The sequence below is a fragment of the Lithobates pipiens genome, unplaced genomic scaffold (genome assembly GCF_037356315.1).
Source record: "Lithobates pipiens isolate NorthernLeopardFrog02 unplaced genomic scaffold, aLitPip1_a1.2 Scaffold_10, whole genome shotgun sequence".
In the NCBI taxonomy this organism is placed as follows: Eukaryota; Metazoa; Chordata; class Amphibia; order Anura; family Ranidae; genus Lithobates; species Lithobates pipiens.
In genome coordinates, this window is record NW_027507686.1 from 73,198,887 (window position 1) to 73,270,975 (window position 72,089).

The following is a 72,089-nucleotide window of genomic DNA, read 5'->3' on the forward strand; positions in this document are numbered from 1 at the left end:
TCTTTGTCACGAGTTGGTGAGAAGGGCAGGGGTTGTGTGGCATGCAATATGTAGGTAGGACCACCTGAGCGCTGCATGTTCATTTAAACAAGCATGTAGGGAAAATTAGACAGGGTTTCTGAGGACACAGCACATCAAAGCATTATGCACTTGTCCACAATAAAGACCCAACTAGGACTCTATTCCTGGGGATTGACAAATTTATCCCACACTGAAGGGGAAGTTCTAGCAAATATATAATATTTAAAATGGAAAGCAGATGGATCTATGGTGTATGTTTTTTTCCCTCATGGATTAAACATTGAATGGGATGTTAATGCATTTATTAGTAACAGTCGATCCAATTTTTTCATATATAATTTATGTCCTTTTTTCATAGATATTAACCTTGTCTATCTATTCTTTTATTTAGGTTGTGTAAGAATTGTCTAATATCATTCCTCTATTTTTATATTGTGATGATTTCTTTTTCAGCGCATTCATACTTTGGGGTACTTGGGATTGGCACAGCACCTTGTCTTTAATGTGGTGATTGGGGTGTCTTCAGATCACATGCATGTGTCTTCAGATCACATGCATGATCACATGCATGTACTGGTTAATAGTATACACATATGCACATGTATGTGCCCCAGGACAGAATGTCTATTAGTTTTATTATTTCTATTTTGTTTTCTGGTTGAATATGTCTTCATTAAAAATATCATATAGGACAGTCTTTCAGCGGTGTGCATTGTAAATGTCTATTATCTTAAAAGAGAAGTATAGGAATAAAAAAAAAAAAAAAACATTTATACTCACCTAGTTCGATGCAGCAGCCGTCCAATACTGCATCTGTCCCCCACTGCCTCAAAGGCCGAGAACCAAGCAATCAAAAACCACTGATCAATCGGTTCTTGGTCTTCAGTGAGCAGAGAGCCAGTGACTGTCATTCATCAGCTCTCTGCTCTGCTCCTCCACCACTTACTTACTGGGCTGTGGAGAGGGTGGGAATAGCTGGCTCAGGCTCTTAGTGGCTCAAGAACAAGAAAGTCAGGATAGCACCATAGCCAGGACCAGCTTAGTGACCTTAGACAGTGGACTTCAGCATGCTGTCGGCTGAATACCGGTCACAGGAGTGTAGAACTAAATACACTCTTGTTATTCTTTGGTGAAGTAAGGCCAAAAAAGCTTTTCAAGCTAGACAGATGCATAGGGACATGGCTGACGTGTTTCACACAAATCACTCAGGCTTACTCATAATAACTCATACGTTGTAAGCATAGAAATGTGTCAACCCTGTCCCTGTGCATCTATCTGGCATGGCAACAATAAAGAACCTTCAAGATTTTAACTTCACTGTGGTGTGCTACCATTTTCCTTTTCTCTATTGCGTTCTTTGGTGCCGGGGTGAGCACCTGTAGCAGTCATTACCTACTGATTGCCTGTACTTTGTGGTTGGATAGGAAAGTTCTATACAAGGTTTTTTGGGGGGGGGAGCGGATACCCTCTTTTTAAAGAGATCCAGCTCCCACATCCTCCCGGGGCACCGCTACGCCAGAAGGAAGTTCACTTCTCCCCCCCTCCCTCTCGCCAATCATCTGGGACACGTCACAGGTCCCAGATAATTGCCCAGCCAGTCAAGGTGTGCAGCGAGGTTCACGCATGTGCAGTGCGTACCCGGCTGTGAAGCCACAGCTGGGCACCCATAGTGACAATGCTGGTGCCGCAGAGAGGAGGGGAAGAGGAGCAGGACTTTGTTTGCCTGCATCACTGGACCATGGGACAGATGAGTGTCCAATTAATAAGAGTCAGCAGTTACACTTTTTGTAGCTGCTGACTTTTATATGGGTTGAACTACACTTTAAGGATGAACTCCAGAATTGAAACAGTAAAAGCAAAATATATTCTTATAACTCCTTTTTATGTATGTTTTTTCTTTCATAAAAAGATATCAGTATTGGAAAATAATGTCTAACATGTAAAAAGACCTTTATTGGCTTTTTAGACTTACATTGATTAAAAAGAAATGTTTCACTTTGGGGAAGCGCTACAAGTTTTATTGGATTTCGATTTTCCTTGACTCCTCCACAGAGAAGCTGGGTCTTTAATTGCTTTGTTGTCATAGAGATGGAGTGAAATTTTAGATACTTACAGCATTTAAAGGAAATCATAATTTTACAAGGCGTGAGTTGATTCAGTCAAGGATCAGTCATCGCTGTTTCACATTTTCTCCTTTCAACATTTGTGGCTGCAATGGGCACATTATACATCATCATGCTGTACTAATAGGCTTGGTTACCAGGCTTAAATATATTTGCGTGTTTGTTGTTTGCACATACACAAGAATAATGGCAGGAATACACAATAAGAAAAGCTGCCAATTTTCTACTTAGTGATGCCCAGCAAGTAATACCCGATATCGATATTGTGACTGAAAAAAAACAATTGAAAAAATTGAAAAATTGTGTTGTATCAATTGCGAATGAATGATATTCTATTTGTTGGTGTAAAAGTCGTCCATAAAATATCTCTTGAACATTATCACGCATTAGCAGAACTAGTAGATGACCCCACTTATACGTGGGATGTCAGCACTACGTATAGAATGGATTTCTCTTCTAAAGTTTTTTTTATTGGTTAATGTTGGTGACAATTTCGACCAATGAGCGCTGTTTCGTTGGTCGCGGTCGAGCTATGAGTCGATTTTCTAACTGTGTATTCCTGCTATAAGTCAGTCTAATTAGATTAACTGTGAATAAATTTGTTGTATATGAAAAACATCAGACAGCAGCTGCTATTTTTTATTGTAGCTTAATTTTACTTAAGCAAAAATACACTGTAGTATTATTGGGATATATTTATATTTGAAATTGTATGAACATTAAGTGAAAACATTTATTGGATTTGGAATTATACAGTCAAATACAAAGGATTTCTTTTTCATGATTGGGTTGTTTCTTCTGCGGACATTGTTGAGGACAAGGTATCCAGTGCTCCAGACTCTGAAAATAAAAATACATTTACATTAATTTAAGGGAGGATTAACAATGACAATGTGCTCACTATATACAGTGCCTTGAAAAAGTATTCAAACCCCTTGAAATTTTTTGGATCTCTGCAGCTCCTCCAGAGTTACCATGGGCCTCTTGGCTGCTTTGCCAATTAATGCTCTCCTTGCCTGGCCTGTCAGTTTAGGTGGATGGCCATGTTTTGGTAGGTTTGCAGTTGTGCCATACTGTTTCCATTTTCGGATAATGAATTGAACAGTGTTCCGTTAGATGTTCAAACCTTGGGATATTTTTCTGTAACCTAACTCTGCTTTAAACTTCTCCACAACTTTATCCCTGACCTGTTTTGTGTGATCCTTGGCTTTCATGATGCTGTTTGTTCACTAAGGTTCTTTAACAAACCTCTGAGGGCTTCACAGAACAGCTGTATTTATACTGAGATAGTGGACTCTATTTACTAATTAACTGACTTCCGAAGGCAATTGGTTCCACTAGATTTTAGGGGTATCAGAGTAAAGGGGGCTAAAAACATAAGCACGTCACACTTTTCAGATACTTTTTTGTAACAAAAAATTGAAAACCATTTATCATTGTTCTTCCACTTCACAGTTATGTGCCACTTTGTGTTGGTCTATCACATAAAATCTCAAAAAATACATTTACGTTTTTGGTTGTAACATGACAATACGTGGAAAATTGCAAGGGGGTATGAATACTTTTTCAAGGCACGTATATTGACCAAAAGGTTGGCATCAGGCTTAAATGAATCAATAAATATTTGATAATTTTGCTAAATTAAACTATATTCTAAATATGCTCTTTATATAAAGTATATCCAAAGTAATTTTTTATTTGGAGAGGGTAGGGAATGATTTGAACAGAGAGATATTTCCCTTCACTTCCTGTCTTGGAGACACAACAGAAAACAAGAAGAAAATATATTTCCAAAGTAATGAAATACTTTCTTAGTGGATGCTACAACAAGTGCCTCATTGGAAGGTTTCTCCTCTATTCATGTTCTGGTGACAACTGCAAAAATGTTGAATCCCTTTCACTTCCAGTGACAACAGTCATTTTTCAAAAAATTTAGAGGTAAGTCTAAAATCTTATTTCCTTATTGTACAGTACAGGGCACAGACACCTTTAGATCTTAGAGTGATTGTGAAGTTTTTTTTTTTTTTCAATAAAAATGACAAACATGTAATACCTGCTCTGTTGCAGTGGATTTGCACAGAGCAGCCCGAATCCTCCTCTTTGGTTCTCCTGGCCCCTCCCTCCTGTCGAGTGCCCCGACAGCAAGCAGCTTGCTATGGGGGCACCTGAGCTGAGTCACAGCTCCCTGTGTCCATTCAGACACAGAGCTGCGGCCCGGGCTTGCCCCCTCTCTCTCCTGATTGGCTGATTGACTTTGACAGCAGCGAGAGACAATGGCGCTGCTGCTGTGTCTCGGCCAATCAGGAGGGAGAGTCTCTAATGGCTGAGACACTCGTGGACATCGCTGGACAGAGATGGGGCTCAGGTAAGTAACAGGGGGGCTGAGAGAGGCTGCTGCACACAGAAGGATTTTTATATTAATGCATAGAATGCATTAAGATAAAAAAAACTTATGACTTTACAACTCCTTTAATCATAGGATTCCCCCAAGCAATACAACAAGCAACACAGCAAACAATGCCAACAGGACCAAACAAGGGATCAGGTTACCAATTAAAAAATCAGTAAAAAAAAGAACAGTATAAAATACCTTACAGCTAAACTTGGCTTCAGCAAAGGCCTCAACATCCACCTGATAAACCTTCAGAAATGTGTGAACAGCGGACCAGGTTACTGCCATACAATTCTAAGAATCCCTGGTGCTGAAAAGCCCAAAAGGCATTGACTGAAGGTGTCAGGTGAGACCTTACAGGAAATGGAAGACTCTTATCCTTCAAGACATGAGCCCTAGTGATAACATGCCTACTCCACCTAGGGATGGTGGAACAAGATGTAGGACAAACAGGGAATAGGAAGTTTGCATGGAGGCAGGGGCAGAAAGGTAAACTGCATGTATCACATCTGAATAATGAAGAGATACTTCTTTGGGGTGCTTAAGAGCAGGGCACAGAGAGGGTAGAATGATGTCTGATTAAAGTAGAAAGAGGAAACCACTTTAGGGATGAAGAAGGTACTAGGGTCTCAAAACAATCCTGTCTTCATGGAGAACAAGAGAGGGTATCATACAGGATAAGGCTGGTATTTCTGTAACTTGTTTTGCTGAAAGGATGGCCACCAAAAAAATACCCAGTTGTGACAATCTTACAAGGGAATGTCACAACTGGGCTCAAAGGGAGGCTTCTATGGAGCTTATAGGACCAAATTGAGATGTCAGGGTGAGACAGGTGAATTAACAGGGAAACAATATGAGCTACTGCTTGAACAAAGGGAACCAGAGAATGAGTGGCCATTAGTCTCTGAAACAAAATGGCCACTTCCAATATTTGGCCATTCAGGATGTTCAAGGCCAAATGCTGCTCTAGCTCAAATTGGAGAAAGGACAGGTTACACCCCATATAATATCATCTAGCACCATGCAACATGCAAAGTGAGCCTTTCAAGTGCAATTATAGACCTTGCTAGTTAGAGCGACCCCAATCTGTTAGGACTTAGATATCAAAAGCCACCTGGTTAAAGCCAGCAACCATGAAGCAAGATGATAGTCCAATCTTTGACAGGGCAGGTCTGACAAGTCTGGAAATGCCCATAGGGTGTCACTTGGGAGTCAGGGGATGGCTGAATACCAATCCCATTTGGTTAAATTTTGTGCTACAAAAATCACTGGAAGGAAGATGTACATTAGCTGATCCCACAGGGTCACCAGTGCATCCACTGTAAAGTTTTTAGATTCCTGATCTTGGCTACAAACCTGTCAACCTGTCCTAACAACTAAACCTATTGATTTGAAACGTGTCAAGTACAGGTGGTACTTGGGTGGGGACATGTATGCTGTATGCTGTCTGTGGCTTAATAAAGGCTTTATGAAGAGGTGACATAATTGGTGTGCAGCTTGTATTGTGTTGTTTCCCTGTCCACCTTGTTGTTGAATAGGCACCCCAACAGATCTACATCTGGAGTCCCCCACCAGACAGATGTCATAGATTACCCTGGGTTGAAGTGGTTCTTCCCCATCAAGATGCTGATGGCTGAGGAAGTCAGCCAGTCAATTGTCCATCTAAGAAATGTGGACCATTTTCATCATTAGAACACCTCTCTGCCCTAATAGGCTGGCATTTGTCTTGAAAACTGTCCAAGGTCAGTAGAAGGATTGACTTCCTTGACTCCAGCACAGAGTTTATAAGCCACCAGGACATAGATATCCTGGTGTGGGGAGCTTATTCCACGCAGTTAGTGTGAAACTGTGCTTTCTTTTAAGAGTAAGGGATTGCTTTTTCTGCCCCCGACTTTCTTAAAAAAAAAGGTGTCCAGTGATTCACAAAAGAATCATTCTTCATCAAACCAAATCCTTTCTAGATGTTTCTTCAAAACTGCCTCTGATGATTAGTTCTGCAACCCAAGGATCATGCGCATCTGGACTGATAAGAGGGCCACATGAGCAGTGTTGGGTAAGGGCGTCCGCCAAAATGTTTAAGCAGTAGCTCAAAACTGCTGGAAAGGACATCAACTTTTAAAGTATTGAGGGATCCATCAGGATCAATCTGGAATATTTCTGTATGCGCTTGGCCCAGGCTGCCAGAGCCATAGACACTGACAAAGGTTGCATGGCAGCAATTGCCAGAGCAGAGTGGGCTTTAATGGATGCCTCAAACCTTTTGTCCACTAATTTCACAAAGGAAGAAAATATCCGGATGCATCACAGCACTTTTTGGGGTAGTAACGAAACACAAACTAAAATTAGCTAAAAGTGCACAGGTGATTATAAAAGCGACCACTGGAGGGCCTCTGTGGGGAGTGCATGCAAATTCTTCAAATAGAAATAATGTAGTCAATGAATGGCAACAAACATTCAACACATAGGGGGTAATTGACTACGAACAATGCATATGCACTGAATAGAGTCTAAATATAAACATCATTATCATGAAAACTCTGTGAAAACCCTGTGAGATGGAAGACAAGTGCATGAGGGTCATGATATTAATAACAGTAAAAATTGGTACAATAAAGCACAAACAATGGATCTCAGAGGTAATAAATGTGCAATAATCAAGTAATGGCTAGCTATTAGGCTTTGCTGCCCCCTAAGTAAATGGCTGGGAGACTGGATTGTTGAAAGACAAAAGCAGGGGAGAAAGAGAGGAGCAGACAGCCTCATAGCATACTCATCTCTTTATCAAAAAAATAAAGTAGGTAATGGACTTACAGAGGAAAGGGGAGGTGGAAGACATAGAGCACAACATCAGTCTCTATACAAAGCTCAGTCTGCAAAGGCTGCTGTTAAAGTGTGATGATACCCTGTGGTCAGATGTGTGAAAGCACCACTCTTGTCTATGCTACCAATGTAATCTCCACTTGAATCTCCTCCTAGGAGATTAGGGAGATTAAGGAGATAAGGGGACACTCCAAGGACCCAGGTGCAGAGTTTTGAGAGGAAAACTGAATAATTTTATCATGGCAATGTGCACAGTATGTACTGCCAGCCTTGTGTTTCATTTCTCTATTAATCTGATATCCACAATAAGAGTAAGATGATCTCCTATGGGATGCTCAAGATCTTATACTGTGCAAAGACTATTGCAATGAAGCAGAAGTGCAGCCATCCTGTGTCCCATAACTAAGGATGCTGGGTAATCTGGTGAAGGCCGAGGTGTAGACCTAAGCCACAAAATAAAAGAAAGAAGCAACTGGAGCTGTGGTGTGCCCAAGATGGCACCCAGGGCAGAGCTGTGTCCTTCCTACAAAAGGCGGGACTATACACTCAGAAGGGGCCACTGTGAGTCCAAATGTGTTGCAGGTCTTGGGCTTAAATCACCATGCTATTCAGAAACGCTATGACCACTATAAATTATTTAAAGTTTTGCAGGTTAGGCTAAGCTGTGAAAAAATGTAAAGAGTGTTGCAGCCCAGGAAGACACTGCTCCCAGTCTAAGGTGCTCTACCTGCCCACCTTATATATTGCCCAAGACAGGGGCCCAGTGTACAGGGAATGCCCCCAGGCTGGTGTGAGGAGAACTGGGTTTGAGAGACATGAGAGGGAAAGCTATGGCCTCACCACATGAGGAAACAGCACCTTCCCAGGGGACAGACCACCAGATGTGATTCCGCACCTCCCCATGGATTGGCATACCTTTTTCTACATGGAGAGGGTCTCTAGGGACGTGCACTAACAGGACTCGGATCACCACTGCCCTGTGCCTGTAGAGCACTCTTCAGCTACCTACGTTGCAACATACTGTTGTACAGAGGGTGAGTACCACACGCAGAGATCAGTGCTGAAATGTTATAGATAGTTAGATGTTTCTTGCAATGGGGTCTGTGTATGGTTCACCAAGCTGCTGCCTAGGAGCAACCCATCAGGAAGTAGCAATCATATTGTCTCAGGGGAGTTGATGTAGACAGGTGAAGAAGGATTTCTTTGTGTGACGGACCAAGCCAAGTCTTCAATCTTCTGGTAATTTCAGTACAGTAATATAAGCCAGTAACATGCTTTAAGTAGAGAGAGGACATCCAGCACTAGCAAAGAACTGAGGATTGCTAGGAGTGGGAGGGGTTATATAGGCTTAGGTCTTGCTTAAAAACTGTTTGCAAGGGTTCTCACCTGAAGGTGGCAGCATATAACCCATAGTCAAGAAAAAAAGGAGTCTGTGTTCTATACTGTACTATTCAGAAATCATCATCATGAGGATGAGGATACCAATTATTCTTTATTAAAAAACATTTAGGCACTATAATTATTCATCAATATTCAGAAATCATCTTTTTGCTACAAAAGTCACATCTCTTTTTTTTAAATAAGTTAAAGTAGTTGGATATGTAAATGGAAACAAACATATACTGTTGATCAAAACTTCCTCTGATCATTAGGTAACAAATATAAAAGTCTTACCTTTAAGATGTAAATATGTTAAAAATTCAACCAGTGTGCGCAGGACATTATCGTCGGACAAAGTTCTATAAAAATTTCCTAGAAGGACACAGATATCATGCATAAATATTTTAGTAATTATTAGGGATTGTGTACAAATAATCTCAAATATAGCTTTTCCCGCTTATTCTGATGAATAAATAAGTAAATGATAAACCCAAATGTAAATTAGTGTGCTTGTTAAATCCTAATGTCTTGTTACAGCTGGTGCTTGACACAATGGCTTGCATTTAACACTTTGGGGTAGATTTACTAAAACTGGAGAGTGCGAAATCTGGTGCAATGCTGCATAGTAACCAATCAGCGCCCAGGTTTTTTTTTCCAAAGCTTAACTGAACAAGCTGAAGTTAGAAGCTGATTTGCTACCATGCACAGCTGCACCAGATTTTGCACTCTTCAGTTTTAGTAAATCAACCCCTTTGCAAATACAGCTATGGTGGTATAATGTACTACAAGTATAACCATATTAAATTTGCAGGTACATTTTAATATATCAACCTAATTTTTCAAAAAGCAAGCTAGAGTCAGAGATGTGACATAAAAAGCTGAAAAGCTAACCTAAGAAATAGTAATGTGCCTAACTGTACAAAGTGGTACGTAAAACACAAGACAGGTTTGACAGAGTTATAGATCCTTTGCCAGCCAAAATACTTCTCATGTATGCATTTCAATTGTGAGTTGTTTTTCTGGAAATATATTGATACTTTCAATTTAATTTAGGAATATGGTGAGTGTAAATGTAACCACTTGCAGACCTCCCCACCCACAATGTACTGTGGACTGGTACGGCGCCGATTTCTTCCAGGTTTAGAATGCACACATGAGCACCCCACACAAACACCTGCTGTGATAGTACACAGTGGGAGTTTGTCAGCAGGTCCCTGCTAATGATTTATGGCAGGGACCTGCTTTTTAGCTTCTGTCCAATCACAGCTCAGAGCCCTGTGTTGACAATCAACACAGGGCTTTGTACAGAGGGAATGGTCTCTTTGTTTCTTATCGCAGGGATAAGAAACAAAGAGATATTTAGAAAAAAAAAACAGCATACAATACAGAAATTAACACTTGATATGCACACATTTAACCCCTTGATTACTTCAGATGTTAACCCCATTCCCAGCCAGTGTCATTAGTACAGCGATAGTGTATAGTGTTATCATTGATCACTGTATTAGTATCACTGGTGATGTCAGCAGCAGTTAGTCAGTTCACACCCAGTGTAAGTTAGTGTCAGTTTGCCATCACAGTATCACTATAAGTAGCTGATCACTGCCACTAGTAGTAAAAAACAAAAAACAGTGTATATTTACAATAGTTTGTAGAGGCTATAGCTTTCACACAAACAAATCAATATACACTTTTGGGATTTTTTTTTTTGCCAAAGACATGTAGCAGAATACATTTTGACCTAAATTTATGAAGACTAGATCTGTTAATGTTTTATTGGATGTTTAATGAAGAAAGTAAAAAATAATGTTTTTAAACATTTTTAGTATTTTTTTTGTATATATATATATATATATATATATATATATATATATATATATATATATATATATATATATATATATATAACCCAGTGGTGATTAAATACCAAAAAAAAAGCTCTATCAGTGTGAATTTTTTTATAAATTTCGCTTGGGTACAGCGTTGTATGGCCGCGCAATTACCAGTTAAAATAGAGCAGTGCTGAAAAGCAAAAAATGACATAGTCATGAAGGGGGTAAGACCTTCCAGAGCTGAGGTGCTTAACCACTTAAGGACCGCCGCATGTAAATGTACGTAGGCACAATGGCACTGATAGGCACAAGCACGTACATGTACATGCTTGCCTTGCAGCGGGTGGGGGGTCCGATCGGACCCCCTCCCGCTGGCTGCGGCAGTCCGTTTCGCTTCAGGAGCGATCCGGGATGAGGGGATGGCCGTTGGTTTCTGGCCATCCCCTCTCGATCGCTCCTGGCGAATGAGAAGCTTCCCCCGCCTGTGTAGTGTAAACACCGGCAGGGAGGAAGTGATGTCATTCTCCTCAGGGAGGTCTTTTTGACCGGACTGCGAGGAGAACAGATAGTAAGTGCACCAAACACTACACTGACATGTAGGTACACATAGGCACACAAATCATGTTATGTTATGTCATGTCAATATTTTTTTAGGTTCACCGCCAGGTTTTTATAGCGTTAGGTACCCCCATATACTAACCAATAAAGGTTTTAACCCCCTGATTGCCCCTAGAGTTAACCCTTTCACCAGCGATCACCGTATAAGTGTCACTGGTGACGCTGGATAGCCAGTTAGCTATTTAGTTATTTAGGTTCCCCGTCAGGTTTTTATATAGCGTCCGGGACCCCCATATACTACCTAATAAAGGTTTTAACCCCCTGATTGCCCCTAGTTAACCCTTTCACCAGTGATCACCGTATAAGTGTTACCTGTGACTCTGGTTAGTTAGTTTGCTTTTTATAGCATCAGGGCACCCACCATTTATTACCCAATAAAGGTTTAAACCCCTGATCACCCGGCGGGTGATATCAATTAGGTTTTAGGGTCAGGGTCTGCGTCACCCCAGGCAGCGCTAGGTTAGTGCCAGTACCGCTAACACCCACGCGCAAAGCATACACCTCCCACAGTGGTATAGAATCTGAACAGACCAATATCTGATCAGATCTACACTAGCGTCCCCAGCAGTTTAGGGTTCCAAAAAAACGCATTGTTAGCGGGATCAGCCCACCCAAGTGCAGTATCGATCGATCACTGTCACTTACAAAACACTAAACACATAACTGCAGCGTTCGCAGAGTCAGGCCTGATCCCTGCAATCGCTAAGGCCGCGTACACACGCGCGGACTGTTCGCCCAACTTTGTCCGTCCAACAGTTTCGGCAAACAGTCCGCTCAAACTTAGCATGGACGGACATGGCCACACACGACGGACGAACAGTTTGCTGAAACCGTGCGCGATGACGTGAACGGCACGTACGACGGGACGAAAAATACGACGTCCTATACACTGCATTATAGCTTTCGGCGTGAAAATCCTTTCTGAGCATGCGCGCAACTTTGTTTGACGAACAAGCCTACACACGAGCGGACTGTTCGCTGAAACAAGGTTTCAGCGGACAGTTTTACGGAATTTCCGAAAAACCTTGTCCGTCCAACTGTCCGCTGAAACTGTCCGCTGAAAGCCCACACACGAGCGGACTGTCCGCCCAAACACTGTTCAGCGGACAAAGTTGGACGAACAGTCCGCCCGTGTGTACGCGGCCTAACAGTTTTTTTTGGTAGCGTTTTATATTTAACCTCCCTGGCGGTATGATTCAGTCTGGAATTAGGTGCTGAAAGCGGTACAATTATTTTGCACGGAAATCTGGCTTTTATTTTGTAGTCCTGTAATTCTTAGGAATAACGCTCTTAAATCTGTTCAAACCAGAGTCTAGCAGACATCCCGGGTATGATAAAGTTTATAATATAATAAAGAATAATAAAAATTATTCAATAATGTAATAAAATCCTAAAACACTGAAAAATTTACACTTTTTGGTTGCTATGGACAATCTCCAAATTCCAGGCAGTAAAAAACAGTATTTATAATATAAAAGTGCATGCAGGGCACTGCACAGACCACTAGGGACAAAGGGTGTGTGTATTTTTTAATACAGCACTGTAATCTGTAAGATTACAGTACTGTATGTGTTTAGTGTGTTTTTACTTTTTTGAATTTGCCGCCGTTCTCCGCTCCCATGCGCCGTAACGCCGCAGGGAACGGAGCTCGGCGGCATTCGGCACTGTGAATCGAGCGGAGGACAGCTCGATCGCACAGCGCGGCGGACATCGCTGGATCCAGGGGACAAGGTGAGTAACGCTCCCTGTGTCCTCCCCTGCATCGAGCGAAGCCATCCCGAGTCTTGCTCGGGGTTACCACTCCTATCAGTATATTCCTACCCCGAGCCAGACTCGGGATTACCGCTAGGGGGGTTAAATCCGGAAGGCAGTGCTTGGTTTTCGGGGTCCTGTACGCGGCTATGCTCCCAAAAAGTCCCCCACATGTGGTATCCCCATACTCGGGAGAAGCAGCAGAATTTATTTTGGGGTGTAATTTCACTTATGCCCATAGCATGTGTGAGCAATATATAATTTAGTGACAACTTTGTGCAAAAAAAAAAAAAGAAATTGTAATATTCCTGCAACTTGTGGCAAAATATAAAATATTTCATGGACTCAACATGCCTCTCAGTAAATAGCTTGGGGTGTCTACTTTCCAAAATGGGGTCATTTGGGGGGGGTTTGTGCTATTTTGGCATTTTATGCTTATCAAAAATTTGCACCCTTATGCCGCGTACACACGGTCGGAGAATCCGTCGGAATGCGTCTTATCGGACCGTGTCGTCAGATAATCCGACCGTGTGTGGTATGCATCAGACTGATTCCGTCCGAATCTCCGTCGGACCCAATTTTCCAACATGTTGGAAATATTTCCCGACCAACTGGGCCGGTCGGACCTAATCCGATCATGTGTAGCGAATTTTGATCGGACCAAGTGCCACGCATGCTCAGATCAAATTCCTACATCAAAGCTGTTGCCTACTAGCCTGAATGTAGTCCCATCGTAAGGAAATTACGTCACCGCGTTCTTGGCAACCGCTAAATCAAACAACTTGGTCCGACCGTGTGTATGCAACAGTTTCGGACACAATCCGTCGGACTAAATCCGACGGACAAAATCCGACGGTATGGTTGGCAAAATCTCCGACCGTGTGTACGTGGGCTTAGAAATCCTGAAGGCAGCTAGACTCCCAAAAAGTCCCACATATGTGGTATCCCCGTAAAAGGAAAAGCAGCAGAATATATTTTGGGGTGCAATTCCACATATAACTATGGCATGTGTGAGCAATATATCATTTAGTGACAACTTTTTGTAAACTTTTTTTTTTTGTGTCATTATTCAATCACTTGGGACAAAAAAAAAATATTCAATGGGCTCAACATGCCCCTTAGCAATTTACTTGGGATGTCTACTTTCCAAAATGGGGTCATTGGGGGGGGGGGTTTGTACTGCCCTGCCATTTTAGCACCTCAAGATATGAGATAGACAGCCATAAATTAAAAGCTGTGTAAATTCCAGAAAATGTACTCTAGTTTGTAGACGCTATAACTTTTGCGCAAACAAATAAATATACGCTTATTGACATTTTTTTTACTAAAGACATGTGGCTGAATACATTTTGGCCTAAATGTATGACTAAAATTTAGTTTATTCGATTTTTCTTATTACAAAAGTAGAACATTATTTTTTTTTGTAAACATTTTCAGTCTTTTTCCTTTTATATCGTAAAAAATAAATATCGCAGAGGCAATCAAATACCATAAAAAAAAGCTCTATTTGTGGGAAAAAAAAGGACGCAAATTTCATTTGGGTACAACATTGCATGATCGCGCAATTACCAGTTAAACAGTGCAGTGCGAAATTGTAAAAAGACCTCTGGTCCTTAGGCTGACAATTGGTCCGGGGCTTAAGTGGTTAATCCTTACTAAATTATTACTACAAATTACAAAAACAATGAGCAGTAGAAACCTTAAAGATTTTGACATTTTTTTTTTTATATTATCTGGCAATTTAGCTGTGTATATTGACACATGTGCACATTTTTTTTCTTCAAATATTGTGCTTGAGAATTTATAGTATCAAGGGGAATGGTGAAGAGGTTCCTTAGTGCAATGAGCAAAACAACAACAAAAAAAATGATATAACTATTTTAAATTCAAACCCCAGCAGATAAAAAGTCACAATTAATTCAGCCCTGTATAATCAATACATCAAATGTATTTTGCAATTCAGGCAGTATAAATTCCTAAATGTGACCTGGTAATAGCCTCTGGTATTCTCTGTACAGCAGAGCACAGCCTGGGAAAGGAAGAAGCAGCACAAGGAGAACATCAGCTAGGCTGCAGTGTTTATGTGCTAACAGGCAAAATGCTGATAAAAGGGGAGGGCAGAATGGAAGAGAAGTGAGCTCATAAGTTCGCTGCTTTTCCTTGTATTGCCCAGTCACACACGGAGGGAGGGACAAGAGCCATAAGTGCTATTTAACTGCAAAAGAGAAAATTCACATCTCCTAACTTTTACATTTGTAGATGGAATGGATAGAAAGAAACACAAATCTATTGGCAGTCAACACAGTAAGTTTTGTACCTTAGTATTTAGTTCTTCACCTGGAGTTCAGTTGAGGTTTTTTAATTCAAATTAGAAAATGACAACTAGCAATTACATGATTCATTTTATGAAATTAATCATATTTTGTCCTCTTCAAGAAAGGTCAAGCTAAAGTTAAATATCTCAATCATTTAATTATCCAGTCATGCTTAAGCAGCCGTTGTTTACAGTCATTATCATGGCTCCAGAAGTATAAGGTGTTTTTGCAAGTGCTACAATGGGCATTCATTAAAAAAACATACCTAGTTGGAATGAACATTAATTATATTTTGCACATCTGAATCAAGCTAAATAAAAGTATTTGCTAAAAAAAATTCTCTTATGACTTACAGGTTTGATTATTGATTTTTTTTTTACTTGAGTGCTTGGATACTGACTTCAAACTCAACCTAAAATTAAAGAGAACCACTATTTTGTCTTGATAATCAAAAACTATGAGAACACAGGCCATGGGGTAATACTTAGTGTATAGAGACCCTAACAGAGCCATCCCATGGTCTGTACAAACTTTCTGTGTTTTCTCAAACAATGCTAGAGAGCTAATGCCCTGTACACACTGTCGAACATTCTTTCCGACAAATTTTGTCCCAGACTTGTCTTGCATGCACACGATCGCACAAAGTTGTCGGAAAATCTGATCATTCAGAACGAGGTGACGTACAACACGGACGATGGGACTATAAAGAGGACAGTAGCCAATAGCTTTCGTTTCGTCATTTATACTGAGCATGCGTGGGACTTTGTCCATCGGAATTATCTACACACAATCGGAATTTAAATGATCGGAAATTCCGACAGAAAAAGTCAGCCCACACACGATCGGAATTTCCGAAAACACAATCCGATCACACATTTTGGGCCAGAAAGTCTGACCGTGTGTACAGGGCATAAGAGTGGTAGTGGTTGAGTAGCTTAGCAAAAGGAACTGAGCAGGGCTGACAACACTCAGTACACAAAATCTACCCTGTCAGCTATTTAATGACCAGGCAATTTTTGGAGAATATAGCACTGCGTTAATTTAACTGACAATTGCGCGATCGTGTGACACTGTACCCAAATAAATTTGATGTCCCTTTTTTCCCACAAAGAGCTTTCTTTTGGTAGTATTTGATCACCTCTGCGGTTTTTATTTTTTGCGCTATCAACAAAAAAATAGTAACAATTTTGAAAAAAAAACGATATTTTTTACTTTCTGCTTTAAAACATATCCAATAAAAATATGTAAAAAAAATCTAATTACTTCATCAATTTAGGACAATTTGTATTCTGCTACAAATTTTTGGTAAAAAGACCAATCAATAGCGTATATTGATTGGTCTGCACAAAAGTTATAGAATCCACAAACTATGGGGTAGATTTAGGGACTTTTTTTATTATTTAATTTTTTTTTTTACTAGTAATGGTGATCAGCGATTTTTAATAGGACTGTGACATAGCAGCAGAAAAATTGGACACTAAGTGACACTTGTTATGGGCCAGTGACACCAATACATTGATCAGTGCTAAAAAATGCATTGACACTGAATAAATGACACTGGCAGGGAAGGGGTTAACATCAAGGGCAATCAAAGGATTAAATGTGTTCCCTATGTGTGCTTTCTAAAGCCTCGTACACACAATCAGATTTTCCGATGGGAAATGTGTGTGTGTGTGTTGACCATATGTATGTTCCATCAGACAATTGTTGTCGAATTTTCCAAATGTTGGATAGCAGGTTTTAAAATTTTCCATGGACAAATGTGTGTTGTTGGACTTCCTGAGCGTGTGTACACAAGTCTGTCGGACAAAAGTCCAGAGTACAAACATGCTTGCTTGGAAGCAAGGACGAGCCAGAAGTGGTCGGTCTTGTAAACTAGCGTTTGTAATGGAGAATTAACATTCGTAACGTGGCAAATTATGAAATCTCGAAATTCAGCGCACAATTTTCTTCTTTAGGCTGGGTTTACACCACAGCGATGCGGGAACGCCGCGAATCCGCGGCGTTTTCCCGCATCGCATGACTCCCGCCGGCAGTTCACACTGCCCTATGCGAACGGCTGGGAGTGTCAATGAAATGTTAATGACACCCCCAGATCCGTCCGCATATCGCAGTGCGATCTGCAGACTCGCACAGGAATCGGATCGCATGGTGTGAACACCCATGCGATCCGATTCTGCTGCGGACCAAAAAAAGGGTCCCGTGCGAGTTTGCTGCGGGAGCGATGCGAATTCAGCCATACTATCTGTATGGCTGAACTCGCATCGCTACGGAGATCGGATGTGATTTGCACTGCAGTGCGGTGCGAATCACATCCGGATCTCCCCCCGCAGCAGTGTGAACCCGGCCTTAATGGGATAATAATGAAGCTGCTTTGCTGGTGATACTGATGGAGTTATTGCAAACAAATGTATTTATTTTTTGGACAAGTTACCACAACACCATTATCCCAAAGTTTTTAAAATCAAACATACAACTATGTTGAAATTCCTTGTTAATTTTACATTGTATTTTTTTAAATGAAACTGACTACTCCCAAACTGTCATTTGAAGTAAAACACATAGCCAAGTATAACTCTACAAAAAAATTTTCATAAAAAAAGAAAACAAAGAAAATTAGACATGCTATCTGCCAATAGAACTTAACCAAAAAGTGCATTCTATACATCCAAAAATATAGAAAATATACCAAATCACATCATTATTCAACCAAAAAAATTATGTCAAGTAACTCAGAGACCAATAATAAATAACACGTTATCTCCTTTGATTCCACAACATGTCTGGTTGACGAACGGCGGTTCAGAAACGAACTGTAAAGCGTGTAATGAAAAGCGGAAATCAACACTCACCAAACTTTTACTAACACGAAATTAGCAGAAGGAGCCCAAATGGTGGTGCTAAAGAGCTGAAAAACCACGTAGTATGGACAAAATTCCACGGTTTTGTTGGCCAACAATCCAATCTGTGTGTGAGGCTTAACTGTGTGGGGGATGCTGACACTAGAAGAAGAGAGAGAACGATGTTTCTGATTAATGGGAATCAGAGATCTCTCTCTTCCTCTGTGACAGAACAATGGTCTGCCTTATTTACATAGGCAGATCACCATTCTGTCATTCCCCCAAACTATCGCGGCTGGACGGCAGCCATCATAACCGCCAAACCCGCTGATAGGCTCCCGCTATGTCCAATTGCAGCGCACCCCTGAGACCAGGAATCACAAACAACGTACAGATACGTTGTTTCATGCAGTCAGGTCGCTCTGCTGCAGTATATGTGTGGTGGGCGGTCCGGAAGTAGTTAAACATTTGAAAGTCAAAATACTTCGTAAGTACAGACACACTACAAAATGCCTGCTATTAGGCACCTTTCATACTGATGGATCCATCAGGTCTGCCTGTCAGTTTTCAGGTGAACCAGATCAGACCATCCATAGCTCTCTATGGAGCGGAGGATCTCAGCAGACATGCGTCTACTGATATCCACTAACATCTGATCCTGTCTGCTAAAAACAGACAGATGTGGATCCTTTCACCATCTGTCCGTCAGATCAGATCAGATGACAGTCGGATAAGAACGCATAGGCAGTTTGTTTCCATACAACCGCCCCATAGAAGAGAGCGGGCTGTGTCTGCTCTGCATAGTGGAGTGGACACGGACCTGTCATCTGCTTGCTCAGTGGGAATAAGTGGAGAGATCCCCTGCCAAACAGGCAGATTGGCTTAAGAGAGTCTGCCCTGTGTGAAACGCGCCTTACTCTCACCATCCAGAAAACCTCTTTCACAATTCTTAATTCTGGACTAGAAATACCAACTGCCGTGACAATGTTGATGTTACATTGTTAAGCTGGCCATACACTGTTCAAATTGCTTCCCGATAAACCAGATAGAATTCACTAAGTGGCTAGCCTTGCCTGCCCCTCCTAACTGATATAATTTAATTGTCAGCTGACAGCCCCGTGCTGTTTAGTGTGGATGGAGAAATTGGTTAGATTTTGTTTCGTTCAGCCTGCACCCTGCATGATAGTGTGTGTGGCCACTTTTACAGTCTGATCACAGAGGAGAAGGAAATGGCTCTTCCTGTTCGCAGAACACTGATAACATTCTCAGCCTAGGTAAAAATCACATCGCAAGCACTCAAAAACAGCTTTTAAAAGGTAAGAGTTATGCTTTTTTTTCAAAATTGATACTGTTCTTGTATATTGTGGCATGTTAGGAACTGATTCTTGTAGATTTGCAATATACCGAAAGCTCAATTTTAATCTTCAAAAATGTAAAATGGTTCACACATTCACTTTAATACCATAGATTAAAGAGTTTTTTTTATTTTCAGCTGGTTGCTTTGGATCACAGATATAGCGATATGATTATTAGGCATTTCTATACATATTCTGGCATTAAAGAAAACACCAAAGTTATACATTCAGATAACTGTAAATTCTCCATCTTTATAAAGGTTTTTCAGCATCTCTGCCCAATGCATTTGATAATTACTGTACAAATTACCTGACTTTATGTCCTCCTCCGGTTGTAGCTCACGTTTTCCAGCTAATCCGTGTTTGTCATTAAATGATCTATGGTTATCTATTGCATCTGGTAAATTAAATAAATAGGAAAGATTATGTTATTTTCCTTCCATGTAGCTTAGTAAAAAACAGTGTACTGTGATAAGGACGTGGCATAATTACTGTAATGATTCCCATAATGAAACATGCATTGTATAGAAGATTCTAGAACGAAGAAAAAATAGGTGAAAGCAACATACAAAACTTGTAAAAAGTGCATTGCGCATTTTGAGAAACAACAAAAAGTTTTTCAGGCGGGCAACATAAATCACATAATTTATCATATGTACAAAATGAGACTTGTGATATACTATAACATATGTGTGGTTATTATGAATTTGTAGTGCGTGTTATATTTGAATTCTTTTGGATAGCTGAACTAAATTAGCCAGGACATCTGAATGTATAATGAAAACCTAAGCTGTTGTGGTATGTGGGTGGTCTTTTAATATATTAGATGCGTCTGTTCTGAATTCATTTATTTGTAGAACATAGATTATATGTAAAGCAAATCAAAGAGGTTGATTTACTAAAACTGGAGAGTGCAATATCTGGTACATCTGTGCATAGTAGCCAATTAGATTCTAACTTTAGCTTGTTCAATGAGGCTTTGACAATAAAACCTGGAAGCTGATTGTACTCTATGCAGAGCACCAGATTGTACACATTCCAATTTTAGTAAATCAACCCCACAGTGTTCAATTTAAGACATCATCACCACCCCCTTCCCCAACAGTACTTTCTCACATTGTTTTTGCTCCACGCAACTCCATTTAGCTGCTGGGAGCGAAAAGTTGCCCTGATCACAGTAAGCTACAAACAAGTTATACCTGAGGCCGCGTACACACGGGCGGACTGTTCGCCCAACTTTGTCCGTCAAACAGTTTCGGCAAACAGTCCGCTCAAAATTAGCATGGACGGACATGGCCACACACGACGAACGAACAGTTTGCTGAAACCGTGCGCGATGACGTGAACGGCACGTACGACGGGACGAAAAATACGACGTCCTATACACTGCATTATAACTTTCGGCGTGAAAATCCTTTCTGAGCATGCGCGCAACTTTGTTTGACGAACAAGCCTACACACGAGCGGACTGTTCGCTGAAACAAGGTTTCAGCGGACAGTTTTACGGAATTTCCGAAAAACCTTGTCCGTCAAACTGTCCGCTGAAACTGTCCGCTGAAAGCCCACACACGAGCGGACTGTCCGCCCAAACACTGTTCAGCGGACAAAGTTGGGCGAACAGTCCGCGCGTGTGTACGCGGCCTTACAGGGCAATATCCTCACGTGAAAGTGCTTGGCTCAATGTTGTCACTTGAAATGAGTTTCCTACTCCTTGCCAGGGAGTACCATGGTACCTTCCTGGAAGGTAGGGTGTTTTTTGCAAAGCTGTGAAGCTATTTCACTAAACACTTATACTGGTTGCACACAGATATTTTTAACTCAACCAGCTGGCTGAACAACAAAAAAAAACACATATTTCTATATCCACAAAGCATGGACTCCTCTCCTGTTAGAATACACTGATCAGCTGCTGCAGCCATTGACTGCAGCAGCTGATTGAATGCTGGTTTTCCAGCATGTCTGTTCATCAGAGACCCATCTAATGATCGGCTTCTGTCGAACAGAGAGGGCTATGCACAGATCAATATTTTGCCAGTTCCTGCTAAACTGGCCAAAGTGCAATCTGTATGTACACAGCTTTACCAGCAATTTAAACAATGACTTAAAACCTTGTATACAAATTTGTTCTTCCTAAGAACTGGAGTTATTTCCCCACAGCTACCAATCAGGGCAAGTCTTATGCTAATTGGCTGCTGAGAAGAATTGAATTCATAGTTACATAATTATATAGTTAGTCGGATTGAAAAAAGACCATTTAGTTCAACCAATAAAAAAAAAAAAAATAGAAACCCTCCATATACAGAACTCTCCACAATTGATCCAGAGGAAGGAAAAAAAATATATATAATATAAATATATATAATTCAATGCCTAATAACAATATAGGGATCATTATATAAAAAAAAATTCCCTGGTTATTAGAAAGAACTTTCACGCCAGAGAGTTTGCAAGTACTGCGATTCAGTAATGTAATTACTTAATCTAAAGCTTAACCTGTCCTTGGCATTGGTGCTATGGCTAGAAGATCAGCCTATAGTGAGACTCAGTAACCACAAGATGCACACCTAGTGAAATCTGCCTTACCCCACCCAACCCTATCACTCAGCCAGTGAGATACCAGTCTTTAAAGACCACTTTGGCTTTACAAACTATTACTAAATAGCATTGTTACTATTATTACCCTATGCTACTCCTACAGTCCTTCATGTGTCAGCTCCCATTATACAATTAGAGAAAAACGTATTTCCGCTAAATAAACCCTTAGGTCATCCAAACTATAACTCACCACCCAGGTTGCTGAGTGGTGGGTTGGAACACTTCGATTTGCTGGTGAAAGTGCATAAATGCTAATTTTGTCAGAAGAGGTCTCTTTAAAGTCTAACTCCAGCCAAAAGTTTTGGCGTTAGTTTTTGGTAGAGCAGGGAATGGCTGGAACTGTGAGATGCTGTCTGGTTCTCCTTTGAGGATATTTTTATGTTAGATTTGAAATGTTGCCTGTATCCCCATAAATTATGTATTTAGTGCACCAGAGCCCTTGGTGCTATGCACAACCGCCATAAACAGGAAAGGATAAAGGCCACGTTATGTAAGTTGTGTCGCCTAGCTGTATACAGCCACCTTTAACCATTCACTGCTGTACGCAACTGTCCATAGATGTGAAAGGATGAAGGCCACTTTACACATGTAGGGGTGCATACAGCTACCTTAACCCATTCATATCAATGGATGATTGTACACAGCACCAGGGGCTTTCAGGCACTAAAATATACCCTGTGTGGACCAATTTGCCCATGTGCATGAGCCCTAATTGTGTTTGAAAGGCTAAAATGTCTATGACAAATCTTTGCAACTTTCAACAACATAATGTTAATTGTTCTATGAGAAACCAATGTTGGGGAGGTATGACTGAATTCATGAACTTTATGAATGAATGAATTGTATGAATCCATTTATAACTGGTTTACATTTTGCTTTTATCTCATCATTTTCCTTACCATACATTTTAGATATTTTATCTTTGGTTTGTTACTTCAGTTTATGTGTTTAATGGTGTTTAATTATAATTTAAATTCTGTTTAACACAAGGAAGCAGGGTCTGCCCTCACCTAACCTACTTACATTCCCCAGGTGACTCTTCTCTCCCCATTTCAATGGGAATTTCCTTAACCAGTAAATGCTGATCAATACGACCTGAAATAAGAGATGGCGGCCATTAGCCATTCTAACCAAGCTGGCATCTGGCAGAAACAGACCATCATTATGCCACTTTGATCTACTTAATGAAAATGAGCTCACAGAATCACTGCAGGAGATTAAATTCTCTTAGAATTCATTGCAGAAAATGGCACAAGGTTATAAATCACACAGTTAAAACTTATGCTGAATCATTTGGTAAAAAAAGGCTTATGTGCTCTAACATCTGACACTGAACAGGTTATTTTATTTTGCTATAGCAACAAATCATTGTACGTATTAGGGGTGGTATAGAAAAGGGAGCTGTTTTCCATTCTTTGTTCACGCTTTATCAAAAGTCTTGAAAATTCATATCCTGACTTGTAAGGAATTTAATACTCAAAAGGGCAGTCCATGAAAAATCCATATGTATAGAAAATGGTCCATATATGTGTTTAGGAAACAAACATACCTACTATATAGTCCGAGTTTTGTTAACAATTTAAACTTTTTAAATCCTGGAGTAGTTATTGAACAATCTGCAAAAGTTTGCAGATTGATTGTATGTATTCTGAGAAAACCTTGAATCACCTTTATTTTAATTTTAAACCTTGGTTGCATGATTTTCAACTTGTATGAGAACAGTGTGTACAAAAAGCTTTGAGCAGCTTTGTTAAAGCCTTTAAAGAACTCTTCAGTTCCAATTAGGGAATGTTTCCTAATGGGAGTGTTGACTGTCACATGCAAGAAGGTGCTAGGAGGCTACAGCAGGCTTTCAACAAACTTCAAGTAGTGCCGAAGCTTACCAAAGCCTCCTAGCAGCTTGTTTAAAGTGGTGGTCAGCACTCCATTAAGAAACATTTCCTAGTTCTTTAATGGCTCGCCCATTCAGGGGGCATTTGACTGGCAGTGAGGAGGTGTTATATTGCCTCCTCACCACCTGTTTAAACCCTTTAAACCTCGCCCCGGCATAATGTATTTGTGTGCCTTCAGTCAAATGCGATAGTGGGATTATTTTTTGCCATGTCAAAATGCAAAGCAACACAAGTGCAGCATATGTACACCCTCCGCTGCTTTTGTAGCTTAAGGAGGAGTGGTTGTGGACAGCTCAACAACATGTTTTTAAATCCCCCAACCACAAGTGTAACCAAGTACTAAAGTCTTCAACAAATTTTGTCATCAGCTGTGAAAATGCATTGAAAAAGCAGGCTGTACACACTGTTCTATACTAACTCTATATATTTGTTTGTATAAGCAAGGCCTTACTGTACTGAGAGAAACATGTAGAATTCCACTGCTGACTTAAGATGACCTCAGTTCAGCCTGAGTCTGCTCAAAACTGTCACATGACTGCAGGCTGCCAATCAGCTGGTGACATCATTGACCTAAAAAAGGCACATGGTCGTATTTGATCAATTACATTGTCAATGACATAACAAGCTTTTAACCTTTGCTGTGACTAACTGATCTGGTAAAGCATGCAATATTAACTGCTTCCAGACTGCCCCACGCATATATACTGCAGCAGGGCAGCCCTTTAGTGCAAAAACCATGTACCTGTAGGGAATTTTGTTTCCTGGATCTGGGGTGATTGGACACAGCGGGAGCCAAAATTGGCATGCATGCACATGTGCACTGTGATACCCCTTTGCAAAACATGTGTTAGAGCTTCTTTTAGTATTTTTTTCTAGTCATCTTTGGTGGTAACAGTGCACATGATGTATTGTTTCTGCATGAAAAGGGCATGTAAAATGGCTAACTGATGTAAAATAGCTCTAAAAACATTATATCCTATTTTAATTACTTATTAGGCATACGTCAATGCTGGAACCAGTGCTGCTTAGAAAATGACATTTGGAAGCAAATTAGCCACATGTATGCTGTTAATGTTGCGCATGTCTCTGTCAGCAAACCATGTACAAATAAATACTGTGACAATATACATGAGGTGTTTGATCTGGTTTGGGATGGATCAATGTCACCGGGTTGTGCATTTACACATACACTTTAAAAAATATGACCCTCCAGATCAGCACCAGAACCAGACGAATAGCAATTTTCAGAAGAAAATGAGCAATGGGATTCTGCATATTTCTCTCATTACATAATTTCTTTTAAATTCTGGGATATCTGAAATGATACTGTCATTTTGCTTTATAAATTTAATTAAATTGAAATCTAAATTTAAGGTTTATTTATGGAAATGTTAAAAAGTTTTTGTTTATATGTTAGTGCTTTATTGATTCGGGGCTAGCTTGCTGACATTTTTAAGACTTGACACTTTTTTCTATAAAGAGAAATGTAATCTCCCAGTTTTATTCTAAGGCTTAGCTGTTTCCAAAATTCAGACACATAACTGTCACATTTTTAACAAAGTTCGTCGACACTCTTTACAATATCGTTAATGATTAATTTAAATTTATAAGGTGATTTTTTCACATGCATGGACCCTTTTCAGGAGTAAGGTTTGATAGTGACAGTTAAGGAGCAACAAAGGACACTCCATTTTTATCTAATTATTTTGATGGATGGAGAATGAGAACATTGACAGAGAAAAGGTGTTACTATGCATCTTCATAGCATTATTCCAATTTCCTTAGCACCAAAGACCTTTCCTTAACTAGGTTCAGCTCAACCTAATGTTCCAGAAAGAAAATATCATATAAAAAAGACAGTTTAAGTCTAAAAAACAAAACAAAACAAAATTAAATACATAGGCATGACATTTCTTAGACACAGTTGTATCTTAAATTTCTCCAAGAAATGTTTAAAATGTTTCATCAAAATTCAAACACAATAAATGTAATCTCTTTATTCTATAGCAGGCTATGTAACTGCTATGGAGTCCATCAGCACATGGGACACAGTACTGTCTCTGTATGCAGCAGTAGTTTTTGGCAAAGTTAACATACTATACTGTATATATAGTGCTGACATCTCTTTCAAAATGTTACAAAATTATTTAGTGCACTTCTGTGTTAAATGTTGTTTCAGACTGCCTATCTCTGGGCATGTCTCTAAAGTGGAGGTTGGAGAACCAGGCGATCCTGTAATAACTAGGTGTGTCACTATGATGGAGTCCTACACTTTCTATGGGACTCCATCACATATTTTCATGACCAATGGTCAAAAAGGTTGAGCTTTACATAGCTGCTTTGGAACCCTCTTTGTAATCTAGTCTATAGTTTGTTCTGCATATACGAAGACAATGAGGAACATCATGTGACATTTATAAAGAAATAAAAGTGTCAATCATTTAAAATTTTTTAAGAAAATGTACAGTGCAAAATAGAAAAAGTATTACCTTAAACAGTCAACCTGCCTATAAGTAATATTTTGATCATAGATGAAGAATGATCAAGTCACTATCTAGCTTCCTATAGCTCCTGGGAACTTAAGTGGCATTATGACCATGCTGCAGTTCCTTGCTCTTTTCCCACCTACCTTGGCTTTTGCATGACCTCACCCACCTTAAGATGTTCCCCTTAGTTTGGTTATATTCTAATTAATATATGTATAAAATCAAACAGCAAAAATTGGATACTAAATGTGGTAGATTTGAAAACATAGAATCCCATCACTGAAGTTCTGAGAAATATATAAAGCCATTTGGAATTTGAAATGATCAGTGTCCATACAAACATAGCAGACAATTTAACTGCTTTGTGGTCAGCAACAAAAGGGACCTAGAACAGTCTGGCTGCTTAATGATTTACATGGGTGGAAATGCCATAAAAACAGGGGCTTTACTAACTGTATTTAAAATGGATAACGTGTTAATTTTAAAAGCTTTCTATGGTGACCCCCAAACATCAACACCTATATGAAGTACACAACTGAAGGCTTTGATGTTTTCAACTTTCACATTTTTGTCAAAGACTTCCCTCCACTTTGAAGGCAGTGATATCCTCCCTGGTTCAGGTGATATCAAATACGAACTTTCTTAGAGCCATGTGTACTGTTGGACAGCTTCTTGTATTTAAAAAAACAATGAAGGGCCTTTCTAATTTGGCCTACATATTCCAGATGTTTAGAATGGAATTAAATGACCGAATCTTTCTAATTTTGGCCATTAGTGTAGATAGAAAAATTTGTTTGTTCTGTGGGTTTAGCTATACTTCTATAAATAGAAGTATAATGTTTCAGTGTGAATGGAAACATTTTTATTACCTTATAGTTATGGCAAGGTGTAACAATGTCTATACTTTTATGGTAATGTTTCATTAATACCTCCAGTGTGTGTATGTGTTTGTGTGTGTGTGTGTTTAATGTTGCAAATATCTCATAGAAAGTGCATTTAAAGATGTAATGTATAAGTATTGTAGCACCCACATATTGAGCATTTAAAACTGTTTTAATCACTTACGTGGTCCTAAAAGATATCCTGCACTGTTCAATGTCCAGCCACGCTTTTCTTTACCCTAAAAAGATATTTCATTTAAATCAGAAAATTGCTTCCATGGCAGATTAGAGGCACACTCACAATACCTTAAGGGTATTGTTAAACGTACATTTGCTTGGCTCATCCGAGATTCATAAATTACCTAATTTAAGGTGTGATGCTGACATGAGTTTTTATATTTGTGGAAGTGGGTTTATGATGCATTATGCTTATGGCAACCTCTAAGCTGAAAATGACTTGATCTTAATTAGGATTCTTTCAGTTTGTACACTCTTTTATACCACAGTAACACCTACACTGTGTCAGCAGGACCTGCCACCTTTACTCTTTGATGGTAGGGTTAGTCTAACTCTTTCCCTCTGCTGTGTAATTCTAATAATAGGGCTCCTGTAAAACTATGCATCAATGAGGAAAATTAAGAATGGGAACCAAGATTACAACTTGGTCTTAATCAGCCAGGACTTCTACTGTTCTTTCTGTTAATTCTCTGTTACCATTAATAGGATTGAGTCAAACAACAGGTTTTACCTTGCAATAAAAAAATTAGAATATATTACTTGAGAGATAATTGCCACAAATATATTTTATTGGCTGTACTATATGTAACCAGTTTTTTTAGGCCCAATATAAGAGGGAGAAAATTAAAAATGATGGTGTCATTTAAAAAAAAAACTCTGAGATGCAGCACTGAGGTAGCTGCCACCACCACTGTTCCTTCTTTTAAAAATCAGAGGCTTGGAGACATATTGGTTATCAAAGGGGATCCTGCCACCATCAGGAAATGCAGCAAAGAGGCGCATACATGTCACATTTTGGGCTCCCTCTGGAATTCCGGAGACTACTGGTGCACAATATTTTACTGCACAGGTATGCAATGATGCAAACAAAGGGCAGTTTGTCAGTAACATTCACTGTACACCCTAAGGCAACTAAAAAGTCCCTGGCAACAGGAAGTACAATATACCTTCTAACAAGTAAACCTTAAAACACTAACTTCAGCTCATTTTAAAAACCTAGCAGAAAATAAAAAAGAAATATGGCTAAACATGAAATAAAAAAATAAAAAAAGAAAACTGCAAAGGTGGCCACAGTAATTTAGCACAGTACAACACAGTTTAGCATCATATAGCATCAGCTCTCCCTAATTTTCAAACAGTGACAAATAGCTGCTGGGAGACGTCCCTTTTATAGTGAGGATGCTGACACATTATTGGCCCTTCTAAACAAGCTGGGATGTGGGTAGGAGAGGACAGGGAATGGATAGTGGTGGGGCAAAAACAACAGCACTTTGATGGTAAGGGTGATTTTATACAGGCTAATGAAAATACACCACACAAATTGTGATGCCTCATTGCAGTAATTTGTAGGTCTGATTAATGGTGGATGGTTTATTGTAATATAACTTTTCACATAGATATACTACCAAAACATGGAATAAAAAAGGATGAACTAAAAACAGTGAAGTAATTTATGAGCTGAACAAAATGACTTCTGCTTTCTGAAAATGATATGTTCTCACCTAAATAAAACACTATGCCATCAGCACATCAAGCCTGGTCATTCAGCTTTCTTGTACACAACACAAGCAAAACCTATGAAACTCTGACCACCAAAGCATGTAAATGAAAAAGCATTTATCTAAAAGGGGAAATAAAAAAATTGAAATACAAACCCCCAAGTCCTCCAAGTGCTAGAGTGGGGTTTTTCAGAAGCTCCATGGTTATGGCAATCTGTGTGTGAGGGAGAGGCTCTAATTTGCTGCCTGTCACAGAGCACATATAATTGAGGGAAAAGAGAAGAAGCAGCAAGACTGTATAGTAAAGGGAGCAAGACAGGATTGTTGGGGAGCAACAAAATTGAAATAGTATAAGAGAGGATAGAGAGAAATGAGGCAGCAGAACTAGAGCTGCAAAAGGAGAAAAAAAAAACAATGATATTAGATTGGGAAACAGAGAGAGGAGAAGGTCTCCTCTCTCTGTTTCACAAAGTCAGACAAGGTTGTTGGGAAGGCAGTGAGGAAAATGTGGGACTTAAGACTAGATACAGAGACAGAGATCATTGAGATCACATCTTGAGGGTTGGTAGCAAGACTGAATTGTGGAGGAGAGAGAAAAGAAAACAGAAGAATAGACTATAAAAGAGTGGAAAGAAAGGAGGCAGTGAGATAAGATTGTGGTAGAGGAAAAGGAAGCTATGAGACTAGATAATGGAGGGGATTGGATTGTGATTATATGATATATATCCTACAAAGGATAATTGGGGGGGGGGGGGGCAAGACAGAAAGATAGATAGATACATAGATAGATATGTACTACAGGCTTTGCTGCACATCTGGGCCCATTTTCTCTCTGATGTGTGTGCAGTAGCAACCGCTGGATTAGATAGATAGATAGATAGATAGATAGATAGATAGATAGATAGATAGATAGATAGATAGATAGATAGATAGATAGATAGATAGAAGGTGCAGTTATAGGTGAATTACTTTGCCGGTGATCTGCTTCACAGAGCAGATCATTTTGCTACAAAAAGATGTCTTGCCTGGACTTTTTATTATTACACTTCCAGTTCCAGAGCAGGGCACCCATTCAGTTTGTGAATAAATGGGTAAAAGGGCAATAGAATAGGTATGGTTCAGCCCATATTCTAACGGGTACACTGCATCATCATTATTTAAATTCCCTGTCTTGGATCCTACTGAAAATCAGGTTTGAGGACTCCCAACAATTAAGTGATTTAGTGAGGCCTCCAAAGTACTTCTTTACCATTTATCCAAGCAGACCTGGTAGAGCAAATAGCTGATCATATTTACTGTATATCCAATCACAATCTGATCCCCTCCCATATTCAGTCATGTTGCCTTCTTTCTCTCTTCCACAATACCCTTCCCTATTCAGTCACGTTGCCTTCTTTCCCTCTTCCACAATCCCTTCCCCTATTCTATCAGGTTGCTTTCTTTCCCTCTTCCACAATCTGATCTCACTGTCTGAACTCACCAAAAAATTGCTGTTGATCACACAGTTTTTCCGTATAAGACCCTTTATGTCTCCCTTTTTTCCATAGATTTTTATGTCTCCTTTCCCAAAACATGTACAGTACAATGTTTATTCCTGGCATCTGTAAGGTGCCAAAGAGTAGAATCCAATGTCAGGATTAAGCACCTGAATTACACATGGGGGAGAGTAGCCTCATTAAGGGCATCAACTAAAAAAGAACCTTAAGGGAAAATGGCACTGGTGGCTGTGGCATGGCAAAGTAGCTAAATATATTGTAATTCACATTTCCAGTGTAGTAGTTAAAGATAAACCATAATGTATTTCCTCCTCCAGTGGCTATATGTATATTTAACAAATTAACTCAGAACCATTACTTAAGATCTGATGAGACAACAAGACAAACCATCTAGGGATTGTCTGTTTTGTAGTACAAATTACATTGACAAATATTTAAATAAAAGCTATAAAATTGCAGAAAGAGTTCACATAGCTTTAGTTGAATCATCTTTCCAGTTCAGAAAACAACAAATGACATGGGCATATAGATATAATTGTTTAAAAAAAAAAAAAAAAAAAACTAAAAATAAAATAGTAATCTACAATTTTAGCCGTGGCAGCCAGTGTATTAACCTATTTTATCCATATTTTTAATAAATCTTAATACCATCAAACATCAACAGCTCAGCCTAAGTTATGACAAATGTTCCAGAACCAAAGATCAAGTTCTTATTCTGATTAAGTTGACATCATTAACCCCTACTTCCAGTTCATAAGACAAAATCTATACAGAATAAAGCAACACTCTCAAAAATATGATATAGTGTATTTGCTAAACTGAAATCAGTGATAATTCACTGAGGCCACTTTACATTTTATAAAGTTAAATAACTTAATTAAAAGAATATAAAAGCTGAGGAAAAGTAAATGCTATACAAAATTTAAGTTCTTATCTATATGCATAATCAGATTCCTTGTTTAATTTTCCCACATAGGAAAATATAAAAGTGAATGGTCACTAAAGGCAAAATCTTCATAATTGTAGAAAAAATTTCTTTCCTTTCTCTTTTCTCCCTCTCTTTTCTGCTTTCCTATTAATTTACCAAAAAGTAAACTGTGTTCATTCTGTAAATCCAGTCATTTGCAGGGGAATTTAAATAGAGGACTTTGCCTTGCATGTAATTGGATGATTGCAGTCAACAGTTTGACTTAAACATAACTACTTTAGCAAATTGATCTATTTCTGTATATATAAATATATAAAAAATATACTTACTGATAAAACTAATCCAAATGTCTGTGAGATTGTGGCACACAGTATTAAAGACACCAGAAGCAGACTTGTGCATTTTTCCATCTATATAAATATATAAGTAAAAAATGGATTTCTTAAAATAAGTATACTTTTTTATTTACATCTTCTTTTTTTTATTTAAGATGAACACTGAAACCTGGCTGGCAGAAAATGTGGTAGCTAAGGAACACAAATGAGTATACAGATTGTAGTTCTGAATGTGTATTTTAGTACAGAACATGTCTGATGCTAAATTACTGCATTACATCCTACATGTAACTGCTTTCTCAATTTTCTTCTGCTACTAGTAATCAAACCACAGACACAACACACTTCAAAGGGATCCAAGCAGTCTCTATGTTATACCAGGGAACAGGTAAAATATAAGATATATTCTTAAAGTGCTCAAAGTCCCCTCAAAATTTGTGAAAAATGTTTCCACAAATGTTTTTTGGAATCCCCTGTTAAAATTATACCATCATACTCCTACTGCTTACAATAAAACAATAAAAAGGCTGCTATGTGTGGTCATCAGCACTAAAAGTCTTATTATTTGTTGTATACATCTAATATGATGAACTATGTTTATGTATGTGCTGTGCTATGAGCATAAGCTCATAAACTTTATCATACATTTTCATATATCACAATTTTTACAAAGATGTATACTTTTTCAAGATTTTTCATGTAAGTTGAAATACAAAATCGAGTTAACCCACTCTGATCGATAAAAAAAACCCTAATATTTTTGTTTTGGCGAAACGTGACTTCTACTTTTACTGTTATTTCAAAGAATACATCATATTGATAGTGATAAATAAATATGTTAAAATGGTATTGACCTATATATACACTGCTTCCCAGCTTAATTCTTTATTCTATCTCATTTGGACTGACAAAAATAATCAAAATGTTAATAAATAGCATAAAACATCTCATAAAATACTGTCACAGCAAAGCTTTGTGATTCTAGGGCATCTTTTCACTGAATTGTTTTTGAAACTCCAATTGTACATACAATTTGTTTAAAGTGAATAAAAATAGTGGAAGATAATAAGAAATGCAATAGAAAACTAGCAACAGAGAAATGATATGAAAAGTGAAAATCAAGCAGAGGACAAACCTTGAGCTGTTTTGGGTAGGTGTGTTTGCAGTTTCTGTCCCTTGAATCTTGCAGAGGAGTGCTACAGGTGCTTCCAGCTAGCATGCAGGAGGAGTGAGGTTGTGCAGTGATCCAAGAAAAACACACAGCAAGATTCTCACTGCATTGTATGGCATGCAAGTCTCCCCAGGGTGTTATGTGAAACAGCCAGGGGGCTCTGTATTTATGGTCGGCATCAGCATGATATTGACTTGTCTCCCTCCCAAGGGTGCATGTAAGGGACTCAGACGTCACTAGATCATTTCCACTCCACAAGTCACTGTACTAAGGGAGGGCAAAAAATTACAGCAATTGAATTAAATGTACTTTGATGCAATACGAAGGCAAAAGACAGATAACAGCCCTAGTAATTACCTGTGATTATGGAATGGGTGAACAGTTTGTACCAGTCCAAGTAGCTCCAGTCTACTTGCCTCCCCTACTTTAGTCACTTTATTCTGTACATAGAAAGTAATAAAAGTGAAAATTTACATTTCTGCTGCTTGAATTGAAATTGAAATATTTTTACGATCTGTCAGTGAAGAAAAAAAAAAACCATTGACTGTCTATGATAAAGACCATACTATGTAAAAAAATATTGATATCTTGCATTTCTGAAAAAGCAGCATCAACATCATATCTAATGCACAAGTGTTGCTGTTCAATAAACATTTGTAGTTCAGAAATAAATTGTGACAACCTTAACATAAAAATAAGATGAACTTATCTATAATTATTAATCTCTGTAGATTTTTCAAATCCAAATCACACCTTCCTTTGTGTACAATGAAAGTAACATTAAAATTAAAACTCAAATATGCAATATGTGCTTGAACGAATGGATGGCTTAAAGAGTATTATTGTCATGTCATTAGACTGCTTACGTAATTATATGTGCCCATAGTTTGTTACAGCGATATTGTGCAGTTTATTATTTTTTTAATTATTTAACCTAATCACCAAATGCATGCATGAAAAATGCTTGTTTCACTTGCATCCAATGGAGTTAACTAATGTTCTGGTCATACAGGAAATGGCATTTTACTTATTAGAAGTGGTGAGACTATTTCCCTGAAATGCAGGATGTGGGTGGTGGTAGCCATTAGCATTATGTACTTATACAAAATCATATGTGTCTTAAGTAGGAAACTAAAGAATATATAAATGGAGACAGTATATTGAGGTCATCACTGGTTGAAAAAAAATGTATTGACAAATATTTATAATATTACAGCAAAGTTCTTGACACGAGAATTCATCTTTTAAATTTTTGGCAAATTATACATTTTTGAATATGGTGTGCTTGTGTCTGAGAGGTCTATACAAGTAAATGAGACCAGCATGTAGGGTGCTATGTAAAATTGTAATCTCACTTACAGCTTTGGGTATGAGTGGAAGTTGGTAGGTTTAGTCATGTGGCACTTACAACATTTTAGCACCACAGCAGAAATACCAAAATCTCATGTAAGATTCTCTACAATTGCATGGACTACAGAAAATATTTTATCTTTAGATTTCTTAGACTGTACTATACATTTAAACACTCAAAAATTTGTTAGAAAACAAAGAAATATAATAAGATAATTGAACAAAACATTTTTTGTCTTTCTTTTGTTTAGTTTTGGAGTAAAGAAGGATTAGAATCCTTCAATATATTATCATTAAATGGAATACCAGTCTCATGCAAAAACAAGAAGCGTAGGAGATGTCCCCACCAACTGAATATTTAAGGAGTGTCAAGCAGGACACTTAGAGAAGGATAATTCCTTGCCAGAAAGACAGAAAGCAATACAGCACTATTTTAGTTGGGTTAGGAAGGTTTAGATCTTCTGTTAGCGCTTGTACACACGGTCGGACATTCCGACAACAAAATCTGTTGATTTTTTTCTGACGGATTTTGTCCGAAACTGGTGCTGCATACACACAGTCGGACAAAGTTGACGGAAAAGCTGATCGTTCGGAAACGTGATGACGGTCGTTCGTTGCGACGGGACTATGTTCAGGCTAGTAGCCAATAGCTTTGGTCTGAGCATGTGTGGTACTTTGTCCGATCGGAATTCTCTACAAACGAATGGGCAAAGTCTGATTGGATCATGTTGTTGGAAAATTTTATATCCAGCTCTCAAACTTTGTTGGTCGGACAATTCGACGGAAAAAGTCCGATGTAGCCCACACACGGTCGGATTATCCGACAACATGGTTCGATCGGACCTTTTCCGTCTGAATTTCCGACCATGTGTACAGGAGCTAAGAGTTGTATTATTGTTGATCATCCTGTATCAGGCCTGGGCACCATCCAGCCACCATTCTGCAAATTAATGCAACCATGTTTGAAAAGGAGGATGGAGGCACCAGAATACCAGAATACCATTATTATGGAGGGAGATGGAAAGAGGCAGGGGTAGATTCTCAGGTAGAACAGGTCTCTCTGGTACTGTCATGCTACATACTAATCACTACTATGCATGTATGCATTCTGGCAGGTGTGTGAGTGCTCATTCACCTGGCTCATGAGTTTCCTGTAGAAATAAGTGAGCTGCTAGGTGCACACTTCTCCTCTGTCTATTTATCATGTGCAGCGTACTGCTCTGCCACTTGTATATCAGTAACTACAAGAAATGCAAGTGACAAATGGAAAGCTTTGTCTGCACCAGAGCCACGTGCTTCAGTCATCGCCCACCAAGTACTACTTATTGGTATATGTAACATTCTTTGTTTGGGCTACATAGTTACATAGTTGGTAAGCAGGCATATACTGGCCATCGGGACTACCGGGAGTTTCCCGGTGGGCGATGGCTCAGTGGGCCGGTCAGACGCAGTCTTGGAGCCGCTCCTCTCTGACAGTGAGTGATTGTGATTTCACTCCTGTCACCAAGGAGCAGCTGCTGACACATGCTGGAGTGAGGATTAGGTTTTCTGCTCCATCCAGCCTGCTCCATCCAGCCTGCAAGGGGAGATAGACAGCCGGCAGACTTTTCTTTCTCTCTCCCCTTATCACTTATCACATGACTGGAGAGAGGAACAAGAAGCTGCCTTCATTCTAGAGAGCTGTGAGTACATGTGGGAGGGGGAGGAGAGGGGGCTCTCTGATGCAAAAGGGGAATCTCCTAAGCAAGGGGAATACTCTCATGGGGCACACTCTGGTGCAGGGGGGACTCTCTGATGCAAGAAGGGACACTCTGATGCAAGGAGGCCTCTCTGATGCAAGGAGGGCTCTCTGATGCAAGGGGGTACACTCTGATGCAAGGGGTCTCTCTTAAGCAAGGGGGATTCTGATGCCAGGGGGACACTCTGATGCAAAGGGGACTCTCTGATGGGGACACTCTGATGCAAGGGGGACTCTCTGATGCAAGGGGGACTCTCATGCAAGGGAGACTCTGATAGGGCACACTGATGCAAGGGGGGCTCTCATGCAAGGACATTGATGCAAGGGGGACTCTGATGAGGGACACTCTGATGGGGGACACTCTGATACAAAGGGGACTCTGATGTAAGAGGGGCACTCTGATGCAAGGGGGACACTCAAAATTAAGTGGCCGGGCCGGATGAATGTCCCAGTCCAGCCCTGTTGGTAAGGTTGAAAAAAGACACCAGTCCATCCAGTTTAACCTGTGGTGTCTGCGTGGGTGTATGTGTTTATGTCAATAGTATATCCCTATATGTTGTGATTGTTAAGGTGCCCATCTAATAGTTTTTTGAAACTATCGATGCTCCTTGCTAGTGATGGACGAACTTCCGATGGGACGTTTCGCGAACGCGGACCGCGAACGCGGCCGATAGTTCGCGAACCGTAACGTTCGCGGTGGGCCCCATTGACTTCAATGGGAGGCAAACTTTGCAAACCTACAGGTAAAATTTGCAGCCACAAAATAATTACTAGCTGTGCAAACATAGTCCCACCACATGGCCAATGACATAACACATGTATGAGGTGAATCTGGGATCGACAACTACAAGCATTCTTTTTTTATATGGGAAATTGTTGTGACAATTCAGGACTGTGGAGCGCATGAAGGCAGTGGAGGAGAGGGAAGGTCAGGGTAGGCAAAGAAGAGGGTGCAGGAGATGATCACCAGCAGTGTGACATACAGCAATGACACCTGCACCGTGATAGAGTCATCTGACACCAGCACCGTGATAGAGAGCACTGACATCAGCAGCGTGACATACAGCAATGACACCTGCACCGTGATAGAGTGATCTGACACCAGCTCCGTGATAGAGAGCACTGACATCAGCAGCGTGACATAAAGCAATGACACCTGTACCGTGATAGAGTGATCTGACACCAGCACTGTGATAGAGAGCACTGACATCAGCAGCATGACATACAGCAATGACACCTGCACCGTGATCTGACACCAGCACCGTGATAGAGAGCACTGACATCAGCAGCGTGACATAAAGCACTGACACCAGCACCGTGATATACAGCACTGACACCAGCACCGTGATAGAGAACACTGACATCAGCAGCGTGACATACAGCAATGACACCTGCACCGTGATAGAGTGATCTGACACCAGCACCGTGATAGAGAGCACTGACATCAGCAGCGTGACATAAAGCACTGACACCAGCACCATGATATACAGCACTGACACCAGCACCGTGATATACAGCACTGACACCTGCACCGTAAGCAGCCCCAGGAGGAAGTCAGCATAGCACAGGGATGGTGGGAGCCCCTCATAATGAGCATAGCACAGGGATGGTGGGAGCCCCTCATAATGAGCATAGCACAGGGATGGTGGGAGCCCCTCATAATATGCACAGCAGAGGTACAGCCCCAGGAGGAAGTCAGCACAGTACAGGGATGGTGGGAGCCCCTCATAATAAGCAGCCCCAGGAGGATGTCAGCATAGCACAGGGATGGTGGGAGCACCTCATAATAAACAGCCCCAGGAGGAAGTCAACACAGCACAGGGATGGTGGGAGCCCCTCATAATGAGCATAGCACAGGGATGGTGGGAGCCCCTCATAATGAGCATATCACAGGGATGGTGGTAGCCCCTCATAATATGCACAGCAGAGGTACAGCCCCAGGAGGAAGTCAGCACAGCACAGGGATGGTGGGAGCCCCTCATAATAAGCAGCCCCAGTAGAAATATGACACCGCTCAACCTCTTCAAACAGGAGGGTACGGGTATATAGTACGGTGTGCTTTTTTTGGACAAGGAAGTGAGCCAAATGAAGAAAGAAGGTCTGTGTGCTCGATTAAAAAAATTGTTTATAGACATATACATGGTCTACTGGTCACATGTGTTGAATTCCTCCGAGATCCATGCCTCATTCATTTTTAGAAATGTGAGGTAGTTAACACTGTCGTGAGCTAGGCGAGTACGCTTATTAGTCACGATCCCCCCTGCTGCGCTGAACGTCCTTTCGGACAGGACACTGGACGAGGGGCAAGCCAACAGTTCGATTGCAAATTGGGCAAGCTCTGGCCAGAGGTCAAGCCTGCCCACCCAGTAGTCCTGGGGTTCATCACTCCTCAGAGCGTCCATATCGGCTATTAACCCAATGTAGTCGGACACCTGACAGTCTAGGCGTTCCCTGATGCTGGATCCGGATGACACCTGTCGATGGGTCGGCTGAAAGAATGACCTCATATCAGAAGTCACCAACACATCTTCAAACTGGCTTCTTCTTGCAGGCGCTGTTGGATTGGTACCCGCAACTCCTTCTCTGGGAGTGGGAATTGCTCCTCTGCCAGCGCACGCAAAAGCAGAATGCAGCATTTCTCGAAGCAAGGCCTGGAAGTGCTCCATTCTGACAGCCCTCTGTGACGGCAGTAACATTTCCGCCATTTTGTGTTTGTACCGGGGGTCTAAGTACGTTGCCACCCAGTACTGGTCCTTGACCCTTATGCTTTTTATATGGGGGTCCCTATTAAAACACTGGAGCATGAAGGCCCCCAATTGCACTAAACTGGAAGCGGTGTGGTGGCCTGGCTCCTGCTCATCATCCAGGATAATGTCGTCCTCTTTATTCTCCTCTCCCCATCCACGCACAACAGGGATCCCAGAAAGGTTTAAAGCATGCTCTTCTTGCTCCTCCTCATCTGCCCCCGGCACCATCCTCCTGTGAGGCCGCGTACACACGCGGGGACTGTTCGCTGAAACTGTCCGCTGAAACCAAGTTTCAGCGGACAGTCCGCTCGTGTGTGGGCTTTCAGCGGACAGTTTCAGCGAACAGTCCGCTGAACAAGGTTTTTCGGAAATTCCGAAAAACTGTCCGCTGAAACCTTGTTTCAGGGGACAGTCCCCGCGTGTGTAGGCTTGTTCGTCAAACAAAGTTGCGCGCATGCTCAGAAAGGATTTTCACGCCGAAAGTTATAATGCAGTGTATAGGACGTCGTATTTTTCGTCCCGTCGTACGTGCCATTCACGTCATCGCGCACGGTTTCAGCAAACTGTTCGTGGCCATGTCCGTCCATGCTAATTTTGAGCGGACTGTTTGCCGAAACTGTTTGACGGACAAAGTTGGGCGAACAGTCCCCGCGTGTGTACGCGGCCTGACTCCTCTTCAGACTCCTGTTGTTCACTTGTCTCAGATAGAGTAGCCCCCCCCTGGGAATTCATCCATCATTGCGACTTCCTCATCTTCCCACTCCTGCTCCTCCACAGCTTGATCAATGACACGACGCAATGCACACTCCATAAAGAGGGCATAAGGTACCATGTCACTGATGGCGCCATGGCTGCGACTGACCAGTTTGGTGATCTCCTCAAATGGCCGCAGAAGTCTGCATGCGTCGTGCATGAGCAGCCACTGGTGCAGTGAAAAAAACACAGCTCCCCAGAACCTGTTCTGCCGCAGAGTTCATACAGGTAGACGTTTACTGCACGTTTCTGCTGGAGCAGCCTATCAAACATATAGAAGTGTGAGTTCCATCGCGTCGGGCAATCGCAAATAAGACGTCTGACCGGCAGATTGTATCGCCGCTGAATATCAGCAAGGCGAGCCATGGTCGTGTAAGATCTTCTAAAATGGGCCGAGATTTTCCTTGCCTGCCGCAAGATGTCCTGGACCCCAGGGTATTTGACAACGAATCGCTGCATGACCAAGTTTAAGACGTGTGCCATGCATGGCACATGCGTAATTTTGCCCTGTTTCAATGCGCTAAGCAGATTGGCACCGTTGTCACACACCACTTTACCAACTGTCAAATTGAGCGGTGTTAGCCACTGATCTGCCTGTGAACGCAAAGCTGAAAGGAGTGCCGGGCCAGTGTGGCTCTTGGCTTCCAGGCACAACAGACGCAGCACGGCATGGCAACGTCTCACCTGGCATGTCGAATAGGTTCTGGGGATCTTGGGCGGTGCAGCGGAAGAGACGCTAGCAGCGGAAAAGGAGGAGTCAGCCGAGGAGGAGAGGGAGGAGGATGGAGTAGGAGGAGGAGAAGAAGAGCCAGGCCTGCATGCAATCCATGGCGGTAAAACCAAATCTACACGGGTGCCACGGGTTACATGCTTGACGGCCGTCAGAAGGTTCACCCAGTGGGCAGTAAAAGTGATATACCTTCCCTGCCCGTGTTTGCTAGACCACGTGTCTGTGGTCAGATGCATCTTGGCACCGACACTGTGTGCTAGAGATACATTCACTTACCGCTGAACATGGCCATATAGCTCTGGGATGCCCTTCTCTAAGAAATACTTCCTTCCTGGGACCTTCCATTGTGGTGTTCCAATGGCCACAAATTTTCGAAAGGCCTCCGAGTCCACCAGTTTATATGGCAGTAGTTGGCGGGCTATCAGTTCTGACAAGCCAGCCGTCAACCGTTGGGCAAGAGGGTTATCCGGCGTCATCATTTTTTTACGCTCGAACATTAGGCCCACGGAAGCCTGCCTTTTTGCAGAAAAACGTGAGCTTGGCGTGATGGAAGGTGGAGTGGAGGACAATTGTGAGGAGAGAGGAGAAGGAGAAGTAGAAGACGAGGCAGGACTGTGAGAGCCTGGAGTGTGGCTTTGTGTGTTCCGTTGCTCCCACTGGGCTCGGTGATGGCTGCTCATGTGCCTTCTTAAGTCGGTCATCCCTAGGTGAGTGTTGGGCTTACCGCGACTAATAGCAGACTGTACTTCACTCAACTCTATGTACTGTAGTACACTATACCTTACCAGTCCTTATAAGGACCTTTGTGGAACTAGTAGGTTGTGAATGATTAACAGACTGTACCTCAGTCCCTATACTGATGAAGGACTGCTGCAGTATAGGGCAGCAGTCAGCAGTAGTGCACCTCAACCCTATATATTGTGGCCCTATACCAGTCCTTAAGGAATAGCAGACTGTACCTCACTCAACCCTATGTACTGTAGTACACTATACCTTACCAGTCCTTATAAGGACCTTTGTGGAACTAGTAGGTTGTGAATGATTAGCAGACTGTACCTCAGTCCCTATACTGATAAAGGACTGCTGCAGTATAGGGCAGCAGTCAGCAGTAGTGCACCTCAGCCCTATATATTGTGGACCTATACCAGTCCTTAAGGAATAGCAGACTGTACCTCACTCAACCCTATGTACTGTAGTACGCTATACCTTACCAGTCCTTATAAGGACCTTTGTGGAACTAGTAGGTTGTGAATGATTAGCAGACTGTACCTCAGTCCCTATACTGATAAAGGACTGCTGCAGTATAGGGCAGCAGTCAGCAGTAGTGCACCTCAACCCTATATATTGTGGCCCTATACCAGTCCTTAAGGAATAGCAGACTGTACCTCACTCAACTCTATGTACTGTAGTACACTATACCTTACCAGTCCTTATAAGGACCTTTGTGGAACTAGTAGGTTGTGAATGATTAACAGACTGTACCTCAGTCCCTATACTGATAAAGGACTGCTGCAGTATAGGGCAGCAGTCAGCAGTAGTGCACCTCAACCCTATATATTGTGGCCCTATACCAGTCCTTAAGGAATAGCAGACTGTACCTCACTCAACCCTATGTACTGTAGTACACTATACCTTACCAGTCCTTATAAGGACCTTTGTGGAACTAGTAGGTTGTGAATGATTAGCAGACTGTACCTCAGTCCCTATACTGATAAAGGACTGCTGCAGTATAGGGCAGCAGTCAGCAGTAGTGCACCTCAACCCTATATATTGTGGACCTATACCAGTCCTTAAGGAATAGCAGACTGTACCTCACTCAACCCTATGTACTGTAGTACGCTATACCTTACCAGTCCTTATAAGGACCTTTGTGGAACTAGTAGGTTGTGAATGATTAGCAGACTGTACCTCAGTCCCTATACTGATAAAGGACTGCTGCAGTATAGGGCAGCAGTCAGCAGTAGTGCACCTCAACCCTATATATTGTGGCCCTATACCAGTCCTTAAGGAATAGCAGACTGTACCTCACTCAACTCTATGTACTGTAGTACACTATACCTTACCAGTCCTTATAAGGACCTTTGTGGAACTAGTAGGTTGTGAATGATTAACAGACTGTACCTCAGTCCCTATACTGATAAAGGACTGCTGCAGTATAGGGCAGCAGTCAGCAGTAGTGCATCTCAACCCTATATATTGTGGACCTATACCAGTCCTTAAGGAATAGCAGACTGTACCTCACTCAACCCTATGTACTGTAGTACGCTATACCTTACCAGTCCTTATAAGGACCTTTGTGGAACTAGTAGGTTGTGAATGATTAGCAGACTGTACCTCAGTCCCTATACTGATAAAGGACTGCTGCAGTATAGGGCAGCAGTCAGCAGTAGTGCACCTCAACCCTATATATTGTGGCCCTATACCAGTCCTTAAGGAATAGCAGACTGTACCTCACTCAACTCTATGTACTGTAGTACACTATACCTTACCAGTCCTTATAAGGACCTTTGTGGAACTAGTAGGTTGTGAATGATTAACAGACTGTACCTCAGTCCCTATACTGATAAAGGACTGCTGCAGTATAGGGCAGCAGTCAGCAGTAGTGCACCTCAACCCTATATATTGTGGACCTATACCAGTCCTTAAGGAATAGCAGACTGTACCTCACTCAACCCTATGTACTGTAGTACGCTATACCTTACCAGTATACCTTATAAGGACCTTTGTGGAACTAGTAGGTTGTGAATGATTAGCAGACTGTACCTCAGTCCCTATACTGATAAAGAACTACTGCAGCAGAAGGGCAGCAGTCAAGTATAATATTCTTTCTATATTTGGAAGAAATAATATTATACGTGTACAAGCCTATTACCATACCAGTCCTGAAAAGAACCTTTGTGGACCTAATAGTAACAGCTACTGATTAAACTGACTGTCCCTCACTGCCACACACAGCTTCCTGCCTGTCCCTATTTAAACTGACAAAACACAGGCTGCTGGAACAATAACTTGAATAGCACTCAAAACTATATCCTGTACTACTTTACCATACCAGTCCTGAAAAGGACTTTTGTGGACCTAATAGTAACAGCTAATGATTAAACTGACTGTCCCTGCTGCACACAGCGTCCTGTCCCTCTCTCTACACTGACAAAAGGCAGGCTGCTGCAACAATCACTAGCACAGCAGTGCCTCAAACCTATATCCTGAACTACACCTAACACCTATACCATGATACCAGTCCTTAAAAGAACTTTTGTGGACCTAATAGCTAGAGATTTGGGTCACTGCAGTCTCTCCCTGCTCCACACAGCAACCTCTCCCTATAGTGACATACGAAAGAATGTAAAATGGCCGCCGGATCGGGTCTATTTATAAGTTAGGGGGAATGTCCAAGTGTCCATGTGCTGTAATGTCTCAATTGGCTGTCCTGTACCCCATGATGGATGTGTCATCATAGGTGAAAGTTCTTTTACACAGTAAAAACGGAACTCCGCCGGGCGAACGGCGGCAATAGTCCGCCGATTGGGCGGACCACGAACAGCCGAAATTCGCCGCAAAACGACCACTGGGCGAACCGTTCGGCCATCCCTACTCTTTGCCGATACCACTGCTTGTTGAAGAGAACTCCCCATTGTTACCACTCTGACAATAAAGAACCCTCTATACAGTTTAAGGCTAAACCACCTCTCTTCCAATTTCAATGAATGGCCACGTGTCTTTTTAAAATTCCTTTCTCTGAAATGTTTTTTTCTCTATGCTAGAATCACCTGTACACTATTTCTACATCGCTATAATATCCCCTCTCAAGTGTCCCCTCTCCAGAGAGAATAAGTTCAATGCTTGTAGTCTTTCCCCAAAACTGAGATTCTCTATTCTCTTTATTAGCTTTTTTGCCCTTCTCTGGACTCTCTCAAGTTCCAGCACATCCTTCTTGAGGACTGGTGCCCAGAACTGTACGGTATACTCAAGATGTGGCCGGAGCAGAGTCTTGTAGAGCGGGAGAAATATTGTTTTATCTCTGGAGTGAATCCCCTTTTTAATACATGCCAATATTCTGTTGGCTTTGCAGATGCAGATATCAGGATCTGGAATAGTGACATGTCTACACCATGTGTTAGCTGGCATAGTGGGGGGTATAAAGTATAGACGGGGTGTAGTTCATGAAAACTGGAATCTGGACTGATTCACATTTGAGCCACTATGCCAGCTTCAAATACTTATGCTATGTCTATCCAAAATCCTTAGCATGGCCTGGCCACCATGGGCGTCCACAGGTAGGGGCAAGGGGGGTCAAGTGCCCCCCCTGGAATCAGGGATGAGATCTTAAATTTAACACAGTTCCATCCCTATCGGGGTGCGGGCAGCTCACACCCATGTGCAACCCGCCAGTGGGGTGACACCATCAAGGTTCTGCCAAGCCCCCCTATCAGTGTAGCGTGACTGTGGGCTCTTTTCCGTGCTCAGTCCAGCAGAGAACTCGGCAGCGGTGCTATCAGGTTTACCCCGGTCACCCCCTCCTTTCTCCTGTCAGGGAGAAGAGACGACGGCTCTCACCAGGTTCCTCGCCCAGCTTCCTGCCTGCTCTGTTCCTTCCCTATTGGCCATAACTGTTCCTGCCCGCTCTGTTTCTTCCCTATTGGCCATAACTGAGAACCAATCAAAAGAGACTAGGAGAGGAGAGAATCATAGGACATGTAGTCCCAAAGATTGGTGGCCCCATTTTCCACAGGGAGGAGGATACAGCTTGATTGAGAGATTGAGAGACTGTAGCCTGGGAAAAAAGCTGAGGGAGAGGGTGCTACAGGAAAAAGAACAAGGATTGTGCTGGGCAGAAGCCAGAGAGAGAGAGCCACGCTGCCCAGTGCCACCAGAGAGAGAACTACACTGCCCCATGCCACCAGAGAGAGCCATGCTGTCTATCACCACCAGAGAGAGCCATGCTGCCCAGCACCACCAGAGAGAGAAAGACTGAGTCACTGCCAGGGTACATACATGCTACACTACTGACCAGAGTCGCCCCCGTGGCGCGTGAACGATCTTCCAGCCGGAGGGATCACTGGTGTTGTTTCGCTGGGTCTGGTAAGAGGGCTTGTTGGCCGTTATCCATTACCTATCCTAGGGATTGTACTAAGTCTGCAGTTTCTGACCATGATAATCTGAAAATGACATTGTCGAAAAGGGGCGGTGCATGGGTGACCCTAAAATTATGCCCCCCCTTGAAAAAAGTTCTGCGGACGCCCATGCTGGCCACCTATAACTTCCAATTATCAGGGAAGTTTACAGAGATACAGCCAATTCTAAATGTTGAGTTCTACAAAATTATAATATAGGGTTTCTCCAGATCAGGTCATATAACATTTTTAGAGAGGTTAGTAACATACAGTGGTCTTATGACCAATGGTTGTGCTGAGAGGTCCTGCTCTGGACCTCTCAGCACAACCATTGGTCATAAGACAGTGGCACCATGTAACTTTTATAAAGAGATCATTATCTATACAGCAGATATAACGTGCTGTAGTTCTTGTTATGGTGAAGCTGAACCATAACAAGAACTACAGCACGTTATATCTGCTGTATAGATAATGCCTCAACAGCAACTGTCTGTCTGCTTTCAAGTTCCTCTTCCGGTACTCTCATATTATCCTCTGACAAAAGCTTATTGCAGTTGGAACCAAAATACAAATTGTGCAGACCCAGGAGTAACACAGTTATAAAATATAAAACAGGTGTAATATCCGTGCTACTATGCAATAACGTTGCTCCTAAAAAAAGCAGCCAGCACAATATGTTTGATAGCAAATATATAAAATAAAATGTCCACATGCGGCGTTGAACGAAAACTTTGGCAAACAACCTTTCAGAGGAAGGAAAGATGAAATCCCTTCACCAGGTTCAGTGTGTAATATAAAGCACTCCACACCACCGTGTCAATCCAATCTCCTTACCAGAAGTATGTGAAAGAATGTTTGCCAAAGTTTTAGTTCAACACCGCATGTGGACATTACCTTTATAAAATGTTAATATACTCACATCAGGAAAACGATTAAAAAAATGGCACCCGAGAGAGTTGCATAGTGGTCCAAAATATGTAAAGCTTTGTGGAGTCATGGCCCAGGGTCATGCAAAAAAAGTATTAGGTCATCTGGGTATAATGCTAAATTTTCAACTATAGAACCTACAGTAACACACACTACCTGTTCCACCCTTCTCAGAGCCATGGCCAGAGGTTCCATCACTAGGGCGAACAGAGATGGGGACAGAGGGCAACCCTGCCTCATTCCCCTCTCCATGGCAAAGCTCGGGGAGAGATTGCCACTGAGTTTAATTTGGGCTGTAAAGGAGATCAATCCACTTTCAGAAAATGGGTCCAAAATTAAATAGTTCCAAGACCTTGGACATGAAAACCATTCAACGGTGTCAAATGCCTTTTCTATGTCCAAAGCTACAAGGACCCTTCTTGTCTGAGTGGCAGAGGGAAGCTGCAGATGAGTTAAAACTGTGCAAATTTATGTCCGTGGATTTACTGGGCATCAAGCCCATTTGATCTATATCTATGCTAGCCAACCTGGTAGCAAAAACCTTAGTTCATATTTTTAAATCTTAATTCAATAATGGATTGGGATGGTATAAGGAGCAGGACTGTAAATCCTTCACTGGTTTCAGTATTAAGACATGAGCCTGGTACATAGACAGAGGGAGTATATCAGTCTCTAAACAGGAGGAAAACAGGGCCTGTAACTTAAAGGCCAACCTAGAGGCATGTGCCTTTTAAAATTCCTCAGGAAAACTGTCTGTTTTATTATAGGAAAAAGACTGTAATTAGTATGCCTAAGCTCTTTGCATCCTCCTGGGATAGAGATGGGAGAAAAAGAGAAGCGAGTTCACTCTCTATGGCGTCCTCTAGAGGAGATTTTGTGCATCTGTATAGGGAGCTATAATAGGAATCAAATTCCAATGAGCAGTTCTTTAACATAAAATAAAGATTATGGTATATTTGAAAAATAAGAGCCAATAATGTTGCACAGACTCTACAGAGAGTATTTAAATACTTGTAGTAGGCTGCATTTTCAAAAGTGCATGCAATTTTTTTTATCCAATAAATGACACTACAGTGTAAATAATTTATAACTAAAAAGAAAGAAATAATGTATAGATGCCATTGACAGTATTTGACAGTATTTAACCACTTCAATACAGGGCACTTAAACACCTTCCTGCCCAGACCAATTTTGAGCTTTCAGCGCTGTCGCACTTTGAATGACAATTGCGCGGTCATACTACACTGTACCCAAATGAAATTTTTATCATTTTTTTCCCACAAATAGAGCTTTCTTTTGGTGGTATTTGATCACCTCTACGGTTTTTATTTTTTGCGCTACAAATAAAAAAATACCGAAAATTTTGAAAAAAAAAATGTTTTTTTTTGTTTCAGTTTCAAAACTTTGTAAATAAGTACGTTTTCTCCTTCACTGATGGGCACTGATGGGGCTACACTGATGGGCACTGATAAGGTGGCACTGATGGGCACCAATGTGGCACCAATGAAGTGGCACTGATAGGCGGCACTGATGGGCAACACGGATGGCCGACACGGATGGGCGACACGGATGGGCAACACGGACGGACACTGATAGGTGGCACAAATTGGCACTGATAGCTGGCATGGATGGGCGGCACGGATGGGTGGCACGGATGGGCATGGATAGGCGGCACAGGTGGGCATGGATAGGCGGCACAGGTGGGCATGGATAGGCGGCACAGGTGGGCATAGATAGGCGGCACAGGTGGGCATGGATAGGCGGCACAGGTGGGCACTCATAGGCGGCACAGGTGGGCACTCAGGCGGCACAGGTGGGCACTCAGGCGGCACAGGTGGGCACTCATAGGCGGCACAGGTGGGCACTCAGGCGGCACAGGTGGGCACTCAGGCAGCACAGGTGGGCACTCATAGGCGGCACAGGTGGGCACTCATAGGCGGCATCGGTGTTATAGTAATGGATGCCAATCAGTGCCAAACAATAATGCATGCCAATCAGTGATGCCCATTGTGGGCACTGATTGGCATCCATTATGGGCACTGATTGGCACCCATTGTGCTGACTGGCATCCCTGGTGGTCTAGGGAGGATTATGGATTTTATTACCTTTCCCTGGTGGTCTAGTGGTGTCCCTGGTGGTCCAGTGTGGGCATCCTCGGGGGGGCTGTGCTGATAATCGATCAGCACAGACCCCCCCTGTCAGAGGAGCAGCCGATCGGCTCTCCTCTACTCGCGTCTGACAGACGCGAGTGAGGGAAAGCCGATCACCGGCTCTTCCCATTTACACTGTGATCAGCCGTGATTGGACACGGCTGATCACATGGTAAAGAGTCTCTGTCGGAGACTCTTTACCGAGATCGTAGTTGCCGGGTGTCAGACTGACACCCCGCAACAACGATCGCCGCAATGCGCGCCCCCGGGGGCGCGCAGCGGCTCATAATCCTAATCACATCATATGACGTCCGGTTAGGATTATGAAACCACTTTGCCGCCGTCAATTCCCTATAGGGCGGGCGGCAAGTGGTTAAACACTTGGAATAGGCCACATTTTGTGACAAGTGACAATTAACATGCCATTTTTCAGTACAAATATCCACACTAAAGTATATATATAATAAAATAGTAGGGAAAGGGGAATGGGGAAAATTGGGACTTTAAATGAGGTCATAGCCTCCATCCCTATCACTATAAGGCATAAATTAAAAACAAGAACTTGTCTGGACTTTATATGAAGCATGGGGTTAAAAAAGAAAACAAAAGTAGCTATTAAGAAAAATGTATTCATCTATCAAAACATGATTACATACGTTTAATGAGGTGCGCAAACATACATATCATTAGCAGCAATATTTTTTACACTCATGGTAACCGATAATAAAAAGATTATAAATGCGTACCTCAATTGTATATATAGAAACCACCAATAGTAATGATGGAATAGACAATTAATAAAATATTACAGCTGCATGAACCTATGACTTCATGATTCTTAAATTAAATGAAACAAACATATGATACAATATTAAAGAGATGAATGCTGTTATAGTTGGGATACCAAAATACTGATAGCTCTATGCGTTTTGCGGCTTAATGGTGCTTATCAGGAGCAAGCTCGTGATTGGTCTGAAAATACAGGGTAATAATCAATTAATATTTATAGTAATTAAAGCGAAAGGGGATTGAAAAACCCTGGTAATCACTTACATACAGCCATGCAGCCATAAGCGTGGTATCGGAGGCCACCAGCCACCTCAAGCGATGGCATGGAAGCTGAGGAGGCCCATTCAACAGCAATACGGCCCAAGGGGTGCACACACAGGCGGCCACTGGGACAAACAGGGTGCTTCTCAAGTGAGGATGTGAACAGCAAATAAGTGTCTGCCTAATGAGTGAAACAGAATCATTGTGAAAACGGCGGGTGAGAAAATATATGATGTGGAAAGTACAAGTGCAGAATGGGAGAAAAAGGGGAAAGAGAAATTACAGTAAAAAGAAAGTATTGGGTGGATATGGAAGTGAATGAAATAGTGGTGGGAGGAAGGATGGCCAGTATAACAGGCCCCCAACCAAACTCCTAAGTGACAAAATGACATGAAAAAGAAAAGAGAAAGAAGGAAAAGCGGTGGTGCTGGTGTAGAAATACCTTGTATATAGAAAAAAAACGAGATCCAAGGATCACAATATCAGTGTATGTGTAAGCCAGATTGTTCCAGTCCCGCCCACTGCCGCCACCCACAAATACCCGTACACCGCCGTCAGAACGCCTCCAACGTCATACGCATGAGCACCATGAGGAGGAGGGGAAACGCCGGCGTCAGGACGAATCACCGCCCGGCGCCGGCGTCCACACCAGCACTCTCAGGTCACGTGGAGAACGGTGCCAGGCCTGGCAGGACGGCGGCGCCTACAAAGGGATGCCACACATCCGGTAGCATAATGTGTGACGCCGATACGCAGTGGGTGAATGCGTCCCTCCCCCAGCCATAACAATGGATGGGGAGGGCGTCCCCCAGTGCGCATCGCAGCTCCCGACCATGGCCAAAAAGAGGTGAGAGGGCAACCAACACCCATGTCACCGACTGCACAGGTGTACCAAGGATTATCCAATACAAAAACAATAAATATTATTCAACCAAAGTATATAGCAATAGTAAAAAAGACTAATGGGAGCTGATATAAAAAAAAGAATTAATGAGTAATAAGGCACTTAAAGCAGCATGGTCCAAAAAATTAACCATAAAGGGACAAAATACGGAATTCATAAGGTAGATTGATAAATGGAATATAAATAACACCCGTCTTCCATCCCTTATATCAATAATCAAATAGTAGGGAAAGGGGAATGGGGAAAATTCTGACTTTAAATGAGGTCATAGCCTTCATCCCTATCACTATAAGGCAGAAATTAAAAACAAGAACTTGTCTGGACTTTATATGAAGCACAGGGTTAAAAAAGAAAACAAAAGTAGCTATTAAGAAAAATGTATTTATCTATCAAAACATGGTTACATACGTTTAATGAGGTGCACAAACATACATATCATTAGCATCAATATTTTTTTACACTCATGGTAACCGATAATAAAAAGATTATAAATGCATACCTCAATTGTATATATAGAAACCACCAATAGTAATGATGGAATAGACAATTAATAAAATATTACAGCTGCATGAACCTATGACTTCATGATTCTTACATTAAATGAAACAAACATATGATACAATATTTAAGAGATAAATGCTGTTAGGGTTAGGATACCAAAATACAAAGCAACTGGTAGCTCTACGTGTTTTGCGGCTTAATGCCGCTCATCAGGAGCAATTAATAATAATAATAACTAATTAATAATCAATAAATATTTATAGTAATTAAAATGAAAGGGGGATTTAAAAACCCTGGTAATCACTTACATACAGCCATGCAGCCATAAGTGTGGTATCGGAGGCCCCCAGCCACCCCAAGCGACAGCACAGGAGCTGAGGAGGCCCATCCAGCGGCAATAAGGCCCAAGTGGTGCACACACAGGCGGCCACTGGGACAAACAGGGCGCTTCTCAAGTGAGGACGTGAACAGCAAATAAGTGTCTGCTTAAAGTATATATATTTCACAGAGAAAAAAAACTTGTACAAACTTTATAGACAATACTTAAACACTTGTAGTAGGCCAGCCAGCTTGTAATTCAAAAATCCAAAAAACAACTTTGAAGTGTATTTATTTCGCTCAAAAAAAGCAAGCTGAATATTGTACAGGCTACATGCACAGTATTTATGCACTTTTGAAAAGGAGAAATAACAGTCAGCTTTTATTTCCAATAGTTTTTTATTTCAAGTTTGCAATTTTCCATAATAAAACAGAAATGCAAAAAAGTAAATAGTATCGCTTAGTAAGTGTTTACCGTACCAGCATCTATTAACAACAAAAAAACTTACAATAACATTGGTCTGACATTTTGTTTTCTGAGGTAACATTGACGTCATTATTGTTACATTTATGTCCCTCTATAAAAAATGTATAGACTGTTGCTGATGTTTATATTAGGATTTGCTACCTCATGACAGACCGGTTAGAAATGGCCAGCATAGATATTTAAACCCAAAAAGAGAGGTTAAGAAAGGAAAGAATACGAAATGAGTTAGGCCGCGTACACACGGGCGGACTGTTCGCCCAACTTTGTCCGCTGAACAGTGTTTGGGCGGACAGTCCGCTCGTGTGTGGGCTTTCAGCGGACAGTTTCAGCGGACAGTTGGACGGACAAGGTTTTTCGGAAATTCCGTAAAACTGTCCGCTGAAACCTTGTTTCAGCGAACAGTCCGCTCGTGTGTAGGCTTGTTCGTCAAACAAAGTTGCGCGCATGCTCAGAAAGGATTTTCACGCCGAAAGCTATAATGCAGTGTATAGGACGTCGTATTTTTCGTCCCGTCGTACGTGCCGTTCACGTCATCGCGCACGGTTTCAGCAAACTGTTCGTCCGTCGTGTGTGGCCATGTCCGTCCATGCTAAGTTTGAGCGGACTGTTTGCCGAAACTGTTGGACGGACAAAGTTGGGCGAACAGTCCGCGCGTGTGTACGCGGCCTTAGAGTTTTTAAGGTATAGAAGTTGACCCCCATATCCCGACCCCCACCCCCCGCCCGGCCCTCTTTATGTTTCTATCACGCTATGATCTCCTGCTAGGTACTGGATCCAGGGGCTCCATATTTTTTCAAATTGCTGTATTTTGTCATTTAATATCGCTGTCATTCTTTCGTTAATCATGATCCAGGAGAGTTTATGTTTGGGTTGGCCAAACGGCACCACATCCGATTTCAATGATTTGGCTATTATGATTCTCGCTGCTGTGAAAATAAACAATATTAGACGCTTTTGGGGTTTTGAGGCTGAATCCACCTCTGCCCCTAGCAGTGCCTGTTTCGAGGATTTAATTAAATTTACCTGGGTGAGGGAATATATAAAATTATACACCCTAATCCAGTAAAGTTTTACTTTGGGGCATTGCCACCATGTGTGGTGCATCATCCCCAGTTGTCCGCAGTTGCGGAAGCATCTAGGGGATGCTCAGGAATAAAGGTCGCCAATCTTGTTGGGACCATGTACCATCACAAAAAAACTTTATAGTTTGCTTCAATTAGTGAAGTGTTTATAATGGATTTTGCTGCTCCCTGGGCTAGTTTGTGCCACTCGTCCAGCCCAATACTCTACTGGAGATCTGCCTCCCATCTCTTCATGTATTCTACTTTTACTGTGCTATTCCTGAAGACTGTGTATAGTTCAGATATATGGCCTCTTATCTTATCATATTGTGAGCAAAAGTATTCCATGGGAGTCCTTGTGGTTACATCTAAGATTCTAGAAGTTGTAGACAAGAAATGCACAGAGCGTATCTGTAGTGTTCCGAGATCGGAAGCTGGTGCTTGTCTTCCAGTGCCTTTCTCCTTAAAATTCCTGTATGATCACACATATCTGCAATTCTCATTAGACCTTTATTTGTCCACCAATCAAACGTTCTAGGAGAGAGACCATATTATGGAATCTTACGTTCCCCACTAAAGGGGCTAATGGGGTGTGTAAGGATTAGTGATGGCCGAACGGTTCGCCCGGCGGTCGTTTCGCGGCGAATTTCCGACATTCGCGGTCCGCACGTTCGAACGCCTTTTTCCGTCGTTCGCCGCGGCGGACTTACGTGTTTAATGTATACAAGAACTTTAACCTTTGGTGACACGTTTATCATGTGATACAGGACAGCCAATTGAGACATGACAGCACATGGACACTTGTACATTCCCCCTAACCTATAAATACACCCGATCCGGTGGCCATTTTACATTCTTTCTTCTGTTACGATAGGGACAGGTTCCTGTGTGGAGTAGGGAGAGATAAACCACTAGCTATTTGGTACACAAAAGTTCTTTTCAGGACTGGTATAGGTGTTAGGTGTTGATAGGTTTGCTGTGCTGCTGATTCTTGCAGCAGCCTGAGTGTCTTTTGTTAGTTTAGAGAAAGGGAAAGGACGGTGTATGCTACAGGGACAGCCAGATTAGTCTTTCATCATCATCATCATCATCATCATCATTAGCTGTTACTATCAAGGTCCACAAAAGAGCTGTTCCAGTAACCACTAATCGTTCTCTTTTTTTGCCAATTTGTATAGGGACAGGAAGGAAGCAGTGTTGTCAGGCAGTGAGGGTAATTTTAAAGACTTGCTGTTATTATTAGTTCCACAAAGGTTCTTTTCAGGACTGGTATCAGTGGTACAGTAATAGGCTTGTACATGTATAATATTCTTTCTTCCAAATATAGAAAGGATATTATACTTGACTGCTGCCCTTCTGCTGCAGTCTGCTAAACATTCACAACTCACTTGTTCCACAAAAGTTCTTATAAGGACTGGTAACTTGGTATAGGGTGCTACGGTACATAGGCTTGAGTGCGGTACAGTCTGCTGTTCTGTAAGGACCGCTATCGGTCCACAATAGATAGGGTTGACGTGCACCACTGCTGACCGCTCACCTATACTGCAGCAGTCCTTCAGCGGTATAGGGACTGACGTACAGTCTGCTAATCACTAACACACAACCTGCTTGTTCCACAAAAGTTCTTATAAGGACTGGTAACTTGGTATAGGGTGCTACGGTACATAGGCTTGAGTGCGGTACAGTCTGCTGTTCTGTAAGGACCGCTATCGGTCCACAATAGATAGGGTTGACGTGCACCACTGCTGACCGCTGCCCTATACTGCAGCAGTCCTTCAGCGGTATAGGGACTGACGTACAGTCTGCTAAACACTAATACACAACCTGCTTGGTCCACAAAAGTTCTTATAAGGACTGGTAACTTGGTATAGGGTGCTACGGTACATAGGCTTGAGTGCGGTACAGTCTGCTGTTCTGTAAGGACCGCTATCGGTCCACAATAGATAGGGTTGACGTGCACCACTGCTGACCGCTGCCCTATACTGCAGCAGTCCTTCAGCGGTATAGGGACTGACGTACAGTCTGCTAAACACTAATACACAACCTGCTTGGTCCACAAAAGTTCTTATAAGGACTGGTAACTTGGTATAGGGTGCTACGGTACATAGGCTTGAGTGCGGTACAGTCTGCTGTTCTGTAAGGACCGCTATCGGTCCACAATAGATAGGGTTGACGTGCACCACTGCTGACCGCTCACCTATACTGCAGCAGTCCTTCAGCGGTATAGGGACTGACGTACAGTCTGCTAATCACTAACACACAACCTGCTTGTTCCACAAAAGTTCTTATAAGGACTGGTAACTTGGTATAGGGTGCTACGGTACATAGGCTTGAGTGCGGTACAGTCTGCTGTTCTGTAAGGACCGCTATCGGTCCACAATAGATAGGGTTGACGTGCACCACTGCTGACCGCTGCCCTATACTGCAGCAGTCCTTCAGCGGGATAGGGACTGACGTACAGTCTGCTAAACACTAATACACAACCTGCTTGGTCCACAAAAGTTCTTATAAGGACTGGTAACTTGGTATAGGGTGCTACGGTACATAGGCTTGAGTGCGGTACAGTCTGCTGTTCTGTAAGGACCGCTATCGGTCCACAATAGATAGGGTTGACGTGCACCACTGCTGACCGCTGCCCTATACTGCAGCAGTCCTTCAGCGGTATAGGGACTGACGTACAGTCTGCTAAACACTAATACACAACCTGCTTGGTCCACAAAAGTTCTTATAAGGACTGGTAACTTGGTATAGGGTGCTACGGTACATAGGCTTGAGTGCGGTACAGTCTGCTGTTCTGTAAGGACCGCTATCGGTCCACAATAGATAGGGTTGACGTGCACCACTGCTGACCGCTGCCCTATACTGCAGCAGTCCTTCAGCGGTATAGGGACTGACGTACAGTCTGCTAAACACTAATACACAACCTGCTTGGTCCACAAAAGTTCTTATAAGGACTGGTAACTTGGTATAGGGTGCTACGGTACATAGGCTTGAGTGCGGTACAGTCTGCTGTTCTGTAAGGACCGCTATCGGTCCACAATAGATAGGGTTGACGTGCACCACTGCTGACCGCTGCCCTATACTGCAGCAGTCCTTCAGCGGTATAGGGACTGACGTACAGTCTGCTAAACACTAATACACAACCTGCTTGGTCCACAAAAGTTCTTATAAGGACTGGTAACTTGGTATAGGGTGCTACGGTACATAGGCTTGAGTGCGGTACAGTCTGCTGTTCTGTAAGGACCGCTATCGGTCCACAATAGATAGGGTTGACGTGCACCACTGCTGACCGCTGCCCTATACTGCAGCAGTCCTTCAGCGGTATAGGGACTGACGTACAGTCTGCTAAACACTAATACACAACCTGCTTGGTCCACAAAAGTTCTTATAAGGACTGGTAACTTGGTATAGGGTGCTACGGTACATAGGCTTGAGTGCGGTACAGTCTGCTGTTCTGTAAGGACCGCTATCGGTCCACAATAGATAGGGTTGACGTGCACCACTGCTGACCGCTGCCCTATACTGCAGCAGTCCTTCATCGGTATAGGGACTAAGAGTTTTGTCACAGGGTCATTTAAAAAATGACAGGCAGAGGAAGAGGCAGGCCCTTCCGCAGGGGTGGTAGGGGTAGGGCAGGAGCAACAGGCTTGAGCCAAAGTGGGAAGTTGCAGAAGGTGCGTTCAATTACTTTAAAGGATGCACCAGACTTGGTTGAGTGGCTCGCTCAGCCTTACTCTTCTGCACCCTCCTCATCCTCTCGATCTGCACCCTCTTCTTCACTCTCTGCTATGTGCACCCCCAAAGACACTACCACCAACAACACGACCACCACCACCACCACCACATACCTTCCGCTTGAGTCACTGGAATTATTTTCCGATCCATATCAAGAGGACATTTCTGATGCGCAGCCACTCTTGGTATTGGATCAGGAAGAGGAGGTAGCAACAAGCGCTACTCAGCAGTCTGACGCCAGTACCCAGATCAGCCCAAGGAGGAGGTTGGTCCCCGGTGTTGCTGCCTACTCCGAGATCTCTACTTATAGCGGTGGGGAAGGTGACGTTGATGATGACGTGTCTAGTGATGTCACGTGGGTGCCCACAAGAGAGGAAGAGGAGGGGAGTTCAGAGGGAGATATGGACCAGCAGATAGGGAGGAGAAGCAGCAATGACTTACATTGCACAGCAGGGACAAAGCAGACTGCAAATGTATCAGGAGCGAGTCATCGACCATGTACGGTCACATCTGGCGCTCCCAGGACACCGGCACATGGCTCCGCAGTGTGGGCTTTTTTTAACGTGTCCGCTGCTGACAATAGCGTTGCCATCTGCAATCTTTGCAGTCAACGCGTTAGTCGCGGTAAGCCCAATACTCACCTAGGGACGACCGCCTTAAGAAGGCACATGAGCAGCCATCACCGAGCCCAGTGGGAGCAACGGAACACACAAAGCCACACTGCAGGCTCTCACCGTCCAGCCTCGTCTTCTACTTCTCCTTCTCCTCTCTCCTCACAATTGTCCTCCACTCCACCTTCCATCACGCCAAGCTCACATTTTTCTGCAAAAAGGCAGGCTTCCGTGGGCCTAATGTTTGAGCGTAAAAAAATGATGACGCCGGATAACCCTCTTGCCCAACGGTTGGCGGCTGGCTTGTCAGAACTCATAGCCCGCCAACTACTGCCATATAAACTGGTGGACTCGGAGGCCTTTCGCAAATTTGTGGCCATTGGAACACCACAATGGAAGGTCCCAGGAAGGAAGTATTTCTCAGAGAAGGGCATCCCAGAGCTATATGGCCATGTTCAGCGGCAAGTGAATGTATCTCTGGCACACAGTGTCGGTGCCAAGATACATCTGACCACAGACACGTGGTCTAGCAAACACGGGCAGGGAAGGTATATCAGTTTTACTGCCCACTGGGTGAACCTTCTGACGGCCGTCAAGCATGTAACCCGTGGCACCCGTGTAGATTTGGTTTTACCGCCACGGATTGCATGCAGGCCTGACTCTTCTTCTCCTCCTCCTACTCCATCCTCCTCCCTCTCCTCCTCAGCTGCCTCCTCCTTTTCCGCTGCTAGCGTCTCTTCCACTGCACCGCCCAAGCTCCCCAGAACCTATTCCACATGCCAGGTGAGACGTTGCCATGCCGTGCTGCGTCTGTTGTGCCTGGAAGCAAAGAGCCACACTGGCCCGGCACTCCTTTCAGCTTTGCGTTCACAGGCAGATGAGTGGCTAACACCGCTCAATTTGACAGTTGGTAAAGTGGTGTGTGACAACGGTGCCAATCTGCTTAGCGCATTGAAACAGGGCAAAATCACGCACGTGCCGTGCATGGCACACGTCTTAAACTTGGTCGTGCAGCGATTCCTTGTCAAATACCCTGGGGTCCAGGACATCTTGCGGCAGGCAAGGAAAATCTCGGCCCATTTCAGAAGATCTTACACGGCCATGGCTCGCCTTGCTGACATTCAGCGGCGACACCATCTGCCGGTCAGACGTCTTATTTGCGATTGCCCGACGCGATGGAACTCAACCTTCTATATGCTTGATAGGCTGCTCCAGCAGAAACGTGCAGTTAACGTCTACCTGTATGAACTCTGCGAAAGAAACGGTTCTGGGGAGCTGGGTTTTTTTTCACCGCGCCAGTGGCTGCTCATGCGCGACACATGCAGACTTCTGCGGCCATTTGAGGAGATCACCAAACTGGTCAGTCGCAGCCATGGCGCCATCAGTGACATGGTACCTTATGCCTTCTTTCTGGAGCGTGCATTGCGTCGTGTCATTGATCAGGCTGTGGAGGAGCAGGAGCGGGAAGATGAGGAAGTCGCAATGCTGGATGAATTCCCAGGGGGGGCTACTCTATCTGAGACAAGTCAACAACAGGAGTCTGATGAGGAGTCAGAGGAGGATGGTGCCGGGGCGGATGAGCAGGAGCAAGAAGAGCATGCTTTAAACCTTTCTGGGATCCCTGTTGTGCGAGGATGGGGAGAGGAGAATGAAGAGGACGACATTATCCTGGATGATGAGCAGGAGCCAGGCCACCACACCGCTTCCACTTTAGTGCAAATGGGGGCCTTCATGCTCCAGTGTTTTAATAGGGACCCCCGTATAAAAAGCATGAGGGTCAAGGACCAGTACTGGGTGGCAACGTACTTAGACCCCCGGTACAAACACAAAATGGCGGAAATGTTACCGCCGTCGCAGAGGGCTGTCAGAATGCAGCACTTCCAGGCCTTGCTTCGAGAAATGCTGCATTCTGCTTTTGCGTGCGCTGGCAGAGGAGCAATTCCCACTCCCAGAGAAGGATTTGCGGGTACCAATCCAACAGCGCCTGCAAGAAGAGGCCGGTTTGAAGATGTGTTGGTGACTTCGGATATGAGGTCATTCTTTCAGCCGACCCATCGACAGGTGTCATCCGGATCCAGCATCAGGGAACGCCTAGACCGTCAGGTGTCCGACTACATTGGGTTAACGGCCGATGTGGACGCTCTGAGGAGTGATGAACCCCTAGACTACTGGGTGGGCAGGCTTGACCTCTGGCCAGAGCTTGCCCAATTTGCAATCGAACTGTTGGCTTGCCCCTCATCCAGTGTCCTGTCCGAAAGGACGTTCAGCGCAGCAGGGGGGATTGTGACCGATAAGCGTACTCGCCTAGCTCACCACAGTGTTAACTACCTCACATTTCTAAAAATGAATGAGGCATGGATCTCGGAGGAATTCAACACATGTGACCAGTAGACCATGTATATGTCTATAAACTATTTTTTTAATCAAGCACACAGACCTTCTTAATTCATTTGGCTCACTTCCTTGACCCAAAAAAGCACACCGTACTATATGCCCCTACCCTCCTCTTTGAAGAGGTTGAGCGGTGTCATATTTCTACTGGGGCTGCTTATGATATCCCTGTGCTGTGCTGACTTCCTCCTGGGGGTTCTTATTATGAAGGGATCACACTATCCCTGTGCTGTGCTGACTTCCTCCTGGGGGTTCTTATTATGAGGGGATCACACCATCCCTGTGCTGTGCTGACTTCCTCCTGGGGCTGCTTACGGTGCTGCTGTCAGTGCTGTATGTCACGGTGCTGCTGTCAGCGCTGTATGTCACGGTGCTGCTGTCAGCGCTGTATGTCACGGTGCTGCTGTCAGCGCTGTATGTCACGGTGCTGCTGTCAGCGCTGTATGTCACGGTGCTGCTGTCAGCGCTGTATGTCACGGTGCTGCTGTCAGCGCTGTATGTCACGGTGCTGCTGTCAGCGCTGTATGTCACGGTGCTGCTGTCAGCGCTGTATGTCACGGTGCTGCTGTCAGCGCTGTATGTCACGGTGCTGCTGTCAGCGCTGTATGTCACGGTGCTGCTGTCAGCGCTGTATGTCACGGTGCTGCTGTCAGTGCTCTGTATTACGGTGCTGCTGTCAGATGCCTCTATCACGGTGCATGTGTCATTCCGGTATGTCACGCTGCTGGTGATCATCTCCTGCACCCTCTTCTTTGCCTACCCTGGTCCCTGACCTTCCCTCTCCTCCATTGCCTTCATTAGCTCCATAGTCCTGAATTGTTAGAACAATTTCCCAAATAAAATAAAAATGCTTGTAGTTATCGATCCCAAATTCACCTCATACATGTATTATGTCATTGTCCAGATGGTGGGACTACGTTTTACCCCCTAATAATTACCACGTGGCCGCAAATTCGACATGAAGGTTTGCAAAGTTCGCCTCCCATTGAAGTCAATGGGGCCCGCGGCGAACGTTCGGTTTCGCGAACGTTTGGGTCCGTTCGCATTTCGCGTTCGCGAAACGTCCCGTCGGAAGTTCGTCCATCACTAGTAAGGATTGAAAGTTGTGGGATTTTAGTAATCTGTCCCAAATGCTCATGGAGACAGAAAGTGCCGGACATAAGATCGGGGGTCTCTGCTTTGGAGACAGCCAGAGGATGGAAGAAATTGGGTGTGTCATACAGGCTGCCGCCTCTATCCGCATCCAAATTAGATGTGGTCGCGGGCTATGGACTCTGGTCCATGTGTGCCAGCTGCGCTGCATAGTAGTATTTTATTAGGTCTGGAAAGCCCAGTCCACCTGTTCTCCTGGGGGCTTATAACATGCGTATATTCACCCTAGGTCTCTTGTCCCCCCATATAAAAGGCAGAAGTTTGGTTTTAAATGATTTCAAATCTGATCTAGCAAGTGCTACTGGTAACGTTCTAAAGAGGTACAAGATTCTCGGTAGCACGTTCATTTTGACAGCGTGTAGTCTGCCGAACCACGACGGCGGGTGTGAAGACCATTCTGTCAAATCGGCCCCCAATTTTTTGAACAATGGAGGATAGTTTTGAGAATATAATGTATTCCAAGATGGAGTAAGATTAATTCCCAGGTAAGGGAGAGTGTCGGTTTTCCATTTGAATTTGTGAGATATTTTCAAGTTAGAGATCATGGTATTTTCTAAAGAGATATTCATGGCCTGAGATTTGTTGTGGTTGATTTTAAGACCCCAGATTATTGAAAATGGTTTAAGTATTGCATATAGGTTGGGAAGAGTTGTAATTGGGGATGAAATTGTCATCAGTATATCATCCGCAAAGAGGATGCATTTGTGTTTCGTGTCCCCACATTCGATTCCCTTTACATCTAAAGAATTTCTTATCCATATTGCGAGTGGCTCTAAAGCTGGCACAAAAAGTAATGGGGACAAAGGACAGCCTTGGCGTGTCCCTCTTTGTATTTTGATTGGTCCTGAAAAGTAGCCTTTTACTGTTAGTGCTGCCATCGGAGAGCTATAGAGAGTTTTAAGTGTGGATATAAAGTGGGTTCCGAATCCTAGTCGGGTCAGGACAAAGAAGAGGTAGTCCCAAGTCAGGGAATCTAATGCCTTGTGAATATCTAATGAAAGCAGCATTGCCTGCCTTGGCCCCCTCCCATCCCAGTCCGAGTGGACTGCAGAGATAATATCTATAATTCTTCTCGTTTGATCTTTCATTTGGCGCCCTGGTACAAACCCTGCCTGATCTGGGTGGATATAATTGGCTAGAAATGAGTTCATTCTGACAGCCAGGATCTTTGTCAAAATCTTTAAATCAGTATCGATCAAAAAAATGGGGCAGTAATTTTCGCAGCATCCGTGATCCTTGCCTGGTTTTGGAAGGACATGTATAAATGCCTTATTTTCCTGGTCAGGGATAGCCATGCCCTGTCGGATCTCATTAAAGAATGAACAAAGAAGAAAAAGAGAATGTTGGGACTTTAAATGAGGCGGTAACCGGGTAAGGTCAGTTGCCTCCATCCCTAATTGAATAAAGCAATCAGGATGACTGGGGGTTGGGACTTTAAATGAAGCAGGCAGGTGTAAAACATTTCAATTTATTGGAAAATCAATGGTAAGTTGCATGAGGATAGTCATGAGTACACCAAGAAGACCAATATATTCCATACAATGGATAGACATACAGCAATAACAATTGACCACTAAAAATACAAATTACATTACAAGTGATCATTAAGTAAGTAAAACATATAGTTGGCATAAAACATGGCATATAGTAGCTCTATGCATTTCGTGGATTTATCCACTCTTCAAGAGCATGCATGTGGAAAACTGAATGCTGTAGTATAATAATAAGAATATCTGTAAGGTCTGACCCTGTCACAGAAAGCAGAGATTAAAATAAAGTAATTACAAGTAAGATTGGCTAGGATAAACCCCCCAAAACCACTCTCAAGAGTACTTACATTATCTGTATCTATGCAGTAGCAACGTGCCAAAATGAATCAGAATAACCCCATATGGTATCACTGGTGGGAGCTGAGGTGGTTAAGGCAGACCAGGACTGGACAAGGATGGTTTCCAAAATAGGAAATTCCAAAAATTAATAATGGTCAGCAGTGACCATATGTGCTAAAAATAAAATAAAGATTGTAAAATAGGTTGGAAGATCATATTATGTGGTACAATAGGTCATCTGTCCTAAACTTGGTAAAGGATAGGATAATGAGATGCTAATGAGTGTATAGGTAAGGTTAACTTAGTGAGAGTAGAAAGTTGGAATGATTAGAAAAGTGAAATACATAGAATATTTTAAGAAACCATATCAACCAAAGAGATTAGATGGAATAAAATAGAAGTGCAGCATAAATCAAATAGTGAAAAAGTGAAGATCAAATTACCTAATAGACACTTCAGTGTTGAGTGATCCACAAAGTGTGCAGATAGAGGGCTGGAACCACCATGTGAGTCAATCTGCCCCAGGTGACTTATAAGGGCTAGTCTGCCACACCCACCAACGTCACGTGGGAGCAAGCAATAAGGTGGATAGGCAGCTGCAGCCGGGCGGAACCACCCTCAAAACAGTGCCAAATTCATTCACCTGGCTGCTAGATGTAAAAGGTGATGGAAGGCGGCGGCGCCAAAGACAGTCACTCCATCACCTTGGGACCTGCGAGGTGTTGCGTGGGCCTTCCTCCTCCCCTCTCTTTAGGGTGGGTGGACCGCCCTGCACTACGCATCGACGTCTTGCTTTATGTGCTGGAACCGCTGCGCCATGTCTTTGGTTGATATGGTTTCTTAAAATATTCTTTTTTTTTTCACAATAGTTTTATTAATGAAAATAAGTAATAACAAAGGTGACAGGTAGGAAATAATAACATAAAGCGTATTGTATATGGATATGAGTTGTGACATTAGGTAATAGTACAATGTGCTATGATATAAATGCGAGTCATATTTTAATGCAATCATAATAGTCTCGTATATGGAAACAGAAAAACATGAGAATAATTTAATACTAGAGAAATAGACCATCAGAAACCCGGATCAAAGGGACAATGCATGGATGGAGCACGAAATTGGAAGGACAAGGATCAATTAATCTGTATCGTTTTAATCAAGTTTTAATCTCAGAGGTTTATTTGACCAAGGTCGTGTAGGTGTTTGATGAGGTGAAGGAGTTCCAAGGTTCCCATATCCGATGGAACTTGTCAGTGTTTTCTATTTTTATAGCCACTATCTCTTCCATACTTTGGATGTAGTTTATCTTAGTAAGCCAGTCTTTGATGGAAGGGATACCTTGAAAGTTCCAATGTGTTGGGATCAAACTCTTTGCTGCGTTCAGCAAATGTCTGATGAGAGATTTCTTGTATGCCTTATATGATAGGTGTGTTACATGGAGGAGGCACCAAGCAGCATTGAGGTCCCCTTTATACCCTGTGATGTGTTTTGTCCAATGTATAACCTGTGCCCAGAAAGGTCGGATTTTAGAGCAGTTCCACCATATATGGAGGAAAGATCCCACTCCCTCTCCACATCTCCAGCAAGCGTCAGACTCCCCAGGAAACCATAGTTTCTTTTTGATCGGAGTTATGTACCATTGGGAGTGTAATTTATAGGAGGTCTCTTGCATGCGGGTGCTCAGTGAGCATTTGTGAGTAAAGATATTTGCTTTCTCCCAAAGGGGTTCAGAAATTTGTATTTGTAGATCGTTTTCCCACATCAGTTTATGCCTGTCTGGGGAGTCCGACACCGGCTGGATAAGCCATTTGTACATAAGAGAGGTGCTTTTTTTTGTTGGCATCCTCCCAGCGCAAATGTGTTCAAAATTAGTTAGTTGCCTGAGAAAGGCCTCTTTGTTTTTACCATTAAAGATAAAATCATGTATTTGGGTATAAGGCCGCGTACACACGCGCGGACTGTTCGCCCAACTTTGTCCGTCCAACAGTTTCGGCAAACAGTCCGCTCAAACTTAGCATGGACGGACATGGCCACACACGACGGACGAACAGTTTGCTGAAACCGTGCGCGATGACGTGAACGGCACGTACGACGGGACGAAAAATACGACGTCCTATACACTGCATTATAGCTTTCGGCGTGAAAATCCTTTCTGAGCATGCGCGCAACTTTGTTTGACGAACAAGCCTACACACGAGCGGACTGTTCGCTGAAACAAGGTTTCAGCGGACAGTTTTACGGAATTTCCGAAAAACCTTGTCCGTCCAACTGTCCGCTGAAACTGTCCGCTGAAAGCCCACACACGAGCGGACTGTCCGCCCAAACACTGTTCAGCGGACAAAGTTGGGCGAACAGTCCGCCCGTGTGTACGCGGCCTAAGTCCAGGGGTTCAGGAGTTGCTGATCTAATTTGTGGTTAAGGTCTGTGAACTCTTTAAAATGATTGTTTTGAAGACAATGGGATACTGTTAGAGGTTCATTGGGAAATTCTCTAAAGAGTTTTTTATTATTTAAACCCGGGATAAAATCTGGGTTGTTGGCCAAAGACGTGAGGGGGCCGGGGACCGAGGAGATCATGTGTTTTGATGCTATCCTGTGGAAAATCTGAAGTGTGGTATTGATGATAGGGTTTCCTTTAATGCTGAGTGGGATAGAGGAGTACCTTGTCCAGGGCAAAAACCGGACATTTAGATCCGAACTCGTTTCCTCCAGTCTCACCCAATCTTTACATTTTCGGTGGCAGTGCCAGTCAATGATTCTGGCGAGGTGTGAAGCAAAATAGTATTTTCTAAAGTCGGGTAAGCCTATGCCACCTTTTGATTTAGGTCTTTGCAGGTAATTGAGACTTATGCAAGGTTTTTTTTTTGCCCAGAGGAAGGCACCCTGAATTCTATTTAAGTGTTTGAAGAAGGAATCGGGAATGTCGATAGGGAGGGTATGAAATAAGTAGAGTAGTCTTGGCAGGACTGCCATTTTCAGAATGGCTGCCCTGCCAAACCAGGAAAACCTCCCACCTCCCCACCTACCAAGATCAGCCTCGATTCTCTTCAGCAGAGGTATGAAATTTAGTGTGTATAGTGAGTCCAAGTTTGAGGAGACATGCACTCCTAGGTATTGTAGGGAATTAATTTCCCACTTAAAATGGCAGTTGGACCTTGTTAACCGGTCGGTTTCTTGAGAGAGGTTAAGTCCCAGGGCTTCACATTTTTTGTGGTTGATCTTAAAATTTGATAGGAGATGGAATTCTCGAAAGGCCTTGATGAGATTTGGGATTGAGATGTGGGGCTGAGTTATGTAAAAGAGCAAATCATCAGCATACGCTGCTACCTTGTACTCTCGTCCGGAAATTAAAAGACCTCTTTTGTCTGTTTGAAGGTTTATAGTTCTAATGAGTGGTTCAATGGAAAGTATAAATAGTAGTGGCGAGAGGGGGCATCCCTGTCTCGTTCCATTATGAATTTTCACCATGTTGGAGAGAGTCCCATTTACTTTGATTTTAGCATTCGGGTTAGCATAAATAGCCCTTATCCATTTCATCAGATTGGTGCCAAATCTCACGTGTTCGCATACTCGGAACATGTAGTCCCAAGCGACTCGGTCGAAGGCCTTCTCTGCGTCGGTAGACAATAGAAGACCCTCGACCTTGTCTCGTGCCGCTCTATGGATTAAATTAAGGGTTTTGGTGGTGTTATCTTTCGCTTCGCGATTCGGCATGAAACCAACTTGTTCAGGGCCGATGAGCTTCTCCAACATGGGTCTAAGTCTGTTCGCTATGATCTTCGCTAAGATTTTTAGGTCTAGGTTGAGGAGCGAGATGGGTCTATAATTTGAGCAATCGGTGGGATCTTTATTGGGTTTTGGTAGGACCGTTATGTGGGCCGTAAGGAATTCAGATGAGGCTTGATGTCCTGATGAGAAAACATTTAGGGCTCTAGTTAGGGGTTCAGTCAAGATATCTGTAAAGGACTTAAAGTACTGGGAAGTGAGACCGTCGGGACCCGGGCTTTTCCCTGAGGCCATTTCTTTAATGGCTTTTGTTATTTCGGACGGGGAGATGGGGTTGTCAATAGAGTCTGTGTCTGTTTGTGATAGAACAGGCATGTTACAGTTGGACAGATAATTGGAGAAGGCCTGTTCCTTGTCCCTGATGTTTGTTGGTACCTTATTGGGGGGTTGAATGTTATATAAGGATGAGTAGTAAGAGTGAAATAAATTGGCTATTTTGGAAGAGTCGTGTGTTATTTTCCCGTCTGAGGACCGTATCCCATGGATATTATTGGATAAGATAGAGTCTTTTAACGCCCTGGCTAGTAATCTACCACTTTTGTCTCCTTGGTCATAGTAAATGGTCTTTTTGAAAAATAATAATTTCCTGGTTCTAGTATCTAGAAGGTCCTGCAATTCCTGTCTAGCCTTCGTTAGCTCCTGTAGGTGAGCTTGGGCTAAAGAGTGTTTATGCGCTAGTTCTAGTGATGTAATTTTCTGTAATAGCTTGTTTGCATTTTCTTCTCTTTCTCTTTTCTTCCTAGCGCCCCATTTGATTAGTTCACCTCTGACCACACTTTTATGCGCCTCCCATATAGTTAGAGGTGACATGTCAGGTGTGTTATTTAAGGCAAAATAATCAGTAAGGGTTGCATGAATTTGTGTGAAAATGACGGGATCTGTTAAAAGGGAGGCATTTAATCTCCAGCAGAATGTGCGTTTGTGATTAATGTTCGTTTGTAGTTTGATGGAAATGGGAGCATGGTCAGATAGATTTATAGAACCTATTTCTGCTTTCTGAAGGTCTTGTAAGTCCCTTTGGGTGATGAAAAGGAGGTCAATTCGTGAGTATTAACATTTATGTGCGTTTGAAAAAAAAGTAAAGTCCTTGACCGAAGGGTGTAGTAAACGCCATGTGTCTAGGAGAGTCAGGGATTTAAGTAGGGCCTTAATTTTTTTGAGGATAGAGTAAGCTATGCATGTTTTGCCTGAGGAGGCATCTAGTGTTGGTTCTAGAGGGATGTTGAAATCTCCGCCTAGGATGATGCAGCCCTCTGCGAAACTTTTTAGTTCGTCAATAATCCGCTGGCAAAAAGAGACATGGGACGTATTTGGAAAATATACATTGGCTAGTGTGATTGGTTTGCCATGTATAGAACCTTTCAGGAAAATGTATCTACCATCTGGGTCTGTTAATTGGTGTTGAGCAACAAAAGAAGACTCCCTGCTAAGGAGGATCGAGACTCCTTTTGTCTTAGCATGTGGGTTCGTGGCGTGAAAGGCTTCGGAGAAAAATGTGAGGTGCCTATGACTTATCGCTAGTGAAGAAGAGAAGAAAAAAGAGGAAGAAAGGGGAGAGAAAAAAAAAAGAAAAAGAAGGAGGGGGGGGAAGGAGGAAAAATGGATAGGGGGATAAGGAAACTGTTAATATTCTGTCACGACGAGAAAAACTCCTCTGTGACTGAATGTGGGAATAAGGTTAGGCAATAAGATATTCTATTATGCTTAAAGTGTAAATTGGGGGGTTAGTGGGTAGATTAGCACCGAACAGACGGTGAATGAAAAACCTGTCGGAAATCTAAGTAAAGTGGACGGAGTCAGGGAGAAAGAGGGGAAAGACCGCCCACCTAGAAGCAAACTGTGGTGGTGTATTGAGCGATCGATAATTATAATTAACCTAAACAAAAATAAAACCCTTCGGCTCCACACCCTCGACAAGTCTTGTGTGACCCGTCGGCGTGTCAAGGTGTGGAAGCCTTGGGGTCTTGTCAGCATTGATAACCAAGATAAGAGTTATAACCTATAACTTTGAAAAATAGCATAGTGTAAGATAAAAACGTAATAACCTCATAACATAGCAGGATATGTATATAGCGAATTTCCATGAATGTTGAGACAACCTTAACATATGATGACCACTTAACTCTGTGATATAGGGATATAGGTTTGAGGGGTTCTTGGGTTATATTGTAGTGATCCTAGAGGGGAATTGGTATACAACCAGCAGAGTGAAAACACCCTTGGTTACGTTAAGGCTCAGGAGAATGGGATCATGTGCCTAGAACCCTTTGGACTTTATCGGGTAATATGTTATATGCTAAAGCTTTAATTGACATCTGAGATTTAGGCAATGTGATGTAGTATTAGAAGGAGATTTGTGGCAGTACGGTTGATGAACTGTATAGGAAGGGGTAAGACAGTAGAATTATACAGATAAGTGGTTTATAAGGTTGTCTCAGCCTTCCTATCTCTCCCTTCCTCCCCCTTCAAAGCCTGTACGCTTATCAAAATATTGTCAGATGAAACTCTTAGACAGCATAATAACTATCAAACCAGGTTTAGAGGCTAAGTATGCTTGGATGATAGAGTTTCTACAGGATGGTAGCTGTTGAGGAGAGAGAAAGAAAAAGTAAACACAAAAAAAGAAAAAATGGTAAGCCCAATGGCTATGAGAACTTTTCAATTACTCCTCAGATCTAGAGATCAGAAATTGTCAGGTTCAGTTCAATTATGCAGTCTAGGACTGAGGAGGTGAGTCTGGGACTGAGTCCGTGCTGGTAGATTGTGAGAGGAGAACAGTAAAGCTCGTCGCAGCTTTTGAAAATTATACGAGAACAGATAGTCAAAACACCAAAATCAGTGTATGAGTGTCACTGATTCTCGAGAGTTAAGTTACCTCAACAGCCAGTGAGTAGCATTGTAGCAAATGTTGGTCTGCCTAATCAGAGAGAAAAAAAGAAAAATAAACCCAAAGAAAGAAACCTTTAAGTCAGTCTGGACTGTCACTTTTTCTCTTGTATACCAGCTTATCAAGCGTCAATGTTTGGTTCGATTATAGGGTCTCTCCTCATTCCGAAGAACCGTAGGGCTGCGTTTTGCCTGTGGGATGAAATAAAGCAAGTGAAGTGCAGTCATCAGATTGTCCAGAACAAAGACTCTGTGGGAAAACCTTTAGAGTGTTTTATCAGCGCTCCACAGTGTGCTGAACTGGATATTGGGTCCATCTAGTGGTAGGAGAAAGAAGAAATAGCCGTGGAAAAAAGTGCAGTAAGAAAAAAGGAACAAAAAATGTTTCTTGGAGGGTGTAAGTGGTCATTTGTTCAGCATGTTGTGGAAGTTAACGAAAACAGATTCTAAAATCCTGCTGTAAGATATATGTAGTTAACGGTTATCTTTCATTCTACTGGATTTAAGTGGAGGGGTAGCTGGGTGGTAGTTCTCAAACAGCTTTTGTTTCTTCCCACTTGTTCCTTTGGCGAAGAGTGACTTACATGTTGGCAAGCGAGAAGGGGAGGAGGAATTAGGCATCATTGGGGGTAGTCGGAATTCTTGATACCACTCTGGGAGGTCTATCAGATCCATCTGGATATTATCGCAAAAACCAGGAAGGTCTTCTGGAGTGCGCAGTAGGAATTGTTTACCATTGTAAGAGACTTGTACAGCAAAGGGGAATCTCCATTTATATTGAATTCCCTTCTCCCTAAGGGCTTCCAGGAAAGGCTTGATTGCCCTTCTGTTCCTTAGGGTGATAGGCGATAGATCTTGGAACAGTTGTATGTTGGAATCATTGAAAGTGATTTGATCATTTTGCCTTGCTTTCTGTAGAATTTCTTCTTTCAGTGTGTAGCTGGAGAGGCAGCAGATGATATCACGGGGCGGTGCTGGATCTTGTGCTCTAGGTCTCAGTGCTCTGTGCGCCCTATCAAAGTCTATAGGAGATTCCTGCGGTCTATCCATAAGCCTGTTAAAGATTGAACAAAGGACAGGTCTGATCTGTTCTGCGGGTACAGATTCAGGAATGCCTCTAACTCTAATGTTGCATCGTCTGCCCCTGTTATCCAAATCCTCTAAGTGCCTATTCACATTAATCATGTGTTGTGAATGAGTAATGGAAATTTCCTCCAGTCTCTGGATGGCTCTGTCTCTTTGCCTGCCTGCTCTTTCTCCCACAGTCATCTGCTCTGTGAGCATTAGAATATCAGCTTTCAAGTCAGTAATGGCTGTGGACAGTGATGTCTTTATGTCAGCAGCTATGTCCATCATGGCAGCATGAGTGAGTGGTTGGTCTATAGGTGATATGTCTCTTACCGTGTCCTCGGAGTTCGTTAGTGAGGCGTATTCAAAGTCCTCTTCCTCCTCCCTCATATCAGAGCGGGCCATCTTGTCCTCCTCGGGTCCTCTCCTTCCCTGCCCTTGCGACAGGAATATCTCCGGGATCTGTTTTGTTTTGGAGGTTCCCGGGGTGCGGGGGTGGTTGTAGTGAGACGCCCCCTTAGATGCTTTGCCCATGGTGTTGGTGATTGATCACTTTGCTGTGTGAGCTGTCTTTCCCCCCTAGCTCCGTCTTTAAGCAGCCATCTCTCCCTCGCGCCCAATCATGCTCCTGGTAGTCAGTGCTTTAGGCCTGGTCAAAATGGCGGCCGTTCGCCTTCCTCCGTAGCCGGTGCGGCGTGGTACCGGCGGGGTTCGGGATGTGCGGAGGTTCCCGGTAGCTGCCCAGGTCCCGTGGAGGTCCCCCAAGGTGTTCGCAACTCTGCTCTGTCTCCCGTACCTCCGCTGCTACTCCCGGAGAGGCATCCACATCTGCTGCTGCTAGGCCGCAAGATGGCGGCGGGCCGCGATGCAGGTCCGAGCCGTGCGATCGCAGTAAAAAGCCAAGATTTCCGCGTGGATACCTCCCGTCGCTGTTCGGCAGCCTCCCGGTACCTGCGGTGGTTAAGATTCGCCGTTTGGGGCTGCGGATGGCTGTAGATTGGGCGCGGTGGTGAGGAGCTCTGTGTCCACACGTCTGCTCCGTTGCACGTCCGGCCACGCCCCCAAAATATTCTATGTATTTTACTTTTCTAATCATTCCAACTTTCTACTCTCACTAAGTTAACCTTACCTATACACTCATTAGCATCTCATTATCCTACCCTTTACCAAGTTTAGGACAGATGACCTATTGTACCACATAATATGATCTTCCAACCTATTTTACAATCTTTATTTTATTTTTAGCACATATGGTCACTGCTGACCATTATTAATTTTTGGAATTTCCTTTTTTGGAAACCATCCTTTTCCAGTTCTGGTCTGCCTTAACCACCTCAGCTCCCACCAGTGATACCCATATGGGGTTATTCTGATTCATTTTGGCACATTGCTACTGCATAGATACAGATAATGTAAGTACTCTTGAGAGTGGTTTTGGGGGGTTTATCCTAGCCAATCTTACTTGTAATTACTTTATTTTAATCTCTGCTTTCTGTGACAGGGTCAGACCTTACAGATATTCTTATTATTATACTACAGCATTCAGTTTTCCACATGCATGCTCTTGAAGAGTGGATGAATCCACGAAATGCATAGAGCTACTATATGCCATGTTTTATGCCAACTATATGTTTTACTTACTTAATGATCACTTGTAATGTGATTTGTATTTTTAGTGGTCAATTGTTATCGCTGTATGTCTATCCATTGTATGGAATATATTGGTCTTCTTGGTGTACTCATGACTATCCTCATGCAACTTACCATTGATTTTCCAATAAATTGAAATGTTTTACACCTGCCTGCTTCATTTAAAGTCCCAACCCCCAGT

General features: G+C 42.7%; 1 protein-coding gene across 2 annotated transcripts; it reads right to left on the bottom strand.

The window, feature by feature from the left end:
• Nucleotides 1-2,769: 2,769 nt before the first annotated feature.
• On the bottom strand, nt 2,770-33,156 carry GAL (galanin and GMAP prepropeptide). 2 transcript variants are annotated; one of them, XM_077455861.1, is made up of 7 exons: nt 32,933-33,156; nt 31,792-31,872; nt 27,487-27,541; nt 23,067-23,138; nt 19,759-19,845; nt 9,031-9,108; nt 2,770-2,984 (listed from the first exon to the last, which is right to left on the bottom strand). In XM_077455861.1, the coding sequence occupies exons 1-7, from the start codon at nt 33,014-33,016 to the stop codon at nt 2,923-2,925; spliced, it is 519 nt and encodes a 172-aa protein (XP_077311987.1). In that variant the 5' UTR covers nt 33,017-33,156; the 3' UTR covers nt 2,770-2,922. The 2 variants fall into 2 exon arrangements, with proteins under 2 accessions (XP_077311987.1, XP_077311988.1); XM_077455862.1 differs by lacking the exon at nt 23,067-23,138 and having other exon boundaries at nt 32,933-33,140.
• Between the last annotated feature and the right edge of the window lie 38,933 nt (nt 33,157-72,089).

Bases quoted from the DNA above. Each gene is read 5' to 3' on its own strand.
- GAL (XM_077455861.1), bottom strand. From the start codon at position 33,016: ATGCTAGCTGGAAGCACCTGTAGCACTCCTCTGCAAGATTCAAGGGAC. The intron at 27,542-31,791 runs GTAAGTATATTT...ATATCTTTTTAG, and splicing joins CATTTGGATTAGTTTTATCA to GGTAAAGAAAAGCGTGGCTG. The intron at 19,846-23,066 runs GTAAGTAGGTTA...TTAATTTACCAG, and splicing joins AGAAGAGTCACCTGGGGAAT to ATGCAATAGATAACCATAGA.